Genomic DNA, 62,337 nt, shown 5'->3' on the forward strand with positions numbered 1-62,337 from the left:
GAAAGAATATTGTATATACAAGTTTCAGAACCTGTTTAGTGATGGTTCTCTTAAATCTTTTTCAGATCTAAAATTGGAGTTAAACATTCTGAAACAGGATTTTTATAAATACTTACAAATTCAGCACTTAATTACTATACTAGAGAGGACTGGATGTCTGTCTTTGGGGCTGTCAGGTTTGGAGGAGATTTTGGAAAGTTCTATCCCATTGAAAGGGAAAATTTCCCTACTTTATAGTGCTTTGTTAGACAACCATAGTTCCTCTTTGACGTCACTTGGGATGTGTTCTCAGTGATGAACAATGGGACACTATTTGTCAGATTGTCTTTATCCCATTGTCTAGCAATAAGATAACTGAACAGAATTACAAATTCTTACACAGGATGTAACTCACCCCAGTTTGTTTAAACAAACATACCCTAAATTATCCTCCAGATGTCATCATTGTAAAATGTGCTTAGGGTCATTTATTCATGTTTTTTGGTTTTGTGGGGCATTAAAACATTTTTGGAAGGGGATACAAGACTTTGCTGTTAAGGCTCTGGAAATCCCGATACGTTTTACACCTATATGGTACCTATTTGGTACTGATCTGGACAGGACACTGGATACCATGTCTGTCAAGAGTATTGGCTTAATATCACATATAGCAAAGAACTGTATCCTGCTCAACTTGAATCAACAAAGGCCTCTGTGTTGCCATTAGGGCAATATATATAGAGACTTTCATAATGACACGTTGAGAAATAATAGGACCTTATATTTTGACACCATTTCCTGTAACTTGCTTACCACTTCCTGCCTTGTCATCAGTTACTTCCCACTCAGTTTCTATCTGTTGAGAACAGTTAAGAATTCCTGACCGTGAACGATGCTAGAAGCAAAGTCGTAAGTAAAATTCATTGTTAAGTTAAATAATTGATAGAATAAGTTAAGTTTAAAGTTGAAACAGAAGGTAATAAATAGTTTAAAAGATCGTTTTTATTTACATGTATTTACAAGGATATTTCATGAGACTTCATGTGAAGCTGAACTTTATGTTAAAAACAGTCAAACCTTGTTTTGTTGCAGTTTTCACTCTGCCATGTAATACTGGATTCTTCAGTAAACAACAGTGAAATGTTAACTACAGTACAGACTCCTGGTTTTTGCATCAGAGTTTAACTTGTTGGATAGCTTCAGTCGCTATGTTCAGTCAACACAGTGAAAAGACTGAGAAGTTAGCATTGAACATCGAGTCAAGATGGAAACTAGATCTAATAAATCAGGAAAAAGCAGAAGCAGCTTTCATTCATCTGCCTCATCAACCAATGCTTTACTTCACGCATGAGCAAAAGCAGCAGCTGCTAAAGTGCGTGCCGAATATGCTGAGCAAGAAGCCAAAGCTAGGATTGAAAAAGTTAAAAAAGAGACTGAGATTGAAACACTAGCTATCTGCCGTGAAGCAGCAGAAACTGAAGCCATAGCAGCTGTCTGGGAGTCAGTCAGCCAGAATCCATTTACCAGAGAAGGGCCCTGGTTTATTCCCAAGACACTCACTTCGCAGATCAGTGACTTGAATATTGGGGCTCCATCCTTCAACCCCCAGCCGACAAACGCTCAAAGTATGCCTGTAACTGAACACCTGGCACAATATTTAGCACCGCGTGACCTAGTGAATACAAGTTTGTACGAGTTTGATGATAAACCTGAAAATTATCGTGCTTGGCTGTCTTCATACAAAAATGCCATTCAAGGACTTGGTCTCACAGCCACTGAAGAATTGGACTTGATGACACGATGGCTTGGAAAAGAATCCAGCAACCAGGTGAAACGTCTCTGTGCAGTGCACATAGCAAGTCCACAAATAAGACTGGTGAAAGCCTGGGAACGTCTTCAGGAGTGTTATGCAGCCCCAGAGGTCATTAAAAAAGGCCTCTTTACCCGACTGGATGCATTTCCCAGAGTCTCAGCCGAGGAAAATCTGAAGCTACAAGAGCTGGCTGACCTGCTTATGGAAGTGCAGTGTGCTAAGGAAGATAGCTACTTACCAGGCCTGTCCTACCTGGACACAACGCACGGAATTGAACCTATAGTGACCAAGCTGCCTTATGGACTCCAGGAAAAATGGATCACGGCCGGTTCTAAGTATAAAGAAGCAAATGGAGGATGGTTCCCACTGTTTGATTACTTCACAAAATTCATATGTTATGAGGCTAAGAAAAGAAATGGCCCCAGCTTTGCGTTTTTGAATACCAGTACAACATCATCAGTCAGAGCTGAAAGTGCCTTTCCTAAAACCATCAAGAAACCCATTGCAGTTTACAAGATCAATGTCACTCCTGCAGAGCAAAATGTCTCCAGTGATCCGAGTAAGATCTGCCAAACCCCACCCACTGAAGAAGTGCAAAGCCTTCAGAGGGAAAACTCTTGACGACAGAAAGACATTCCTGAAAGAAAACGGAATCTGTTTTAAGTGCTGTAGCTCAACCAACCATATGGCAAAGGACTGCACTACAATTGTGAAGTGTTTCGAGTGTGACAGCACCCAACATGTCTCAGCTATGCACCCGGGACCAGCACTGCATCCCACGACTCCTCTGACCTCGCCACAGCATAGCGGGGAGGGAGAAAAGGTAAACGACACCAGTGAGATTAGTTCAAGCTGCACAGCAGTGTGCGGTACAGGACAAGTCGGACGGTCATGCTCCAAGATATGCCTGGCAAGAGTGTACCAGAAAGACCACCCAGAAGAAGCCATCAAGGCCTACATCGTGTTAGACGACCAGAGCAACTGATTGTTGGCCAAGTCCAGTTTCTTTGACAAGTTTGCCATTCACACTAAGCCATATCCTTACCAACTGAAAACATGTCCTGGTATAGTGGAAACTTTTGGCAGAAGGGCATCAGATTTTATCGTGGAGTCTCTCAATGGAAAAGTTACGATTCCCTTACCACCATTCACTGAGTGTACCTGATAATCGGTCCGAAATTCCCACACCAAATGCCGCTCTTCATCAGCCTCACCTGTCAAAGGTAGCAGAACACATCCCAGAGCTGGACCCCACAGCTGAAATCCTCCTGCTGCTAGGGAGAGACGCGATCAGAGCACACAAAGTACGAGAACAAATAAATGGCCCCGCCAATGCACCCTTCGCGCAACGCCTTGACTTAGGCTGGATGCTGGTCGGAGAAGTCTGTCTAGGGAAAGCACACAAGCCAAACGTCAGTTCCTTCCGGACGACCATGGTCGACTGTCATTGGCCCTCACTCTTCCAGCCATGCACAAGCCTTTTGCACATTAAAGAGGAACTTAAGTACAGACTTCCTAGAAACAGTGCCTTACCACCCAGAGCTAAGGAAGACAGTCTGGGTCAAAATGTGTTTGACTGCACCAAACAGGACAATAAGCTAGCACCTTCAATCGAAGATGAAACCTTCCTAAAACTTATGGACAAAGAAGTCTACAGAAATTACTCACACAGCTGGGTTGCTCCATTGCCGTTCAGACAACCTAGGCAACAGCTTCCTAACAACCACGAGCAAGCACTCAAGCGGTTTGAATCACTCCAGCGCCAATTCAGAAGAAAGCCAGAAATGCAACAGGAATACGTGGAATTTATGGGCAAACTGCTGAAAAACAACCATGCTGAGGTGGCACCAGAGCTAAGAGAAGAAGAGTGCTGGTATTTACCAAGCTTTGCCGTGTATCACCCACAGAAACCTGATCAAATCAGGGTAGTGTTTGATTCAAGTGCCCAACAGTCTGGGATCTCCTTGAATAATGTGCTCTTGACAGGACCAGATCTGAACAACACCCTTCTAGGAGTGCTCATGCGGTTCCGAAAAGACAAGGTCGCTGTGATGGCGGACATTCAACAAATGTTCTATTGCTTCCTTGTGGCCGAAAAGCACAGAAACTACCTGCGATTCTTATGGTTTAAGGACAACAACATATCCAACGAGGTCATTCACTACAGGATGAAAGTTCATGTTTTTGGGAAAACATGCAGTGGCAATTTATGGACTGTGGTTTATTTATTAGCGATGCTGTGAAGGTGTCGGAACAAACTCTTCGGTGACACCCGTCTCTTGCAAAAAAGATGTTTATTAGCCTTGAGAGGTGGAAGTCACAAACAAGCCTTCGCGAAACAGCTAGGAGAGAACAGCCAATAGTCTCTGCCACATACATTTCAGTTCCTGGTTTTATACCTGCTGTGGACGTATAGCCCACATCTGGTTTCTATTAAGATAGCCTCAGTTCAATGTATGGCTCCTCTCAAGCCATATTAAGAATTTAACATACATTCTTCTCCAGAATGGCCCTGGTCGTCTAACCCCATATATGGCATTGTTAACATTCAGGGGGCCCCTTTCCTGTCCAGCTGCCTCCTGTATCAGCTTCCCTGAAACCCTGAGGTCCCAATACTATTTCAGTCAGAGGCCCACAGAATAAACTCAACCAGGATCTACACAGTCTAATAACCAATATGATAGAAAATAATGTTACGACTATAGAATTAATAAGATCAAATTCACCACAGTTCCCCCCTTTTTTGGGACATTTACGTCTCAAAAAACCAAGGAAGGGCTCTTACTTGCATACTTTAAGTACATGGAGTGCGAGAACGAAAAACCTGTCAGGCAGCTTTCTTTCTTAAATGTCCATCATACAATCTAGACAGGAAAAAGTCTCTCGCGGTCCTCCTGCCCTGAGCAACCACCTATTGTACTCCATGTCAATCTTAAAAGAGTGATAACAAATCACTTAAAATGTAATTAGCAAATACATATGAAACCTCAGAAAATAAAATAAAAAAATGTCCACCTTCCAGCTGGTCAACCCATCGGACTTTCCAGCAGACCTATCCCTGCCTAGCAACCATATCCCTAGCCATCGAGAAAAGAAAAAAACATCTGAGGTCCCATTGTACTTACCCCATAACAGAAACATCATTCTTCAAACAGGTACAATAAGCAGAATATCACCAATTATAACATAATGGAACACAAACAAATACTTGTAAAGGTATATATAAAACATAAGAATGTGTCACACTGAAGCTCCTCCTTGACTCTGGACAGTCCATCCCAGCATTGTGGTGTCAATGATGTCGTGAATGGGAACATCCTCCAGTCCATTTTATTTTCTCTGTTGGAACAAGTTCCTTCAGCATTCCCAGTGGCCTTTCCCCCTTTTTTTCTCATACTCGAGGAAAGAAAGAAAGCACCAGCCAGTATCTTTTTGCAAAACCACAGATATACAGTAATATTTTGATTAATATATTAGTTAATATAAATCAAATAAATGGAAATTAATTATGACTAAGTAATGACTAGGTAAGACTGACAACTGACCATTTTCCCCTTGTATGTAAACAAGACATTGGCATCCGCCTTCCCGTAAACAACTCATGAGGTGTCATATGCAAATCACGCAACTCACTTGATCGGTATACCATTAGCACCAACGGAAGTGCCGCTACCCAATTCAATCCCATATGCTGACAGATCTTAATTATACGGTTTTTCAGAACTCCATTCATTATTTCACAAATTCCCTGGCTTTGCGGATGATAGACTGCACCAAACCGCTGCTTGATTCCTAATTTTTGCAAAATCAGTTTCATTGTCTTATCCACAAACTCTCGTCCATTATCTGAAGATATTCGATCTGGAAGTCCCCATCTACTTATGACTTCCCTACACAGAAACTTAGCCACCGACTGAGAGTCTTTTCGCTTGGTTGGACATGCCTCAGGCCAACGTGAAAAACAATGAACTACTACAAATAAATATCTCTTACCTTCAATTGGTTTTATCATATCAACAAAGTCCACAACTAACTTGCGCATAGGACCCCTCGGAGTCGGAATATGACCAGGAGGAACCACTATTCCTCTCCGAACATTATTCTTTAGACAGATAATACACCTGCCTATAACATAGTCAATCTGCTCTAATAAGCATGGAGCCCAAAATCCATACTCCTTTGTGATTTTTCTCCTCACTTCACCTCTAGCCACATGAGCTAAACCATGTGCTTCATGAATCATCAAACCTAACACATCTGAGGGTGCTACTATCAACCCCTCATGATTTCTCCAAAGACCAGTAGAATCTTGTTTGTCACGTCTCTCTACCCACAACTGTTTATCTACTGCGGAAGCCACTTCCTGCATTAACTGCACATCAAGTGTAATCTTATCTTCCAAGTCCACTTCATGAGTAACCAAGAAAACCTTACCCGATTTATCCGCTCCTGTAACTGCTTTTGCTGCTTCATCAGCTGCTTTATTCCCTAGTGAAACCTTTGACATATCTGCTTGATGTGCTGCACATTTTGCTATTGCTATTTCTTTAGGCCTCATCATAGCATGCAACAACTTCACTATTTGAGTATGATGCTGTATGGGAGATCCATCTGTCTTCTTAAACTCTCGGCTCTTCCTCTCCAGGTCTGTTCCTGACCAAAGACTGGCTGTGAATTGGGAACAACTGGAACTACTGACAATGGTTGAAAGACTTGTGACTGGCCCTGATTTGGCTGTGGCTGTGATTCTATTTGGTTTCTTGAGAATTGACTCTGCATCACTACCACTTGATTCTTCTCCTTCTTCTTACTGTCTGTTAATTGAACTTGAGTGAGTTTCCTCAAAGTCTCTTGGTCCTGTTCTTTTTTCTCCTGTTCCTTTTTCCTATACAGTTCCACTTGATGTGCAATATGATCCGTATATACACACTTGGCCATGTTTCCAAGTCCAACAACTTCTGCCAATTTACTTCTCACTGACAGGGGCAAACCCTTCTGTATCTTAGCTCTCAGAATTGACTGTTCCATTTGATTCAAATCTGGATCATTTCCTGTAACATTTCTCCACACATGATGAGCTCTTGACACATACGCTCTCGGGTTTTCTTCCTGTCCCAATGGCTCAATAAAGATATTATCGGGATGCACGTTGGTTGGAAACGTTTCCCTCAGCGCTCTCCACATCCGACCTCTAATCGCAGAGAACAATTCTGGATCATTCACAGCAGTCCCCACATATCGATCAAGTCTGGCTTTCTGTAAAATTTCTTCCATAGCTGGAACACCTAGGAGATTAGCTAAAAGTCTCTTAATATCTCCTATGGCAGGCTGTGTCCCCACCGTAATCTCCTCCAGCTTTGAAATCCAAGGATATGCTCCATCCTGAAGAGTTGGCAGCTTCTCAAGAATATCTGACATATCTGTATTTTGCCAAGGCTTATACTCCAAACTCTGTCCCCGAATGACCACTGGACACATCTTCTCAGGTTTCTTCCCTTTTCTGGAGCGCAGCACATATTTCATATCAAATTTTTTAGAGCCTTCTTTTTGCAACTTTTTCTTCTGCATCTGCAGTCCTTCTAATTGGTTCTCCAGTGCTTTTCGGCTTTCAAATCCAGTAGATTTGTCCAAATACGAAAGGCATTGCTCTATACTTCTTTCAACCTCTTTTACGGCTCTCTGTCTGTCCTCCTCCATTCTGGTGCTGGATGTTGCCGGAAAAAATGCTCTTGATGAAAATTCCTCACTTTCTGGATCCTCATCACTGTCTCCATTCTCACTTTCATCAGAGCTATCATCTCCTGAATCCTCTTTCCTCCAAGTTTTGTCTCCTCTTTTTTCCGCTCTAGCCTCACTGCTGGGTCATATCCACCTTTGATCTCACAGTCACTCTTATCACCCTCATCTCCAGATTCCATCCTCCTGATTCTCAATTTACCCTTTGTCTCAAAACGTCTCTGTTTTTTCTTGCTTTCGGAGGTTGGATACATCTTTATAGTTGTTTCCGCTCGTCCTGTTTCTATTGTTCGATCATCCACATTTCTAATATGATAGTTGCCCTCCTGACTGATCACTGGAAGCTGGGGATAGATATCCTCAATCTTCACGTCCTTCTCATAAGGTGGAGGCTTCTTTACATGTCCACATGTGAAAAAGGTGTATTAACTTCTGCCATTAATTTATCTGTCTCTCTTGTATTTTGCCCTATTTCTTCTTCACCTCCCTTTCTCTTCTCCTGCGCAGCTTTCATCCGCTTCTGTCCCTCATGCTCAAACAGCTGTAGCATACCAAGCTCTACCTGTCTCTTTTCTTTATGCTTCTCCCCTTTTTACCCTTCTTTTGATCTGCCTTGTATGTAGACACAAGCACCTGCATTGTTTTAATTACATCTAAATTAAGTGTCCCCTCTACTGGCCAAGGTTGGTCAATATCAGGCCAGCGCTTATACCATTTCTCTGATATCTTTGTTATACCTTTAATTAAAGGATTGTTTTTCTGTACCTCATCAACCTTTGAAACTTGAGTAACCTGTTTTGACATTGTAACAGCCCCCTTATACTCCTTCTAATTAAAAACTAGTTGTTCAGAGTATATTACTTAAACTATTTTAAAACTACTTAACCCTTCTATTTGTGTACCACTTTCACACTGCAGAACTTGCCAACCTCAGAAGAATCAAAAGCCCATCAATAAGTGCCAAGTAGTAACAATACCAATACCTCCAGCGAAGTTTCAATCCAATTAAAACCCCAACGAATTAAACAATCAGGCTCACACCAACAGCCTTGAACCAAACAATACCTCAAATAGGATAGCTCAGTCTGTTGCCAAGTCTCTGTGTTTTATTTTCTCCCTTTTTTGTAATAATTACTACAACATAGTTACTACTACAGCATACATTAATTTACTCATATGGGAACAAATGAAAGTGCAATTTAAACCCAAACTAAAAAATGCTATTATTATTTTCCACAAAAGCTAGTAAAATGTGTATCAGAAACAGCAATTATCATTTAACATACATTCAAACAAAGAGTCTGTGGATGAAACAAAAAACTGGACTTTTTTTTTATCTGTGTGGAAACAAGGGCTGGAGTCAGAATTCCATCTGCAAGTCTCCACGTCACACACTCTCCGACTGCCTCCTCCTCTCGTGGCTCCTCCCCCCATATGAGGTAGAGAACAAGCAAAAACTTCAGCACATTTCACAGAACGGAACCAACTTCACTCTCATCAGCACAAACCCCCCAATTCATGCACAGCCAGCACACTCCCACAACTCCACAGTTAAACAATTCTATACCACTCATAAAACAGGAGCTTAGCATACCTCATGCACCCACAGTTTCTCATGCACATCACTTCCACACTGCTCCTCTTTTCCAAACTCTCAAGAACAAAACTTTTCAAACAACCCTAATAATTCTCAAATCTCCTATATATCCTATTTTAAAACGTCTTTCTCAGGGGCTTATAGGGATCACTTAACTTACGTGTCCTTTCAAAAAGGCTAATTTTCTATCAAATCCCCCTTGAAAGCTCTTTTTTTTTATTCCTAATTTATTAACAAATACTCTCCGCATTTACCCTAAACAATAAAAGTCCTCCTTAGGGCTCATGAAAACTCCTAATACGTCCTTTGTGGGGCTTATAAACTTTAATCTCACTATGTCCTCCTTATAAGAGGCTCATAAATGTATTTCTATCAAGTCCCCTACAAATGTTCATAGATTTATTCATATTCATAAAGTACACATTAACAAATTCTAAACTGTCCCCTTGGAGGCTCATAAAGTTTCAACAATACAAGCAGCACACACACTGAGAAAGAAGCAGAGGAGGGGCACTCAGCACACACACAGAGTCCTGCTGTGAACACACACACACAAGTCAACTGGCCCCTCTTTTTTTGCAGAAAGAGAAACTAGTTTTTTCACAACACACACAGACTATTTCAACAAAACACATACAAATTCAACATAAAAATTCTCTCACACAGGGATTGATCATTTCCCATTCATTCACACAACCTAGAAGCATATGCTTTATGGCCACATTCCCTTTATTTTCCATATCCTTTAAAAACTCTAAATTTATGCTACCTTTGAGACAAAGTTATCCTAACGACAAGACAGCATCAATCCCGAGTTGCCAACAACAGGCGAGGGGCTTCTTTCTACGCCGGATTTGCAACTTTAACCTCCAGTATTATAAACTCATTATAAAACTGACCTTGGAATGAACTAATAATAATCAAGGTTTTTATCGGCCTGCCTATTGCAACCTCTTACAAGAGGGCTTTTTTTTCCCCATTTGCGGCCCCTTTTCCCTTTACTCTTTTCCTTTCCTTATTTCTCTTTACACTTTACTTATATCCTCATTTTCCTTTTTACACTTCACTTTACCTCTTCTCTTTATCTCTTTTTCTCTCTGTGTCCAATTGTCCTGGCCAGGACTTACCCCTTTTGTTTTTTAACCAAATCTGACTATTTCTCAAAGCCAACTTTCACGCAGTGCCTAATCTACACATGTCTTACGTAAGAAGCTATAGGCCTAAACTTCATTAATCTCGCATGGTGTTATTTAGCTCACCTTATCGTTACTAATTAGGCTATTCTACACTTTACTTCTACTTTTCCTTTACTATTTCCTTTTTCCCTTATTTTACCATACTCCCCCCTGTTGCGGCGTATTACAACGCAACAAAACAAAATTTAGAACGAAGAAGCAAACCCACAACCAAGACAGCATGGCACACCCACACAAAGCTCTTTAACAGTGAGATCAAACAGCACAACAGAACAGCACAGCCTCACCGAATGGACCAGCACTCACACATGTGAGAAAAACTCACCCTTTTCTGGCAGCAATAGGAGCGGTGGTAGATGCGTCAAGGCAGCCGTCTGCACCGCAGGCTACAGCACGCCCGAAGTTTGTGACGCCAAATTCTTATGGTTTATGGCTGTGAAGGTGTAGGAACAAACTCTTCGGTGACACCCGTCTCTTGCATAAAAAAATGTTTTTTAGCCTTGAGAGGTCGAAGTCACAAACAAGCCTTCGCGAAACAGCTTGGAGAGAACAGCCAATAGTCTCTGCCACATACATTTCAGTTCCTGGTTTTATACCTGCTGTGGACGTATAGCCCACATCTGGTTTCTATTAAGATAGCCTCAGTTCAATGTATGGCTCCTCTCAAGCCATATTAAGTATTTAACATACATTCTTCTCCAGAATGGCCCTGGTCGTCTAACCCCATATATGGCATTGTTAACATTCAGGGGGCCCCTTTCCTGTCCAGCTGCCTCCTGTATCAGCTTCCCTGAAACCCTGAGGTCTCACTACTATTTCAGTCAGAGGCCCACAGAATAAACTCAACCAGGATCTACACAGTATACCAATATGATAGAAATTAATGTTACGACTATAGAATTAATAAGATCAAATTCACCACAGGACTCAGAAGAGCCATCAGAGATGGTGCAGAGAAATATGGAACAGACAGAGTTAACTTCATCGAACGGCACTTTTATGTTGACGACGGCCTCTGTTCTGTCCCAACTGATGCAGAGGCTATTGGGCTGCTCTATAGAACTCAAGCCTCACTTGCTGAGTCTAACTTGAGGCTCCACAAATTTGCCTCAAACAGTCAGGCTGTCTTGGAAGCCTTCCCAAGTGAGGACTGTGTACAAGCCAAACAGGACGTAGACCTCAGCGGAGATGAGTCACCTACCCAACGCAGCTTGGGGCTCCTGTGGGAAATAGCAAGCGACACATTCACCTTCTCGGTGCCAACCGACACCAAACCGTTCACCCGTCGAGGGGTTCTTTCAATGGTCAACAGTGTATTTGACCCTTTAGGGTTTCTGGCTCCAGTTACGATCCAAGGCACGGACCTTCTCAGGGAGTTGAATTCTGAGACATCGGAGTGGGACACCCCATTGCCTGAAGATAAGTTAGGCAAATGGAAAGCTTGGAGAAACTCGCTTCAAGACTTGAGGCACTTTCATATACCTAGGATGTACACAGGCATCTGCCCAACCAAGGCTGAGCGACTAGAACTCCACGTCTTTAGTGATGCATCTGTAAAGGCCATTAGCGCCGTAGCCTACCTGAAAGCCATCCAAGAATACACAGTGGACGTTGGACTTGTCATGGCAAAGGCCAAACTTGCCCCTCAATCAGACCAGACCATTCCCAGACTTGAACTGTGTGCAGCAGTCTTAGCAGTGGAAATGGCTGAGCTGATTCAGGATGAACTGGATCTAAAGCTGGATGCCACCAAGTTCTACACTGATAGCAAAGTTGTCCTTGGTTACATTTACAACCAGTCCATACGGTTCTATGTGTACGTCCATAATCGGGTCCAGCGTATACGCCAGTCTACCATCCCTGAACAATGGCACTATGTGAACACCAAAGACAATCCGGCTGACCTGGCGTCACGGTCAGTTCCAGCAGCACACCTCACACAGACAATGTGATTCAACGGACCAACCTTCCTGCGCAAGCCCTCGATTCAGCCAGACCCTGCTCAGTCATTCAGCTTAGTTTCACCAGAGTCCGCAGTTGTGAAGAGCTACATCACTGACCTACGAGGGAAAGTTCTCAGCACAGAACGCTTTGAAAGGTTCTCCACATTCGACACTCTCCAACGAGCCATCGCACTCCTGATTCATATAGCAAGATCCTTCAAGACTCCGGCAGGCAAGTGTAAGGGATGGCATCACTGTGACTTACCTCACTCAGTGGATGAGCTTTCCCAAGCAAGAGAAGTCATCATCAGAGCTGTTCAGAAGAATATGTTCGCAAAGAAAATTGAAGCTCTGGAGAAAGGAAAGCAAGTTCCGTTAAACAGCTGCCTACGCTCTCTCAACCCAGTCTTACAGGATGACCTCCTCTGCCTTGGAGGCAGACTGAAGAATGCGGATGTGGCCATTGATCAAAAGAACCCTGCCATTCTCCCAAAAGAACACGACGTGTCCTTGCTTCTCACCAGATACCACCATGCCCAAGTAAAGCATCAGGGCCGTCACTTAACAGAAGGTGCTGTACGAGCTGCTGGGCTCTGGATCCTGGGAGGCAAGTGGCTTGTTAACTCAACTATTCACAAGTGCATCACCTGTCGCAGACTTAGAGGACTGATGCAGGAACAACAAATGGCAGATTTGCCCACAGAGCGCCTTACAACCTGCCCTCCCTTCACATATGTGGGCCTGGATGTCTTCGGACCCTGGCATGTCTCCACCAGACGCACCAGAGGGACACAACCTGAGAGCAAGTGCTGGGCCATTCTATTCTGCTGCATGAGCTCACATCAAGGTGATTACTTCAATGGACACCTCAAGCTGCATAATCATTTCATTTCTGGACTCACTGTCTGCCTCGCTGTTTCCTCCATGGAGGAAATTTCCTCCGAGTTCATGCTCCATGAACACAGCACTCGCCTAACTCATGATGTTTTGTGCACACTAATGGCAGAAGTGACAGCAATTCTGAATGCAAGACCACTAGTTCCAGTATCGAATGTTCCAGAGAATCCATTCATCCTCACACCATCGATGCTGTTAACGCAGAAAGTCAGAGTCCCACCACCTCCAGGTGACTTCACAGACAGAGACCTCCTCACTAAGCAGTGGAGACAAGTACAAGCATTATCCAACTTGTTCTGGAAGCGTTGGAGACAAGTGTACCTGTCGACCTTACAAAGCCGCAAGAAATGGACAAGGTCCCATCAGAACCTGCAAGACGGTGACATCATCCTCCTCAAAGACAACCAAGCTGCACGCAACAACTGGCCTTTGGCAGTGGTCACAAAGGCTATTCCAGGACCAGATGGAAGAGTCCGTAAGGTGGAATTAAAGACAGCAAACCAAGGACAATCAAAGACTTACCTTAGACCAGTGACCGAAACTGTTTTGCTTCTTCGCAAGGACTGATGTTTCAGTTGTAGTTCTTAGTTGAGTTTAATGTTCATGCTAGTGTAGTGACCTCACAGTGGTCAGACGGGGAGTGTGTTGCCATTAGGGCGATATATATATATATATATATATATATATATATATATATATATATACATATATATATATATAGACTTTTATAATGACACATTGAGAAATAATAGGACCTTTTATTTTGACACAATTTCCTGTAACTTGCTTACCACTTCCTGCCTTGTCATCAGTTACTTCCCACTCAGTTTCTATCTGTTGAGAACAGTTAAGAATTCTTGACCGTGAACGATGCTAGAAGCAAAGTCGTAAGTAAAATTAATTGTTAAGTTAAATAATTGATAGAATAAGTTAAGTTTAAAGTTGAAAGAGAAGGTAATAAATCGTTTAAAAGATCGTTTTTATTTACATGTATTTACAAGGATATTTCATGAGACTTCATGTGAAGCTGAACTTTATGTTAAAAACAGTCAAACCTTGTTTTGTTGCAGTTTTCACTCTGCCATGTAATACTGGATTCTTCAGTAAACAACAGTGAAATGTTAACTACAGTACAGACTCCTGGTTTTTGCATCAGAGTTTAACTTGTTGGATAGCCTCAGTCGCTACACTGCAGTGAGGACAACACAGCCTCCAACACTCAGTCTGTTCAAAAAAACTATGAATGACACATTGCAACTGGAACAGCTTACGTACTGTCTAAAAGATAAAGGAGACATCTTTCAGAAACTATGGGAACCACTTATGGCCCTCTGACAAATTTATGTAGCCTGCACTATATGTTGTGATTGGGTAGTTACAGAATATGTAATGTGACCTTTTTTTTAATTTAAGTTTATTTGTTTATTTTTGTATGCAGTATCCCCCTTTATTTTATTTTGTCTGGTGGGTTTTTGTTATGGAAAAACACAAATACGATAAATAAAGAATAATATAAAAAATATATATGGCAGGAGGTTGTCACAGTGTGGCTTCTGAATACAAATGTGGCATCCATCTACTCCATAGATAGTGTTTGGAAATCCAGCTGCTTGAAAACCTAACATAGAATTTTGCAGGGTTTGTCCTACTGGCCAGGAAATGTGGTGTGTCATGTGTGTATTTACCAGAGTATAAAACTCTGGAAGATGTTTGGCAAGAGTGGATTTTGTGACATTGAATCAGTCTGCTATACCCCTGTAAGACTCCTGGTTCAACAGAGTCCATAGACCGGCTAGAACACTCTTTGCCAGTGGCAATTTTCTCTGCTGTGGATTAATACAAACAGGGTCGAGGGTGTTTATCAGATCCTATATAGTAAGCAAGAGAAAAAAGTTTATTGTGTTTATTGTTATTATTATTATGATAACATTTGGATGGTAATGTGGCTTCATCATTCTCTACAGACCTCTACTTGTCTTTTGGAGAGTCTGAAATTACCTCTAAATTGTATTTTGCAACAAACCGAAAGAAGGGGAAATGTGAAGTCCTTACATAGACAAAATCACACTTTGGGCTTGAAGCCAATTTGACACAATATAGTAGCAGTCTATTTACCACATGTTCAACCTTCATGATTAAGGTCTGACTGAGTGCACTTGCTCATTTCCATTTAATGATCAGACAGAACCCCTAACTACTAATGCTCAGCTCCCAAGATGCAAATAACAAAGGCCATCTGATGTGGGAGCTGGGTAGGATGAGATATCAGAAAAAGCATGAAACGCAGGGGACAGGACACTAGACTGGGACCTTCAAATAAACTGGGCATGGGACTGAATAAAAGAAACATGGACAAACACGGACAGATAAACATCTAGAAATGTGCTCAAAAACAGCACAAATAATCTAACAGACACAGGAACAGAAACAAAACCTGGTTTAAAATATTGTCTAGACACAGGACTGAATGTTCTCAGGTTGGTCAGTGGATTGCAACGGCAGCCGGGCAGTATGAACAAGAAGCGATCAGGGCACAGAAACTCTGGAAGCAGACACTGAAACACGATGAGAAGCCAGCACATGACCTGCACAGAGAACCAGCTCAGAGGAAGTAACAGTTCTGGAAGCCGGCACCAGTACATGACTAGTGTAAGATCAGGAGACAAGTGTAAGAACAGGAGATACAGAGGCTGCACCGACATCTTCAGAGGCAGGCGGGCGTGCTGAGAGGTCCTCGGTGGCAGGCACATCAGGAAGCTCAGCGGCAGCCAACAGTTGTGGTGCAGCTGGCCTGGCTGCACCTTTACAGCCCTTACGCCCACGGGGTTTGCACCTCCTCCAACTCCTGCTCAAACATCACAACATCGCTCTAGGCTTATAGCAGGCTTAAGGACTCGGGCTGGGGAGGCTTAAGCATCTATGGCATGCTGCTGGGCGATATACAGGTCAAAGCCAGAGATTTCAAGTTCAGCTACTGTTCTGCCTGCTGGAAAATCACAATTACTCTTCTTGGATGAAATCATACAATGGTATTGTGATGTGGGTGATTCTCAGAAGAAACTCTGAGTCAAAACTCTGGTCCACACTTGAAATACTGATTATCCCGCAAACCCTGGATTTACGAATGAAGAACGAGAGTTCTTACTATGCTATAATCCTGTCTTCAGGCAGCACCACTGAATGTTTAAATCTTTTCACCAGCGAAATGATATCTTAGCCTTAGGCAGGCAGTCATTGAACCATGGCAGTGGCCTAGGCCCCTCCCCTTTGAGATGTATAATAACCCCAAACACACTCGTTCTGTAGGGCAACTCATCCATTTTACTTAATTTCGAACCAGGCATCTTGCTGTCCTAAACTGTCTACTACCAACCTCAGTGGTCACAATGCACAGCCTTCCTGATCAAAGAGGCGACAAAAATGTTTCTACAGATTACACTTCACACTCACTGATTAAAGTTATAAATACACAAGAATGCCTCACTGCCCTAAATTAATACTCACAAACGTCTGGCTGCTTCGAGCACACCGTGTGGAAAAGACAAGGCTGTCATGCTTAAAAAAACAATATTGCATGAAGGTGAGGCCCAAGATGCTGCCTCATAAATTTCCTGTGTGGAGACTCTGCAAAACAGAGAGGCATCTAGCTCTAGTGTATTTATGTGTTACACATCATTGTACACTTTTCACCTCCCTTTTGCTATGCGACCCTCGTATACCACTCCCCAACCCATAAAAGAAGCATTAATCTTTGTTACAATCTGGAGTGTCACCAGAGATGTGCCCTCTTCTGACTCATCCATGACACCACACTGGAGTGGCACCATGCTGTGATTCTAAGTGAGCGGTGTCAGTCCACTTTTGCATGCACATGTTGGCATGAATCACCTTTGGAGAAGTAATGAGCCCAGAGGCACTACTGCTGCCACTGCCATAAAACCAGGAACATTCACATGCTGTAAAAGTGCAGGGGGTTAATGTCAGGCTGAAGGGAAGAATGAAGAACCTGAGACACTTCCTGTGCTTCTCTAATATATGATGTGGAAAAAAGCATCCTTCAGATCTACTTTGATGAAATATTTTGCTTGTGTAATTGATCTGGAGAGGTGATAGTGTGTAACTATGAGAAAAGGCATGTTTCTCAGCGTTTTTGTTCAGGATCCTGAGATCCAGGATTGGCCTCAGGCATCCATCTTTTTTGGAATCAGAAAGTATTTCTTGTAACACATACCCAGACTACGCCACCCCAATTTACTGGGTGTTATGTTGCTCCCTTATAGTGTAACTAAGTAAACATTATTACTCGACACACAGAGCACGAAGGACAACTTCTTGTTGGATCACTCCCTAGTTTATTCGACTATATGGTGGCTATGGTTACATTTAGAATCCCTATGCGGTCCGCCCCCCCTGGTGGTAAGTATTGGTAGGACATCTCTCAGGTTCATACATAACATAGGGGGCCCACACTACAATACTAAAATAAATTAGTTAGACAGAGCTGTTCCACAATATTTACAATTTATTTATTAATAAAAGTTAAGTAGAGCTGTCCACAAAATTCACAATATAGCCATGAAGAGCAACAAGTGTGTAAAATAAGAGGCATGAACACTAGCCTTAATTAGCACAGGCTTAAGTATAAAAAACCCAGTGCTCAGAAGTATACAAAATCAATACACCCTCAAATATAAATAAGCCAATACAACCAAAATTGCACTTCAAAAATATATGTATATATTTATATCACCACAACAAACGAAACACCACAAACTAACTGCACACCCTGTCACAAAACCAAAATATAAATAATCTCAGCAGAAATCTGAGGGATGAAATTGTACACATCAAGAGCACAAAACAGAAGAAAAGAAAAAAGGAAAAATACTATAATTATGGCTTTAGTGACCCACTGCAATGATCATTTAACCCACATGCTCTGTAATAAATAGACAGGCAATCAAGTGCAAATATTATTCCAAAATATAGATATAAAAATAATATAAATCGGCATCTGGACAGCAAATCTTGAAATAGTACAAAAATACCCTAAAATAGGCAGTTCAGTGCAAATATCTCATAAATATCTATAAAAGAAAACCTGAGGGAAAACAGTAGCCTGCAGACAACCAGGCCTCGATCCACTGTTTAACCTCCAATCATACTCAACCACCCTTGGACAAGCCAGAAAGCTGAGGTTAGTCACTCAAAACATACAGCTGCACTTTATGTGTCTGCCTAAAATTGGAAGTGAGGTAAATTCTAACACCAGAACTTTTATCGTCCCTACCAGGCATACCACACTAATTGCATGCAAAACTAAAACTACAGGGAGTGGAAAGATTGGAATATGAACTAATCAGTCACTCCTTATACAAAGAAAGAAGCATAAAAATGAAATGGGGAAAAAAAACTCCTGCACCAACCTCTCAGTTCCACCAGATGGCAGGAACGAAGCTTTATTTTCCATTAACCATACTGAACATGTATGAAATTTCCCCGTTCTCTATCAGGCGAAGGTGTTTTTTTTCTAAAAGGGAGCATATCTACTGCTTTAGACAAAGCTCTGCTAGGATTGACACATTTGTGTGACACCAGCAAACCCTGGAAGGCTTGCTGGCAAACTGGGAGGGCCAGTGGCGCAATGGATAACGCGTCTGACTACGGATCAGAAGATTCTAGCTCGTCCTTTGGGGGCAGTCGTGGGCTGGAGGTTAGGGATCCAGCCTCGTGACCGGAAGGTCACTGGTTTGATCCCCAGCACATGACTGAGATGTCCTTGAGCAAGACACCTAACCCCCAACTGCTCCCCTGGCGCTGTGGATTGGGCTGCCCACTGCTCTGGGCAAGTGTGCACACTGCCCCTTGTGTGTGTGTGTGTGTGTGTGTGTGTGTGTGTGTGTGTGTGTGTGTGTTCATTAGTGTGTATGTGGTGTTTCACTTCATGGATGGGTTAAATGCGGAGGTGAAATTTCCCCATTGTGGGACTAATAAGGGTCACTTAATCTAATTTAATTTTCAAGTAATATTTAGAATCCAAGAGGAGAGAGCACACAAGCATTTCCACTTTTTTTGTTTAGGTTAGGTCTACTCTCTTTTCAGAGGTGGGAAGGACTGTATCCATATTGGGCAAACTGTTAGTGCAGTAATGGAGACTGATGCCCCATCAGGCTCATATGCTTTGAACTGTCTGTACTGCTCAAGGAGCTGAGTGGACAAAGGAATTATGGGGCACTGTGATATATTAAAAATATGTTTTTGCAGACAGTATGGGAGTAATAAAGGCTGTGCTTGGTTTGTACAAGAGCTTTATGGCTTTTGCTGGCAAGGGTCCCTGTAACACTGATATGCTTGATGTATGCATAAGCTTTGCAGCTGTCATTGACAAAACACTCAGAAGTACCACTTTCCTCTTCAGTGTGCGTGCCTGATGTGGAGTGAATATCTCTGACTACATGTGTGCTGCTTCATAGGAGACACTCAGGTTTGCAGTGGCATTGTACCCCCGCTCATGTGTGTGGCACATTGGGGCTAGAGTAGGAAGGAAGGGGTGGTGATGCCAGCCTCTTCCACTGATTGGCAGGGACTGACTTGCGAACAGAGGACAGATTGTAGGCCCAACAGGGCGTTATAGTACTGAGTCCTTCTGCTGCATCTCAAATTTATGGGCAATGTCTTGTGCAACAGTTCAAACAAGCCAGAGACCATGATGGGAGAAGTGAGTAGAGGGTTCTTCTCCCTCTTGGTCATTTTTCGTTAGTGTCATCCATAAATGTCACTGTGTGACAACTGAAAACCCTATGATCCTTCCTGGGCTTCCTTCTATGAGTCCTGGGCCATGCACCTGACCACATGTGCAGGGAAAAATCAGGAGCCTTCTGTAGCTCTCTGCTCATTTCTGGGTTGGTTTGACTTTCTAGGTACCAAAGCAGATAAGCCTGATATGCTTGTAGGATAGTTATGTTATTCAAAATTGCTGCTGACTGCATAGCTGCTTTACAAGACATTTCAGGCAGTAAACTGCTAGGCAACATGGCAGTAAGCCTGCAAGCTTTGGATGGAAGTTGAGGCTTCAGTGAGGTGGCAGGTGGATAGATGACGAGCTACAGACTTTTCCAAGGGTGGCACAACCAGGTAACCAAGATCCAGTGCTATGTTGATTGTAGACCATGCCAGGCTTGGATGGGAGAACATGTCTGTAAAAGTTTTGCCCTTGATCATCTTTAAGATTTAAGTGACCCTTATTAATCCCACAACAGGGAAATTTCACCTCCACATTTAACCCATTTGTGCAGTGAAACACCATATACACACTAGTGAGTTGTCCAGTGCAGTAGGCAGCCCTATCTTCTGCACCCAGGGAGCAGTTGGGGGTTAGGTGCCTTGCTCAAGAGCACTTCAGTTTTGTACCGTCAAGTCTGGGGATCAAAACGGTGACCTTTGCCATACAGCTGGTTCCCTAACCTCCAGCCCATCTGTGGTGAAACCTGAAGAGCAAAGGAGAAGTCTAGAATGTGAGGGTTGGTGATAGCCCATCCATGGAAACAGGCACCCACTAACATGGATGTCAGAGGAGGTGGGGGGTCTGGCCACATCAGCTTTTCCACTGCCTTAACCAAAATGTCTAAGTTCCTTATTGCATGGGCCATAACATGTGGTAGTCTTCAGAGTGCACTCATCTTTCTCTCCATCACTACTCTGTGTGCCTACTTCAGCTTCCTCTAGTTCATTTTCTTCCCTACTGTGCCACTGATAAGAGCATAACTGAACCAACTCAGCGTGATGTGGGGGATCCTCTGGGATGGACGGTATGTATGCCTGAAAGCTGTAGATGAGGGAAATTGCAGTCCAACCCCGAAACAGCAGGCGGAGTTGTACAGATATTGGAGTTGTAGTGCCTGGCCTGAGCTGGAACTTTTCATACTGTCGGAAGTTAAAATCTGTGGAGGAGGGTGTGGGAAGCTGAAGCAATGCATGCAGTTAAATAGTTCCACTAACGCAATTTCAACATGTTCCCATGTTCCTAAACGCTCAATGTATTCCCCATGCTAATCCATTCTTTGTATGTGTTTTCTGCATATTTTGCAGTTCTTTGTTAGTTTTGCCATGGCTGACAGAGAGGTTCATCTGCAACAGGGACAGCAGCCTAGTGTGTGTAGTGAGGGGCAGAGCTGACCCAGCCAGCTCTAAAATATATATTTTAAAACAAAGTGGTTGTTTACATTGGTCATCAATCATAATGTTTTAATTTACATGAATTTTTTAAAATTGGAATGATATTTAAGAGTCTCATAAGTACTATTAACTTGTAAATGCAACCAAGAACAAAATCTGGTAGCCGTTAAAGGCAGGTGTTTATTTTTGGACTGGATACAACTGCACCACACAGATAAATTAACAGGCAAAAACATATCCTCTCTCAGTGCTTGTAAAATTGTAAAAAATAAATACTGCATCTATTTTCAAAGGCAAGGGCACCCAACCCTTGTGCTGTTGATCTTCCACCCTAAAGAGATTAGTTTCAATATACCTGGCTCATGAATGCACTTTTACTATATTATTTTTACATACTATTTAGTATGGTAGTATTTGATTTTGGACACAGCCAGACTTTCATTAACTGAATCAGGTGTGTCAGATTAGGGTTGGTGCTGAACTTTGCAGGGTGGTGGATCATCAGGACCTGGGCTGGGCGCCCCTGGTCTTAAGTTTTTCTTATCATGTCCAGTAACAATCCACAGGTTAAAAAAAAGATAATCACCTCACTTCAGAAAGGAGTCTGACACACCCATGAAAAATGGACAAAAACAAACTGGGTGAGTAATATTGACATCAGTTTCAAAGAACTCTAAAGACAGCAGGACAAAATCAGAGCCCAACGCTGATCTTGATTTGTTCCCTCATAAAACCCTTGATTTGTTCCCTCATGAAACAAGCACTTTGGTGAGAGTGGTGGCAAGAGAGTAGTTAGGCCATGATCAGGGGGAAAAAAAAAAAAAAAAAAAAGGTTTCCATGTACATACATCCCTTTCCTTTGCAGTTTCACGTTGCTGATTATACAAGATACATATATGGCCATTGGTGTTTCTTTTGGGCAGTGAAAAAAGAACTAATGAAACCATCTCAGAGAAACATCACTAAAATTGTCATTATTGCATGCAACAAACAACACATTTCAACAAAGAATGACAAATGCAAAACCACGCCAGCGTGATATTCTAGCTTTTAAATGCTCTAACCTTCTGACCAATGAAAAAGTATGACTTTTAACATTGTTATTACAATTTATCACATATCTATTATTTGCGCCTTCATGACCAAATCAATTTATGATATAAATCTGCCTTGAACAACAGCTGTATGTTTGAATACATTGCCAATAATTGTAGTTCAAAAAAATGTATAGAAAGTCATTATTACTCATGGACAAATAACAGCACTATTTATTGCTAAACCAAGACAAATGTCTTCATATTCCTTACTTTACTCTAAAAAAATTATATGCTTTACATTATGTTCCTACTGACAGATCATAATTTGCAAGACTGAATAATGAACATGGAATCATAACTAACCAATAAATGTTTTGCTTCTTTGTTTCAGTGCTACCTTGTGTAACAAAACTAAATAATTTATTCATTTTTGTGGCCATGATCACAAAAAATTAGGTAGTTTATTCAAACATAGGGTCCTTTACATTAATTTCTACTCTGTCAGCAACAAACTATATTCTTAAGGCAAAAACTGATTCAGAATATAGGAAAAAATGTTCAATAACATATGAAATAAATTTAGCCTAGCATCCTGAAATCCTAGAAGAAAAAACACAAGTCACATATTGCAGTCACAGCAGTCTTGGCAATCAGGAGAGGACATTACAAAAGGGATAATGATCTTATTGCATTGACTAAATGTCTTCAACTCAACGTATCAAATGACTTAAGTGCAATGAAGAGCTCCGTATTAACCAAATGTGCAAAAATCACCCAATGCATTAGCATGTTCGATCTCATGCCTCTATGACAAGTTTGTCATACTTGATCCATAATCAACTTGAGCCTTTACACCAGTGATATAAGATTCATTCAAGAAGTTTTAGAACATATAAGCCCTTAATAAAACTGTCAAAAATGGCACAATTTTTTATACTATAACTACATTTTAGAACATACACTTTATAGCCAAAACTATGAGGACACCCATCCTGATTATTCAGTTCAGATCTTTCAGTCACATGTATTGCTATGAGGTGGATACAATTAAGCAAATAGCCTTGTAATTGCCACATACAAACACTGACAGTACAACTGTCTCTGAAGCTCAACAGGACTCTGAAGCTGTGGAAATGTGTTCACTGGAGTGATCAATTACACTTCACTATCTGGCATCAGGAGAAAGCTACCTATCTATCCTAATGATCTCCGGCTGTTTTTCAGGCGTTGTCCTCGGCCCTTAGCTCCTGGTGCATTAGTGTGCTCCTGTACACAAAGCGAGATTTGTGTGGTGTGGTGGAACTCCAGTGGCCAGAAAACAGCACTGACCTCAACCCCACTAATCACCTTTGGGATGAACTGGAACATCAACTGTGAGCCAGGCCTTCTTGTTGACTGAATGGGTACATATTCCTACAGACACACTCCAAAATGTTGTGGAAAGTCTTCTGTGAGAGTGGAGGCTGTAATCAATTTCAGTGGTTTTGGAATGCGATGGGAAACAATCTTACATGGGTGAGATGTACAGGTGTCAACATACTCTTGGCCATGTAGTGTATTTCTTAAGGAATTTGTCAAATGAGCAACTGCAAAATTATCATCATAAAGTTGTATTAGAAGCAGTGGCTTTCTTATGCTAATGAAATATGATGTATATAATTTTTGAAAACCTGCGTTGTTGAGTCTTGTGTTGCTTAATCTACCTTTGCACATACTGAACAGTTTTCTAAGAGCTGAAATAGACTAGAAGCTGTTCTCAAAAAGATTTCTGTGACACATTTATAATCATCTAACCCAAATTCAAGTCTACGATTAGTTTGGGTCTGGGAAATTGGACTCTGATGACATGAAATACACAACCCTTAATGCTCCTTGTCAAATGTTTAACATGAAAACAAAGAGGAATGTTATACATTAATGTAAATAAATTAAATGTCTCTTAATAAGTGCTAGCATTGGCTGTCTCTGTAAAAGAACAATAGAAGTGATGCATCAGACAGCGTAAGGTGCAAAAACGTCTTGTATCTACTTAATTCCATTATGATTTTTTTAAATTCAAAAACCTGTTCTTTGGCTACTAAAAATCTGACTTTTATTCATGTAAAGTACATTATCATTAGAAACCTTGGATCACTTTGTCTGTTTACACTAAACTTTCTCTTCAATTCATAAACTGATATGAAAAAGTGAATAGTTCTAATTTGGATTGTGTTATGAAACTTCTCAAATTGTGTTTCAGAAGGTGGTTATTTTAAAATGTTCAATGCATAATCATTTCTATGTATATGAATCAATTACATTTTACCATCCGTTCTCACATCCACTATCATAAGTCACTTAGACCAAGCTTATTCATGATTAGGTATTTGTCTTACTAAGTTAATAAGCTAGTAAACACAGATATTAAAATCGGTTCATTATGTTATGAAATTTTGAGAAATTTGCTTTTGACGCACAGATAAACATAAATAGATCATTGGGCAGGGCAACTTGTCAGAGCATATTCATCCCAACATTGAAAGGAATAACAGCTAATATGCTGTTAACATGTAACAGCTAAAAAAAAAAAAAAAAAAAAAAAAAAAAAAAAAAAAAAAAAACACACACACTGCAAGACAACACTTACAAAAACCCGAATTGTTAACTAGCACCAATGGCATTTTTCTAAACCTCCCACACCTTTCCAATGGCTAAGAAAGAAAAAAAGCCATGGTCACATTCAGTGCTGAAAATTGAAAGGCTGGGAACAAAAATTGGAAAAATTGATAGGATGTTTGTACTGGTTTAAAAGAAAAAAAAAACCAAAATAAAAGACTGTTCTACAGCTACCAAGGAAGAGAAGAGCTGTGCAGAACTTGGAAGATTTCTTTAGAGACCAAAGTGGAACACGAATATACACCTATCAGGCAAATTTATGACCACCTCCTTGTTTCTACACTCATGGTCCATTTTATCAGCTCCACTTACTAAATAGGTGCACTTTGCAGTTCTACAATTACAGACTGCATACTTTGTTAGCCCCCTTTTACCCTGTTCTTACTACACAGTGCACCTATACAGTAAGTGGAGCTGATAAAATGGACAATGAGCATAGAAACAAAGAGATGGTTATAATGTTATGCTTGACTGGTGTATTCAGTCAATGCACGTCTACTCGCATCCCTTACTCAGTAACTCAGTGCAGATAACATTTACAGGCAATGCACTAGAGGATATATTCTACATTGTTAAGTCAAACTAAGTGTAAGAGAAAGAAAGGCAGCCCTTTTAAGTGAGAATAATTTTTTCACTTTTTTGAAGCACTTTAGATAGAGACATTTCAAACCCTTCCAAAGAGTTCATCAACGTGCCTGAGCGCATGTGCACACGCGCATGCACGCGCACAAACAAACACACACACACACACACACACACACACACACACACACACACACACACACACACACACACACACACACACTTTCTGTGACATGCATACATATAGACAGACATTGACCCGAAAATAAAAGAAACAGAAAAAATCTGCTTGTAACCTTTTTGTCTAAGGTTACAAAAAAAAAAAGATAGTAACTGTCATTTCCAACTACACAACCAAAAATGGATAGACTTTTCCTGTCATCCTCTGTCTAGTGCTTTGCAGAATCCCTACAGCTGTGAAGCTGTGACTCATTATCCAAGCTCTTTTCCAGTCTTACTCCTGCTACTACTGTGAACCCTAAAATCTATAATGGCACCTCCTGAGGAACATAGTTCCAAAGAAGAATTGGGAGTAGACAAAAGAAATGCGAACAATTTTTGTCTCTCTTCTCTTACACAGTATCCTACACAGATTACAGAGGTGCCTAGGGTCAAAGGGCAGTCAGGCCAAAGTTACAGCGGCAGTACATCATGCCACTGGAGTCTAGCCAGCTGTCCGAGATAGGATCATAGCGCTGCACTGTGTTCAGGTATGATGACCCAGAATGACCACCGACCACATAGAGGTAGTTGTCCACAACAGCAGAGCCAACCCCTGAAAATAAGCAAAAGAAGCAAATACTGCTTTAGTCAGAAGTCCAGAAAACACATCATAGCATGAAAGGGTGATTCATTCAGTATTTAGAAAAAAATACCTACAAACATAACCAATCTTTAAAAAATGTACTTCCCATTAAATCAGTTAAAATTCTCATATTTCTGCATGGCACTATTTCAACAGAGAAAAAACTGCAGTGTTGCACAGTTTAACATCCATATATTACATCATTATACATATATATATCCATATATTACATTATTTATATATATATATATATATATATATATATATATATATATATATATATATATATATATATATATATACACATATACATATATATACATACATACATACACACACACACACACACACACACACACACACACACACTGCTCAAAAAAATAAAGGGAACACTCAAATAACACATCCTAGATCCGATTCAGTACATCTGGGACATCATGTCTCGCTCCATCCACCAACGCCACGTTGCACCACTGTCCAGGAGTTGGGGGATGCTTTAGTCCAGGTCTGGAAGGAGATCCCTCAGGAGACCATCCGCCACCTTATCAGGAGCATGCCCAGGCGTTGTAGGGAGGTCATACAGGCACATGGAGGCCACACACAATACTGAGCCTCATTTTGACTTGTTTTAAGGACAATATAAGTTGGATCAGCCTGTAGTGTTTTTCCACTTTAATTTTGTGTGCGACTCCAAATCCAGGCCTCCACTGGTTAATAAATTAGATTCCATTGATGATTTTTGTGCGATTTTGTTGTCAGCACATTCAACTTTGTACCGAACAAAGTATTCAATGAGAATATTTCATTCATTCAGATCTAGGATGCGTTATTTGAGTGTTCCCTTTATTTTTTTTGAGCAGTGTATATATATACACACACACACACACACGTATATATATATATATATATATATATATATATATATATATATATATATATATATATAATGTGTGTGTGTGTTTATGTATATGTATATATATATATATATATATATATATATATATATATATATATATATATATATATATACATACACACACACACACACACATACAATATACATACACATATATATACATACATATATACATACATACATACACAATACACACGTGTGTATTGTGTATAATATATATATATATATATATATATATATATATATATATATATATATATATATATATATATATACATACATACATACACACACGCATGCATACACACATATATATATATATATATATATATATATATATATATATATATATATATATATATATATATATATATATATATATATATACATATACACACACACACACATATATACATACAGTGGCAAGAAAAAGTATGTGAACCTCTTGAAATTTTATGGTCTTCTGCATTGACTTGTCATAAAATGTGATCTGATCCTCATCCAAGTCAAGCATATCGACAAATATAATGTGCCCAAAATAAGAACGCACAAAAATACATTTTCTTTCAGGACTTTATTGAACACACTCATTCAACATTTAAAATGATAGTGGAAAAAGTATGTGAACCCTTGGAATTAATAGCTGGTTGACCCTCCCTTGGCAGCAATAACCTCAACCAGGCGTTTCCTGTAGCTGTGGATCAGACCTGCACATCGTTCAGGAGGAATTTTAGCCCATTCTTCCTGGCAGAACTGCTTTAGCTCTGTCATGTTCCTTGGATGCCTCATGTGTACAGCTCTCTTCAAGTCAATCCATAGCATCTCTACAGGGTTGAGATCTGGGCTCTGACTTGGCCACTCCAAAAGGCGGATTTTGTTTTTCATAAGCCATTCTGTTGTGGACTTGCTCCAGGGTTTTGGGTCATTGTCCTGTTGCATCACCCAACTTCTATAGAGTTTCAGCTGGTGTACAGACTCTCTCACATTATACTGTAGAATTTTTTAATACACTTGGGAATTCATCTTCCCCTCAATGACTGTAAGCTGACCAGGCCCTGATGCAGCAAAGCAGGCCCAAATCATGATGTTCCCTCCACCATACTTGACGGTTGGGATGATATTTTTATGGTGATGTGCAGTGCCTTTTTTATGCCAGATGTATCGCTGCGTGTTCTTTCCAAATAGTTCAATCTTAGTTTCATCTGTCCACAAAACATTTTGCCAGTACCGTTGTGAAGTGTCAATGTGCTCTTTCGCAAAATTCAGGCGTGCAGCAATGTTCTTTTTAGTAAGCAGCGGCTTCCTTCGTGATGTCCTGCCATAGACACCCTGCTTGTTCAAAGTTTTACGAACTGTAGATTCATGAACACAGATGTTAGCCTGCATCAATGCCGCCTTCATATCTTTGGCTGTCACTCGGGGTTGTTTCTTTACCTCATTGATAAGTCTCCGTTGTGCTCTTGGGGTCATTTTTGACTGGGCGCCCACTTCTTGGCAGAATAGCCACAGTCTCAAATTGTCTCCATTTGTAGATTGTTTGCCTTACTGTAGACTGGTGAATTTCTAAAGTCTTTGAAATTGCTTTGTAACCCTTTCCAGCTTTATGTAAAGCAACAATTTTTGATCGTAGATCCTCTGAAAGCTCTTTTTGGCGAGGCATGGCTTACATACGCATATCCTTCTTGTGTGGAGCAAACTCAAAAAGTCTAAGTGGTTTTTATCAGTCAAAGTAGCTCTAGTACACACCTCCAAACTCATTTTCTTAACAAGAATCCAGGTATGACTCCAATTAGCTTTTTTGAGATCATTAACTCAAGGGTTCACATACTTTATCCACTAGCACTATAATGTTTTCATTGTTGTTCTCAATGAAGATATGAAGGTTAAAAAATATTTTGTGTTATTATTTTGGGCACATTATATTTGTCGATATGCTTGACTTGGATGAGGATCAGATCACATTTTATGACAAGTTAATGCAGAAAACCATAAAATTTCAAGAGGTTCACATACTTTTTCTTGCCACTGTATATACACACACGTGTATTGTGTGTGTATATATATATATATATATATATATATATATATATATATATATATGGCTTTGATTATTTCAGCAAGACCATGTCAAACCACATTTTGCATGTATTATAACAGCACGACTCTATAGTAAAACAGTCTGGGTGTTAAAATGGCCTGCCAGCAGTACAGATCTGTCACCCATTGAAAACATTTGGAAAAATACAACAAATAAGCCCCCGAACTGTTGAGCAACTGAAATCCTGTATATAAAACGAGAATGGGAAAACATGATGAAACACAGTAGTAAACATGCTCCTGTCCCAACTATTTTGAAATGTGTTGTTGGCATCAAATTCAAAATGGGCATATACTTTCCAAAAAACAATGTCAATTTTCAGTTTCAACATTTGATATGTGTTTGTTGTAGTATTTTCCTTGAATTCCTTTGCATTCTGTTTTTAATTTACATTCTGCACAGTGTCCCAACTTTTCTGGAATTGGGGGTTGTATGTTGTGAAAATGTTCCCATTGCATCCAAATAAACTAGGTGGATGGAAACTTTAAGGACACATATCCGTTTAATTGACACAGCTTACCTGTGCGAGGTTCATTCATGGGTCGACATGCTGTCCACTGGTTCTGGTGGGGGTCATATCTTTCGATGCTGGACAGATGTGATACACCATTGTGTCCTCCAACCACAAATATGAACCCTAACATGACTCCCACTCCAAAATTTATCCTTTTATTGGCCATGGGTGATACCATTTCCCAGGCATCTTTGCTGGGGTCGTAGCGCTCCACACTGTAGAGAAGCAAAGTTTGAAAAAGTTTAACAAAGCATTTGACATCTGCCTTATACATTATGTGGAGTCTGGGTTTATTTTATGTTTTCTAAATAATAATAGGCTGTATGTACAAGAATTAGTTTGAACATTTCAGGTTTTGGGGTTAAAAAAAAATTTTTTTTTGCCCCATTGCTATTTTGACAAACTTTTGGGAAATGCTAAGACTTGCAGATAGAGTGCTGCTGCAGTGTTTAAACACTGGGTCCACTCACTGTCCACTTGATTAGACACACCTACCTTGTTGGTATACCTTTTAAATGTAACATCAGAGATAGTAGCTCATCTGTTGCTACCGTTTGTGTTAATTATCCTCTAGTCCTTCATCAGTGGTCACAGGACACTTCCCACAGAAAGCTATTGGTTGGATATATTTGGTTTGGTTTTGGTTCTCAGTCCAGCAGTGACACTAAGGTATTCAAATGCACATCACTGCAAGCAAGTGAGAGTGTGTCATTGCAGCAACGTTTTCTGGTATAAGCTCCTAAATCAACCAAAAGCAGTAAGTACCTGAAATATGGCTTCTGCTGGTTGTTTTGTCTGCTCAGAGTGTGGCATATTTAGTTTAACCCCGTTTTCCATCTCTAGTGATCTCATGATAGTGGCTGTGTTTGTGCTAAGTGTCAGCTAGTTAGCTCTCTGGTGGAGAAGGTGGACCAGCTAGAGGTGCGCATGCAGGGTTTATTAAGGGACAGACAGCAAGATTCACTGCTAGCAGCTCTGTGTGCCTTAGGGAGAGTTAGAAGCCCCTCGACTCCAGCATTAGAGCCCTCACAGCGGGGTGAATGGGTGACGTCTCAGCGACATAGCTGGAAAACTAAGGCTAATGCTAAAGCTGAGGCCAAAGCTAGCCCACTGGAACACAACGCTCCTCCTATTCCTGTGTCAAACAAGTTTGCCCCGCTCAGTGAAGCACCTGCTTAGGAGCATGTTAAAAATGCCTGGTTATAGGAGACTCAATTGTTCGACACATGAAATTAGCTACTCCTTTAGGGCTAAACCGACCATCTGTGAACCACCTTGAGGCATCACCCAGGTTCAACTTTATTGAGACTGTGTCTTTGCCCCGAATTAAAACTAAATTTAATTGTAGAAAAACTCAATCAGCCCGTTTCAACAGCCTAATCAACATGTATCCATATTCAGATGATAGCACCAACACCTCAGATCTAAAGTTTGGATTACTCAATATAAGATCACTAAACTCAAAAGCAGTCATCGTAAATGAAATTATAAGTGATCATAAATTTGACATTTTCTGTCTAACTGAAACATGGGTTAGACCAGATGAACATTCAGCACTAAATGAAGCCACCCATGTAGACTATAATTATGTACATAGGCCAAGATTATTAGGCAAGGGAGGTGGAGTATGTGTAATCTACCAAAATACCCTAGATATTATTCAGAAATAATGTGACACCTTCACTTCTTTTGAGGTCCTTTCCATTCAAAATCCAGTCACAAAAAAGAATGCATTTTCATTATTTAACATTTACAGACCACCCTACACTACACCCTACTCTGAATTTTTAAAGGAATTTAGTGATTTCGCTGCAAACGTAGCTGTGTGCAATGATAAAGTAATAATTGTAGGAGATTTTTATATCCACTTTGAAAAGGCAGATGACCCACTAAAAAGGCATTTACTTCTATTCTAGACTCTGCTGGTATTACCCAAAATGTAACAGGGCCTACACACTACTGTAGACACACTTTAGAGATATAGTTTTGACACTAGGTCTTAACATAGACAGGCTTAATATCTTACCGCAAACCTCAGCAATCTCCGACCATTACCTAATTTCATATAAGATACGTCTTAACTATAATATATGTACGTCCCCTCACTATTCTACAAAGCGCTCAATAAAACATTTTACTGCCCTACAATTCACAGAAAACCTTCCAGAACTATCAACCCCAGTCTCCACTCCATCAGAACAAATGGAGTTAGATTTACTAACAGATTATTTAGAAAATACCTTTCGATCCACTTTAGAAAATGTGGCTCCACTTAAAATAAAAAGGATAAGACAGAAAAAGCTTGCCCCACGGTACAACGATAAAACCCGTACCTTAAAAGAAACAGTGTGGAAACTAGAGTGGAAATGGCAACAAACCAAGCTGGAAGTGCTCCACTCTGCCTGGAAGGACAGCCTTATTGAGTATAGAAATGCTCTCACTAAAGCTCACTTAGCATATCTGGCCTTGCTGATCGAGAATAATAAATACAATCTTAGAGTACTGTTTAGTGTGGTTTCCAGAATCACAAAAAAATCAGGCAGGTACTGAACCACAAATTCCGGCAACTCTCACCAGTGAAGTTTTTATGGACTTCTTTAATAATAAAATTGAAAATATTAGACAACAAATTCAATCCACAGTATTAAATCCAACTTGACTGTCATCTGACGTGGCTGATATCAAACAAAGCACAGTTGTTGAAGAAAGGCTGGAAACTTTTTACCCACTCCCACAGCTAGAACTAGAGAAGATTATGCCCTCTGCAAATTGCACAACCTGAACACTTGATGCAATTCCCTCAAAATTACTCAAAGAAGTACTACCAGTTATTATAAACCCTCTTTTAACTATAGTAAACTTGTTCCTTAGCCTGGCCATGTACCCAAAGCTTTTAAACAAGCAGTTATCAAACCTCTGATCAAGAAACCAAATCTTGATGTTAGCGTACTGTCTAATTACAGGCCTATTTCTAACTTACCATTTATAGCAAAGATCTTAGAAAAAGCAGTGGCCCAACAACTTAGTTCATATCTACTTAAGAACCACATGTATAAAAAATTCCCACATCAAAAAGGCCACATCACAGCAGTGAGACAGCTCTAGTTAAGATAACTAATGATCATCTTATTGCCTCTGATCAAGGCTACGTATCCCTGTTAGTGCTACTTGACCTCAGTGCAGCTTTCAATACAATAAACCACAATATTCTCCTAGAAAGTTTAGAATACATGGTTGAAATCACAGGGACAGCCCTATTGTGGTTCAAATCTTACCTAAGAGAATGTTATCAGTTCTATTTTAGGACCATTATTATTTACACTATACATGTCACCGTTAGGCACAGTTATAAGTAACCATGGCATTAACTTACAATGTTACGCAGACGATATGCAACTGTACATATCAGCCAAGCCTGATGACAAATACAGATTAAAGAAAATAGAGGACTGTGTAAAAGACGTGAAAAAAGCTGGATGTTACGTAACTTCCTCCTACTAAACAGTAACAAATCAGAGGTTCTCCTTCTGGGTCCAAAATTGGCAAGAAATGAATTATCAGATGCAATTTTAAATCTTGCTGACTTTCCAGTTACACCTGGGTCAGCAGCAAAAAATCTTGGCGTCATAATTGATTCAGATTTATCATTCGATCAACACATAGGCAGCATCACTAGGACAGCTTTTTTGCATCTTTGCAACATTGCCAAGATAAGCAATGCCTTATCCCTGTGTGACGCAGAAACCAGTACATGCACTACTGTCAGGATGTATGAGCAGGAATCTAAGCAAACTTCAACTAGTCCAAAATGCTGCAGCCAGGGTCCTCACTAAAACTAGAAAATTTGATCATATCAGTCCAGTGCCATCATCACTTCATTGGCTGCCTGTTAAAATCCATATTGATTATAAAATTATTTTATTGACATATAAAGCCCTACATGGGCTCGTTCCTGATTACCTGCAAGACCTTATTTCCTATTACGATCCATCACGACTACTCAGATCACAGAGTGCTGGCTTATTAATAGTTCCTAGAATTTATAAATTTTATAAAATCCTCAAACTCTGGAATGATCTTCCATAGAATGTTCGGGACTCAGACACAGTCTCAATCTTCAAATCTAGGCTGAAAACTTGCTTGTTAAGTTTAGCTTTTGGTAGTTAGTGTTCCCCCTTAGATAAAGGCGGCAGATCCAGGGGTCCACGGGCACAGGGAATTATAGTAAACTGAGACGCTGGTGCTGTCGTCCCGCCGCTCAGTCGCTCAGGTTTGTGGACGGTGGAGCGGAGGGATGCCAAACTGTGAGTGCTCTTGTGTCTGTGTGTCCTTCTGGTTATCTCCTTTTAGTTAAGCTGTTTTAATCAGATTTGCCAGAGTCATTAGCCACACTCTGGAAATGTTCACATTCCCTGTTTTACATATAAACGAACAGAACAATACTAATTTCATCTAAGTGAATGACCACCCACATGTCCAACCAGACACTGAAAGACGACTGACTGACGAGCTCTCCTGCTACCCAGTTCAGACCAGCTGCCCATGCCCCAGCTATTGCCACCTGCCTTGGACTAGCTGCCCACTCTACACTACACAAGTTTTCATAGACTCCTACCTATTACTACTACTAATACTACTGCTATTAATATAATATAATAATAGTAGTGTAATCATTTGTAGGTAGATTGACTAGAGGAGGATGGGTCCCGCCTTGTGAGCCTTGGTTCCTCCCAAGGTTTCTTCCTCAGTTCTAAGGGAGTTTTTCCTTGCCACTGTCGCCCCTGGCTTGCTCACCTGGGGGTTTTTACATTCATGTTAAAACTGTCTTTTCTGGAATTCTGTGAAGCTGCTTTGTGACAACAGTTGCAAAAAGTGCTATACAAATAAATTTGATTTGAAATTTTTTATTTGATTGATGATATTTAAGGTGTTCAGGACCTAACTAATAACCATTTACCAATTCTAAACCAATCCTTTGTACGAATAGCTCTCCAATGAAATGCTACCAATTTGACTTAGCAGTAGCAGTAGTAGTAGTAGTAGTAGTAGTAGTAGTAATAGTAATAATAATAATAATAATAATAATAATAATGATGATGAATAGCAACAACAACAGTTATCCTACCAAAAAAATGTACATATTCAGTTTAGTTTATTACTTGGTTGTATTAATATCAGTATTAACCGGCAGTGTTTTTGAGAGCAGAGTTCCTGGATTGTTACAATTAACACATCTGTAATTTGTCTCAAGGACCCACCCACAGCACTATTAGATCGACGACATATTGAGTAAAACCAACCCTTCTTTTCTCACCTTTCAAATCAAGCTCTCTATCTGTAGAGTTACACATGCATTCTCTTCTACACTACATAGAGTGGTAAGGCCATGTTGAGGGTGATCAGCACAGGAGGCCGGTTTATACTGTGTTTTTTTTTTTTTTTTAGTTCTGTGGTGTAATTGTTAATTATAATTATAGTTGTATCTCAAGTACTTTTTTTCTGCTTGCCATCACTGTAGATAAGAATGTGTTCTTAATATGACTTGCCTGGTTAGTTAAAGGAAGGTTACAGTACTCAAGTCATGTCCTAAAGTTAGGATAGCAATTTGGGAATTTTGTCTAGTTAGGATGCTTCTGTAATACTATTTTCCTATCTGGACTTAGGATAAGATTACGAACTTAGGAACTGTTCATTTGTTATAGCTTCAGTCCCAAGTTACTGCTGTAGCAATATTGCTATGAAATATTAGACATGTCATAATTTTAAACACACCATTTAGCTAACATTTTAGATAAAGTAACTTACTACACAATCCTAACATTTCAAACAAGAAGCTCCGCTAATACAGGCATATTTTGTAGTTGTAAGCAAGCTTCCTGTCACCATATAGTAATCCTCTTATTAGTGTATTTTAGTCTAATTGACCATTATAGGTTCAAGCTCATTTGTGATGTACACAGTGGCAAAGAAAGCAGGAGCTAAATCAGTGAAACTAGACACAAACCTAATTCAACCACACTCCATTAGTGAAATCACACATTCACAAAATAGCGCAACATGGCACAGCACAGAGTGGAAGTGGAAATATGAATATGAGTGATAGGATAACAGCATTACATCTAATAAAACCTATACAGCATCGCATTACATAACACGCCTTGTAATAAAGCAAAATGACTCGCCTATGACAAAAACCTCTCTCTCAAAGTCCACCAATCCATGAGTGAATTCAACCGGCAGCATAGCAACGACAGGCAAGGACAGCAGGAGAGTGTTTTACCTACCCTCACAGCTAGCCTCAAAAGCCATGCTTTTGTCCTTTCCAGAGTGAAATCCTCTGGCTGGTGTGGTCCCAAATGTGCAATCTCTAATTTCTGCTCTAATGGCAGGGTACCAAATTTAAAATTTATTATATTTTCAACTTGACTGATTACATTGCCTTGTCATTAGGAGTGGCTACCACAAATGATGAGGAACAGTGGCTAGCTGCATAGCAACAACCATGCTGTAAACAATGTTTAACATCTGAATGTATGCAAATGTATTATTTTTTATTGGCTGCTCTTAGTATGGGGCCAACATGACTGTGTCCGACAGTTGGTTACTGAAAGCACGTTGAACATGCGGAGCGTTTGCAACTGCTCAGTTTGGGCCCACACCCACCAGACAAAGACTGTTAGAAGAAATAGGTAGGCTACTGTAATTTCCACAACAGGAACAGGAAGATACTTTGAATGTATCAGACAATGCTACCATTGTCATATGTAATGAATATGCAACAATGGTAGTTACATATATATATATATATATATATATATATATATATATATATATATATATATATATATATATATATGCATGCAAATATTCACTCATTTTGAGTTTGATGCCTGCAACATGTTCTAAAGAAGTTGGGACAGAGGCAACAAAAGACTGAGAAAGTTGAGGAATGCACAAAAACACTTGTTTGGAACATTCCACAGGTGAACAGGTTAATTGGAAACATGTGAGTGGGTATAAAGGGAGCATCCCTTAAAGTCTCAGTCGTTCACAAGCAAGGATGTGGTGAGGTTCACCACTTTGTGAACAAATGCATGAATAAACAGTCCAACAGTTTAAGAACAATGTTTCTCAATGTGCAATTGCAAGGAATTTAGGGATTTCATCATCTACCATCCATAATATCATCAAAAGATTCAGAGAATCTGGAGAAATCTCTGCAAGTAAGCAGCAAGGCAGAAAACCAACATTGAATGCCCATGACCTTCGATCCCTCAGGTGGCACTGCATTTAAAACCGACATCATTCTGTAACGGATATTACCACATGGGCTCAGGAAAACCATTGTCAGTGAACACAGTTCGCCACCCCATCTACAAGTGCAAGTTAAAAGTTTGCCATGCAAAGTGAAAGCCATATATTAAGAACACCCAGAAACTCTGCCGGCTTCTCTGGACCCGAGCTCATCTAAGATGGACTGGCGCAAAGTGGAAAAGTGTCCTGTGGTCTGACGAGTCCACATTTCAAATTGTTTTTGGAAATCATGGACGTTGTGTCCTCCGGGCCAAAGAGGAAAAGGACTGTCCAGATTGTTATCAGTTCAAAAGAAAGCAATACCTGATGGTGGGGGGGGTGTGTTAGCGCCCATGGCATGAGCAACTTGCACATCTGTGAAGACACCATTAATGCTGAAAGGTACATACAGGTTTTGGAGCAACATATGCTGCCATCCAAGCAATGTCTTTTTCAGGGACGTCCCTGCTTATTTCAGCAAGACAATGCCAAGCCACATTCTGCACGTGTTACAACAGTGTGGTTTCTTAGTAAAAGAGTCCGGGTACTCTGGGTAGGCTGGCTGGCCTACCTGCAATCCAGACCTGTCTCCCATTGAAAATATGTGGCGCATTATGAAGCGCAAAATATGACAACAGAGACCCTGGACTGTTGAGCAACTGAAGTTGTACATCAAGCAAGAATGGGAAAGAATTCCACCTACAAAGCTTCAACAATCCTCAGTTCGCAAATGCTTATTGAGTGTTGTTAAAAGGAAAGGTGATGTAACAAAGTGGTAAACATGCCCCTATCCCAACTTCTTTGGAACACGTTGCAGGCATCAAATTCAAAATGAGTGAATATTTGCAAAAAACAATAAAGTTTATCCGTTTGAACATTAAAAATCTTGTCTTTGTAGTGTATTCAATTGAACATAGGTCAAAAAGGATTTGCAAATAATTTTATTCTGTTTTATTTATGTTTTACACAATGTCCCAACTTCATTGGAATTGGGGTTTATATATGGGTGTGTACATACACATACACACACACACACACACATAACTCACTTTGTAACATTTTCAATTACTTTAATGCAGACAGCCTGAGAGTCACTAGATTTTAGAGATTTAATTTAGAGTTGTTGCGATGCACAATCCTCTTTAGCAAAACTGACATGATTGTTTTAACCTTTTCAACTCCTTCCAACTGCATGGTTCCAAAACGCACTTCACCACATTCTTCATAACTTTCATATTTCATAAGCTACATTCAAATGTTGGGTGTCATATGGGAAATGTAATTTTAAGGCCTTATAATAAAGGAAGCTGAACTCTTGTCTACTGAGTTGACCCATTTTTCCGACTTAATGCCGAGTATACGAACACAGCTCTCCCTCCGGGAGTACTGGCCTGGAGTAGTAGCCCATACTCCTGGAGGACCTCCCACAAGGTATCTCGGGCAACACGGTCATAAGCCTTCTTATGTCCACAAAACACATGTAGACTGGGTTGACAAACTCCCATGCCCCCTTAACAGTCTGTGAGAGGGTGAAAAGCTGGTCCATTGTTCCACGGCCGGGATGGAATCTGAAAGTTGGCACACACCCTCCAGTTCCCCTTTTTTAAAAACAGAAAACATCACCCAGGTCTGCCAGTCCAAGGGAAATGTTCCCAAGGTCCATGCAATATTACAGAGGCATGTTAGCCACAACAGGCCCACAATATTCAGAGCCTTAAGCATCTCCTGACAAATCTCATACACCCCCGGTGCCTTGCCACTGAGGACCTCCACCAGGGAAATAGAACTTGACACACCAGAAGACCCCAGCCCCGAATCCCATGAGGGAGGCACGTCTCCTGGATTAAGGAGTTCCACCGACTGACAATATCCTCATTTGAAGTCAGAGTTTCTGCACCCCTGCCGAATATAGCTTGGGCGCAGCTACCCCGAGTCACCGGACAGTTGTCCAGAACCTCTGTGAGGCCGAACAAAAGTCTTTTTCCATCCTCACTATTCACTTGGGCCTACCGGGTCTGACCATCACTCATCCCTGCCAGCTCTGTTCACCTGAGTGTCCAGAACATATGGTCCCAAGTCAGATGAAATGACAACAAAGTCAATCACTGACCTTTGCCCCAAGGAGCTCTCGTTCCATGTACACTTATGAACAGAACATCCTGGTGTTTGAACTTTGTGTTCGTTATGGACAATCCATGCCTGGCACAGAAGTCCAATAACAATTCACCATTCGGGTTTAAATCAGGCAGGCCATTCTTCCCAATCGCGCCTCTCCAGGTCTCCCAGTCAATGCCAACGTGAGCATTGAAGTCTCCCAGTAAGACTGAGTCTGTAGGCGGGACCCTTTCCAGAATCCAGCCCACCTGCTCCAAGAAGGCTGAATACTCTGACCTGTTGTTTGGTGCATTAGCAACAGTCAGAGTTTTCCCCTCCACGATTTTAATTCACATTTGAAGCGACCCTCTCGTCCAACTGCATGGTCGCCAGCCGTGGACTCATGAGTATCCCCACACCCGCCCGGCACTTCTCACCCTGTGCAACCCCTGAGTAGGAGAGGGACCAACCCCTATCCAGTTTGGTTCCAGATCCGACACTGTGGGTGTAGGTGAGGCCAACTATATATAGTTGGTACCTCTCAAACTCCTGCACAAGCTCCGACTCCTTCCCCCAGTGAGGTTACATTCCACATACCAAGAGCCAGTTTCTGTCACAGGGGCCTAGGCCACCGAGGGCCTCCCTGCAATCTCCCACTGCCTATACGGCACTGCACCGCTCCGCCACACTGGACCTTGCAGGTGGTGGGCCCACATGGTCTCCCCACATTGCCTCTTCGGGCTGAGCCCGGCCGGGTTACATGGGCTGCCCGGCCACCAGGCGAGGGAGCTGAGCCAAAAAGGCAAAGCTCTCCATTTACCAGTCGGTCCACATCCCGACCCTCACCTATGGTCATGAGCTGTGGGTAATGACCGAAAGAACGAGATTGTGAATACAAGCGGCGGAAATGAGCTTTCTTTGTAGGGTGGTGGGCTACACGCTATTTGAAAGAGTGTAGAGCTCGGTCATCTGGATGGAGCTCAGAGTAGAGCCGCTACTCCTCTGTATTGAGAGGAGCCAGCTGAGGTGGTTCAGGCATCTGATCTGGATGCCCCCTGGACGCATCCCGGTGGGGGTGTACCAGGCACAGCCGACCGGGACAAGACCCCAGGGTCATCCTAGGACCCGCTGGAGGGATTATATCTCCAAGTTGGCCTGGGAGCGGCATGGCGTCCACAGGAATGAGCTGTAGGAAGTTGCGGGGGACAGGGTCGTCTGGGATTCTCTGCTCTCTCAACTGCTACCGCGACCCTATTTTGACTGAAAGGTTAACGATGATGATTATGATGATGATAAGCAAAAAAAATATTTCACATAAAACCCCTGTTTCGCAATGTAGATAAATGTAATGTCATTATACTAGGCATAGTGAATTATGCTGCATGTCATTGCACAAAATAACATTTAAAACAGATAGGACACTACTGCAGTTGTCCTAAAGTTAGAAATTTTGAAATGTTGGAAATTTTGTCTAGTTAGGATGCCTCTATAATACTATTTTTTTATCTAGAGTTTATGAACTTATAAAATTTTATTCTGTTATAGCTTCTGTCCTTGGCGATTATGACCTAACTGAATATTTTACCTCAATTACAATTAATTAATGATTATTTTGTTTTGGGTGTTTTTTGCCCAGCGAGGCTGCTACGTCAAAGAACAGAAGAAAAGTCTGAAAGTTTAAAGAGTACGAGGATGCGCACCAAATAAGTGACTGCATCCTTTTTATGGCGAGGCCAGCTGTCAGTTAGCTTCATGATTGCTCCTGTGTGGCTGGCGAAGATGAAACTGAAAGTTCTTGGAGCGACTCGTGTTTGTTCATAGTCATGATTGTTTACCTCTGGATGAGCCATGTGAAACATAGTTTACATACAGATCACATTTTAAAGGTATTGTGAACAGCCAAAAAATAAATAAATTAAATAAATAAATCAGATTTGGTGAGAAAATCTGATTTGGGACACTTTTACCTGCTGTGTGAACACATTAACCATTAAGTTTTTAAGGGGACAGTACATGAATGTACAGTGTGTGGAAAGGGTTAACACAATAAAAAAAAAAGCATTGAAATAACCGAGATAGTCAATATAACATCAGTTAAGAGGTTCTGAATGTTGGTTTTGATTACTTTCTGATTAATCGCCCAGCCCTACTAAACAGATAAGATTTCAGAGTTAAAATGTTTCTTTAATACAACCCCTGGTTCCCATCATCACCACTTTTCTGACTCAAACTCAGTAATGAAGCACTGGAATTACTCTTAACATCTTAATCGTTTAATTGCAATTTTCATAAGTCACTGGAATTCCCCTTTAATGTTGGATATGCAAGCCTTAGCACTATGGTGTTGGATAACTTAGGAATACTAATAACTAACTAATAATCACTGATGTACACAGGGATAAATGAACCAGTCTTTATGGTAACAGACAAAAATAAAGATCAATAATAATGTCATATAATCTTAAATTTGCTTGATTGTGGGGAGGTTTTAAATATTTTTCATATACTTTGTAAAATATGTATGAATTACTGTTTTCTGTCTGACCGCTCTGTGGACAGTATATTTAAAATGTTTTTATGTTGCATGAATTTAGTAACACGTTTTTATTTTTGCTATTTTGAGGAAAGATTTTTTTCTAAGTTTACTTTAACATTTATATTAATATTAGAAGCGTGAAAAATGATTGATTCTTAGATTAATCACTATTCTCTCTATACAGATTCTGAATCAAGTCACAATACTTACAAAAAAAAAATCTAATCAAAAATTTCAATAGCCCCTGGATTTACCCTAATGAAAAGTTCACAAATAGCCAAGGATATTATAAAGTAGCATACCTTGGCACAACCTGGCTTGAAAGAGGGAAAGAAATACAAGATCTCGCTAACTTGGACGTTACAGAAATTTTGTGTTTGAGGTAAAAGACCAGAAATCATATTAAAAATACCCTACATGAGACCACAACTTTGTTTAGCATTCAACACATACTCAGTAATATTCAGAATTAAGCTTTAAAAGCTGGGGCCTACTCTCCAGTTCTACTGATAACCGCCTTTGCCCCTGCCCCTTCTCACTCATGCCCTTGACATTCATGCTCCCTCCCTTTATATTCCATCAGTTTGCTTCTCAAAATGAAGTATTTTGTATTTTTTGAGCTCTGTATTTCATTGGTTAGTATCTCTGTTCTGGTTTTGACCTCAAGCAGCCTATTAGCTGGTATTTAGACTGTGTTTGTGACAGTGTTTGTGACACTAACAGGCAATGTTTTCAACCACTACCATATCTGACCTGCTTTTTATGAAAACACAGCTGCACAATACAATTTAGGTGGGAAAATGTTATTACAATTAATCCCGCAATTAAATCAGTTCATTAGTATGGGCATAATGCGACATTCTGGATTATGTTTTTTTTAGCCTATTTGATTATTATTTTATTGAGTGTTAAATTTCTGCTTGGGATCAAATTTGATTGAATTCAATTACAATTTGACCAGTAAGGTTTTTTTTTGACAAGTAAAATTTTAATTTAAAATTTTTGAAATATCAAATACTACAGTTGAGCCTATTTTTTTTGGATATGTGCACAGTGACACTGAAATGACAACTTTTGTTCTTTTGGACAACTTATGTGAAATAACTATTTCGTACGAATATGAGATGATTTCAGATTACTCCAATATGCGACAGCAGCCTGCTCATTTCTAATGGTTTTATCTTGGTATTAGGTCTTACATTTGAGAAGGATGCAAAGAAAAACATTACTAAAATCTTGATCTAAAGGATACATATCAATCAAACTCATACAGAAAAAATGTGTTGCAGTCTTTAAGTATTCAGCTTACCTGTTCATGTGAGCAGGTCCATAGCCCCCAATGGCATAAATCATACCATCTAGTACTGCAGTGGCAAAACAACTGCGTGATTTAGTCATGGCTGCTACCGGCTGCCACTCTTTGACCTTGTTTACATATTTCTCCACTGACTGAAGATAATATTGGCCATCATATCCCCCAAGTGCATATAGTTCCCCTGCCAACACCACAACTCCCAGCGTGCTCCTACACTCTGCCATCCGTTCCACAGAGGACCAGGTGTTGCTGTCTGGGTCCCATTTCTCCACTGTGCTCTCATGGCGTCTGTAGCTGATGCCCTGTCGCATGTGTGTGGCAATGCCGCCCACGACATACACCTTCTGGTCCAGCACGGCAATTCCAAACTCACAGCGGGGCACGTTGAGTGGGGCCAGCCCAATCCAGGAGTCTGTCTGAGGGAAGTACATCTCCATACTGCCAAAGAGAAAAAAATAAAGCTTAATCAAAGTACTTCCTTCCTTAATTTTGCCATGATATACATTTTATTTAAGTGATCAAGTTAAATTAAAATAGTAACTCCTTGGACACAACACTTTTTCTGCGTGGCTGTCATGCTTATTACTTCAGCTCACTTTGAAATAATATTGTTTCTTAAGATGCACATCTTATTAGTTATTATGCAATGGTGACCAGTAATAAAATACATGCACTTAATTACTAAAGTACATTTTTAAGTCTCTGAACTATATTAAAACATTTACTTCGTGAATTACTTTTACATTTCCCATTCATTTTCAAAATAAATTATTACACTTTTCGCTTCAGTACTTTCTGCACTAATGTGCCATTTTCAATGATGAGACCGATCTCAGTACATTCCTCTCCAGATTCAACCAGCATGTGCTCTGTCTGACCAGAGAGAGAAACACACTAGATCATGTTTCATATGGATATATAGGATGCTTACAGTACTACTCTGCCATTCAGGAAAAGTGACCAAAAGCGACTCTCTCACTGCTCATGGAAACCAATGTACTGGCAGCACCTGAAATGGGTTAAAGGTACAGTACCATAAGTGTGCCTGTGGCGAGAAAGCGCAGAATCAACACTATAGGACAGCTTTGCATGCACAGACTGGGACATGTTCAGAACATCAGGCACCACAGAATCTCAGGTAGATGTGAACAAACATGGGACAGATTTGTGCATTTTTTTACAGCTCTTAAATTCAAATTCACTTCATCAAAAACTCAGACTATTGGTGCATGACACAGGGAATCCAGGCAGCGAATGACTACAAGAGCAAAGTCACTAGCTCATTGGCCACAGATACCTCCTTCTCAGTTGAACTCATCTCATTCTCTGCCAGCTTCAAAGCCATCTGCTGTTCCCACCTGCTTTAGTCACAACCATCATCCCCAAAACAAAGAAACCTAACATCACATAACTCAATGACTATTGCCTAGTTGCACTCACACCCATCATAATAAAGTGCTTTGAAAGACTAGTCTTGTGTTAAAAATTGCCTCCCTAGAACTCTGGATCCTCATGAGCTCAACTATGATCTGAACAAATCTACCAAAGAGGTGATCTACCTGGAAATGCACATTACATTGAACAATCTGGAGAACAAAAACAAGTAAAAGTGCTGTTCAGCATTAAACACAATTATCCCCTCTAGACTTTTGAAGCTCAAGACCCTAGAAATAAGTCACACAGTCTGCAGCTGGATTTTAGGTTTTCCTCAGGCCTCAGTCTGTTAGGATGGGAAACCACACTACTCCCACTCACACTTTCAGCACAGGCTGTCCATAAGGCTGTGCCATTTCTATTGGAATAACAATAAATGATACATGAAATTCCAATTTGCTTGAGTATTTCCTTTGCATGTGCTCTTCTGTATTTAGTCATATAGGACAAAAGCTCTGTATTACAACAAAACAGAACAATTCAAAAACTTAAATCTAATTAGGAGATGGACATTTCACAGCTTTCATTCTACCTATGAAACCAAGCAAACAAAGCAGTCAGCCTGAATCACACCTGCATGTTCAATCCAGTTTGCCCAGTACAGAATTTTTCTGGCTGTAGTCTGTCCATGCCAAAAAGTAATCTTAAGCACATCAAGGACATAGTTTATTGGTTGGTGGTTGTGACTGTAACCATTTTCTAGTTACAGAGTTTTTACTTGCTAATATAATTCTACAATGGTATTTTCTATTGCTTTATTCATCTGAGGAGGCAGAAGACACAAATACAATACTTCAAAACTAAATAGCACTAGCTCTGCTACTTTGTGTTTTTTCATACAAGAAATTAAGAATAAATGTATAGCTCTAAAACATATGATAGTGATATGCATTTGTTTCTCCACATTCCCTCCAATATTGTGAGCTAACTGAAGAACAAAAGTGCTTCTTTTCTGATGGATTTATAAAAATTTTTTTAAAAAACTTGTATTTTTTTCCAGCAATTATCAGAGGAAATTGCCTGCCATTGAACTGAACAGATACTTTCCCATTCTTCTACAGTTCTGACCGAATAACCTTCTTGCATCAATTTTTGTTGTATATATTGTTGATTCTAAGAAATAATTTTGGTAGTCTCACATAATTCATTGCTCCACAAAATAATTCTATAAAACTGTTTGTGTCTTTACTGTGATATTTACTTTAATTTCTAAATTGTAGTAATGTCTGAATAGTAAATAACAGTAGTAGTCTTTTCGTTCTAATTCATATTTTTCTTACCTGCTTTGGAAAGCTGCTGCTTTGTCCACACTGCTTTTACAGTGTGGACAATGTGCAGCAATCACTTTAACAGCCTATAATTTAAATATATGGTCTTAACACCATCAATACAAAAACGTACAGAGGACAGTTTGGACCCCTTTTTCTAATGCTTGTGACCCCAATTATTTCAAAACATATTGCATATATTTTCAATCTATCTATTCAGCACATATAACTCACTTCACAAAGGAGGTGATGCCACTGATCTTCATAAGTATAGATCTATTTCAAAATTGTCATGTTTGGCCAAAATCTTAGAAACCTTAGTAAATTATCAACTCAAGGCATTTCTGCAAAGAAATTCAATCTGCTTTTAGAGAAAAGCACAGCATGATCTCTGCAGCTACTTTCATCTTAAATAACCTTTTCAGTGCCATCAATAAAAAGAAACGTTGTGCAGCCATTTTCATTGACCTCTCTAAAGCCTTTGATACAGTTGATCATTCCCTACTCTTGAAAAGCCTACAAAACTTTGGTTTCGATCTCAGGGCTACTAACTAGATTAGAAAAGATCTCTCCAATAGACAGCAGTGTGTGGGCCTAGGACAGAATAAATCAGAGCTACTTCCAATAACAAAGGGTTCAATCCTTAGACCAATATTATTTAATATGTATATAAATGACCTTGCCACCTCAATTGTTGACTGCAAAGTACACTTATATGCTGAGGACACTTATCTTGTAGTGTTCGACTGACTATACTGGTACTGCAGTAGATAAAACTGCAGCATTCTTGTCCTACAATAGGCTTTTTTCAATGATTAACTAGTTTTAAATGTTGAGACTTTTATATTGTTTTCCAAAGCTGCTAACATTGAATCAATGTTTTAAATCACAGCCCTTGAAACAACATTATTGTCTGTTCTGGATTATGGTGACGTGTTATACAAATATGCACCTGTAATTACTTTGAAATCTCTTTGTCTCTCTAGTCATATATGCTGCCTTATGATTCATTACTGGTGACCCCTACAACAGCCATCATTGTATACTATATGCCAAGGTTGGCCGGTCATCTCTGTCTGTGCGTCAGGAGACACATTGGCTTCTTTTTAATCTATAAAGTGCTCTTACTGGCCATTTGCTATCATACACCACAGAAATGCTCAGTGTAAACAATGCAGTTTCAGTGACTGGATCACCCTCCTTCAGATGCCAAGAGCTTTTACAAAGCTGGGAAAATCCGTAAAAGTTTCACCTTACCCTTACCCCTAGAGGCACCCACCTAATAACCCCAGTCCCCAAAGTAAATTTTACATTACTAAACAAACAACCCAATTAACACAATAAATGAATATGAGAATATATGATTAAAGAATTGGGATAGAGAGGAGAAAAAAATTAAATAAAAATAAATAAATAAATAAATACATACAAAAAAATGACATGATACATTTTTTTTATAAAAACAATAATAATAATAATAATAATAAAATAGAATGGGGGGGGGGGGGTCAGTCATCTGGCATGGTCTGAAGAGAATTGAAATAAGAAAGCAAGAGGTTCCACTTGCAGCAGTATTACCTCTCAGAGTAAACCTTATCCTATCAAGTGCATGACATCGCAAAGCCACCTTGAAATTAAGGGGGGTTTTGGAGATTTCCTAACAAGAAAATGAAGTGCCTCGCTAATAAGGATGTAAATGCCAAAATGTCCAATTGTCCACTGGTGAGCAGGGGTAAATTTGCAGAAAAGCCAAATATTGCTAAAGGACAGCTCATTTTGATGTCCACGCCTAGATCTTTTGACAGTTTTAAAGTAAGCAAGCCAAAACCTGCGTAAAGTGGGACAGAAAAAAATACATATGGCTCAGATTACACGGTGGGGCAAGACATTTATCACATTGGTCGTTGGTGGTGTTCGGATAAAATTTTGATAGCTGAGATTTAGATCGGTGAACTCTGTGCAATACTTTAAATTAAATCAATTGTAATCTTGCACAAGGTACACTTACCCGCACCTCGGTGATAGCCTTATCCCACCATTGGTCTGTTAAGGCAATGCCCAGCTCGTATTCCCAAGATCTTTTAATTTTATTTGTGGAACATTGGTCCAGATGAACAAGCTTCGAATAGATGTTGGATATACAAAATTTTTGAAAGGGATCTAAAGACAGGAAGTCATCCAAGGGATATCCAACAGGTAGGTGGATGTAATCCAAAAAAAGAGAAGGGACACAGTGTCTAATTTGCAAGTATCTAAACAAGTGGGAAGGGGGCAGGATGAATTCAGCTGATAACTGAGCAAAGCTACAAAAAATACCATCTTTAGAAAGATCATGAAGGGATTTAATACCTCTGCTGTGCCAGGTAATAAAAGCAGCATCATTCAGGGTGGGTGGGAAAAAATGGTTATCCAATATAGGCAAAGACGATGAAGGTGACATAAATTTAAAGTGGCGCCTAAATTGAATCCAAATCCAAAGGGTAGAGAGGACTATGGGGTTGATGGTAAAATCAGTAAGCATGAGATGTAAGGAGGAAGCTAGAAGTGCAGATACTGAAGATGAAGAAAGGGAGTGAATTTCAATTTTAACCCACAGCAAATTTGGGGAATGAAGCAAACACAAGACTTTTTTAATATGGGCTGCCCAGTAATAGAATAGAAAATTAGGAAGGGCAAGCCCCCCATCAAATTTGAATCTCTGCAACAAGGATTTCCTCACTTTGGGAATCTTTCCATCCTATATATAGGAAGTGATGAGCTGATCCAAAGTTTAAAAAAAAAAGATTTAGGGAGAAGTAGAGGAATAGTTTGAAACAGAAAATAAACTTAGGCATAACATTCATTTTTACAGCATTTACTCTCCAAATAAGTGATAAGGGAAGAGACTTCCATCTTTGTAAGTCCAGTTTCAATTTATCAAATCAAAGGTGAGAAATTGTTATGGAAAAGAGAGGGCAAAGTTCAAGAAATATGGATCCCTAAATACCTAAACCCAGCAGGGGCGTATTTAAACAGAATAGCGGATTAAGTGATAAAGCAAGTTAACGTTTTTTATTCATCAAGATTGCCACAGGTTTGTTACCTGATCTGTATGCTGATGAAAACACATACTTGAACTCTAATCTATTTAATTTTGCATGTTACGCCTCAGGGTAGGCTTCCGGTAAAAAGGTTATATGAGCTTTTTCAGCTGTAAAAATATAAGTGCATTCAAACAGATTGAGAATTCAATTTACGTTAAACGATCTTATTCTAAATTTGGTCGTACTTCCCTGCCTTGTATGCTTTCATAGTACTGTTCAATTTGTATCTCAAAATTATACCATGAATCGAAAGGACCCTCTACAATGTTTGTAAACCCAAAGAAGAATAAACAAAAACAAAAAAAAATGACATGACCACTTCCATGTCACAACATTTTTAGAATTTTCCAGTTATCAACCGGGGAAAATCCAACCAAAGTCAGTACAATCAAGCACAATCCTTCAAGTCACCTGAAGGAGTTTCTCTTTGTAGCTTGCAACCTCTCATTTACCAACATGTTTAGTCTTTCTGCTTGCTACTGCAGCTTTTGATGTTCCATGAGTATGGTGTTTCAATGACCATGACCAGCATATCCCTCGCAGCCAAGTACATGTATTCTTTCATTCCTTCACTGTAGTACACTCTCAGTTTTGCTGGGAAAATCAGTTTAAACCTACCCTCCATTAGGACATCTGGAACAAAGTCATGGTTGATATTTATTTTATGACCTCGCCATGTGAAGCTCTTCTTAGCCCAAGCAAGCCTTATAATCTCTTCTTTTATTCTTTCAGTAATCCCTCAAGGAAAGCCTCCATGGTGGTATTGTCTTCAGAACCCTCAGGCACACTGTAGATGCTTGCATTCTACCATGTGGAATGGCCTTCTTGATTTCTTAGCCACAAACAAAGCTGTTCTTGTAGCTTTAGCATTTCTGTGACCAACTCCTCTGTATATATGTCTATGCTCCTTCAGTGAATGCTGCAAGTTCGTCTAATCTTTATTCGACTTATTTCTGCCATTCTATTGCTTAGTTGCTTTTGGTTGTTCTTTCTAAATTCTTTTATCTTGCTAACAAGGTTGTTGAGATTAACTTTCCTGTCTTCATATCTCGTTTCAAGTGAGCAAGTCAGAAAACAATGTGAGCTTTATAGATAATTGGTCGACTTTAGAGGGCAAGCCTGGTCTTTTGAGCTGGAGGGTACTGGTCTCATTTCCAATAGCACAGTTCATAGTTTCTCAGAGCAGGACAGTCAGTAGCTGCCACGCACCCAATTGAGACTCTATTGCACAAATTAAACAAAATTTCAGAAAGTCTCAAGTTTGTTCTATTCATCTAATCATTCTTAAATCAGTTAAAGCAAATGACTGTTGGCTTTACTGAAAATAAAAGGGTCCATTCATTATTGCAGCCACACCGCTTGCTTAAATCGTAACACATGCTCTTTGCCATGTTCTCATGTTAAGCAGAATAAAATCCTAGGCTAGGAGATTTATCAGAAACCTCGCAGATCCATTAGCTCCTATCAGTCCTTCTTCTTCTTTCGGTTGCTCCCTTTAGGGGTCGCCACAGCGGATCATCTGCCTCCATCTTGCCCTATCCATTGCCTCCTCTACTTTCACACCAACCATGTCCATGTCCACCTTCACTACATCCATAAACCTTCTCTTAGGTCTAGCTCTTCTCCTTCTACCTGGCAGCTCCATCTCCAACATTCTTTGACCAATATATCCACTATTCCTCCTCAACACATGTCCAAACCATCTCAACCTGGCCTCTCTGGCTTTATCTCCAAACTGCTCCACCTTCACTGTCCCTCTGATCTGCTCATTTTTAATCTTGTCATTTAATCCTGTCCACTGCCAACGAAAATCTCAGCATCTCCATCTCCGCCACCTCCAGCTCAGCCTCCTGTCTTTTAGACAGAGCCACAGTCTCCAAACCATACATCATAGCAGGACGCACTACTGTCTTGTAAACCTTCCCTTTCACTCTTGCTGCTATCCACACATCACATATGTCACACATCAACCCTGACATCCGTCTCCACCCACTCCATCCTGCCTGCACCCTCTTCCTCACCTCTTTTTTGCACTGTCCATTGCTCTGGATGGTTGACCCAAGATATTTGAGGTCATCCACCTTTACGACCTCTACTCCTTGCATCTTCACCTTTCCACCTGCCTCCCTCTCGTTCACACACGTGTATTCCATATCTCTACTGACCTTCATTCCTCTCCTCTCCAGTGCAAACCTCCACCTCTCCAGATTCTCTTCCACCTGCTCTCTACTCTCATCTGCAAACATCTTGGACCAAGGAGCCTCCTGCCTGACCTCATCTGTCAACCTGTCCATCACCACTGCAAACAAGAAGGGGCTCAAAGCTGATCCCTGATGTAACCCTACCTTCACCTTCAAACCATTTGTCACTCCTTCTGACCTTCTCTGTACTTCTCTACCAACACTCTCAATGCAAAAATTGCATCTGTGGTACTCTTTCTGGGCATGAAACCAAACTGCTGCTCACTGATCTGAACCTCTCGCCTTAGCCTTGCTTCAACAACTCTTTCCCATACCTTCATGGTGTGGCTCATCAACTTTATACCTCTGTAGTTACTGCAGCTCTGCACATCACCCTTGTTCTTAAAAATGGGGACCAATACACTGCTTCTCCACTCATCAGGCATCCTCTCACTCTCCAGGATTTTGTTAAACAACCTGGTTAAAAAGTCCACTGCCTTCTCTCCTAAACATCTCCATACCGCCACAGGTACGTCATCTGGACCAACTGCCTTTCCATTCTTCATCCTTTTTAAAGCTGCCCTCACTTCCACCTTACTAATTCTCTGCACTTCCTGATCCACTATCTCTCCCCCCGTTGTCCTCCTCTCTCTCTCGTTTTCCTCATTCATTAGTTCTTCAAAGTACTCCTTCCATCTACTCAACACTCTCTGTTCACTCACTAGTACATTTCCCTCTCTATCCTTTATCAGCCTAAGCTGCTGTACATCCTTTCCAGCTCTATCTCTCTGTGTAGCCAAACGATACAAGTCCTTTACTCCTTCTTTACTCTCCAGCCTCTCATAAAGCTCATCATAGGCCTGAGCCTTTGCCTTTGCCACCATCTTTTTGCTATGCAACTAGCCTCACAGTACTCCTGCCTACTTCCTTCATCTCTCTGGTTATCCCACTTTTTCTTAGCTGCCTTCTTCTTCTGAACTCTCCTGGACTTCCTCATTCCACCACCAACTTTCCTTGTCTTCTTTCCTCTGACCAGACGAAATACCAAACACATTCTTGCCAGTTTCTCTCACCACCTTAGCTGTATTTTCCCACTCCTCAGGTAGCTCCTCACTGCCCCAAGGGCCTGTTGCAATTTTTCCCTAAACTGCCTGCAACCATCCTCCTCCTTCAGCTTCCACCATCTAATCTCTGGGTCTGTCTTCACTCTCTTCCTCTTCTTTGTTTCTAATCTCATTCTGCAGACAACCACCCTATGCTGCCTTGCTACACTTTCCCCTGGTACCACTTTACAATCTCCAATCTCCTTTAGGTGGCATCTCCTGCTAAGGATATAATCCACCTGTGTGCACCTCCCCCAACTCCTGTATGTCACCCTGTGTTCTTCCCTCTTCTGAAAATATGTGTTCATTCAAAGCCATTTCCATTCTCTTTGCAAAATCTACAACCATCTGACCTTCTGCATTTGTCTTTCACACCATACATACCCAGCACCTCTTCCTCCCCTCTGTTCCCTTCACCAACATGTCCATTGAAGTCTGCACCACCAATCACCAATCTCTCCTCTCTAGGGACACCATCTACCACTTCATCCATCTTACTCCAAAATTACACTTTCTCCTCTAACTGACAACCAACCTGTGGTACATATGAACTGACCACATTCAAAATTACACCATCAACCTCCAACTTCAGGCTCATGATCCTGTCTGACACTCTGACTCATCCAGAACACTTTTCCCAAGCTGTTCCTTTAATGGTAAAATGGTGAACGTCGAATAACTTCCTCAAACACAACTCAGGATGTGTTTCTTCTTCTTGGAACAAAAGCTGCTAGAAATAAACTTATACACTTAACATAACTCAGTTGCGTCAGGTACATCTGTCCAAAAAAAAAAAAAAACCTGGTGATCCCAATCAGTCCCTCGAAACACATGTAACCAATATTACTACAACAGCTTTTCTCCATCTATGAATGCATGAAGCTAGTTCATGCAATTAATACCCTAGGACTGTATTATTATATTACTGTAATGCCCTGCTGTCTGGATGTGCCATACACACACACACACAGTACCTCATAAAAGTGATTACACCCCACACATTTCTGCAAATATTTTATCATCTTTATATGAGACAACACTATAGAACAAAAACTTCAGTATAACCTAAATAAGTGTACAGCTTGTACTGTCCTCTGAAAATAACTCAACACACAGCCATTAATGTCTAAGTAGCTGGCAACACAAGTGAGTAAACCTCACAGTCTCCAAATTGTGCTCAAAGTGTCAATATTTCATGTGACCAACATTATTGTCTAGCACTGCCTTAACCCCCTTGGGCATGGAATTCACCAGAGCTGCATAGGTTGCTACTGGAATCCTCTTCCACTCTTCCATGATGACATCATGGAACTGTTGGATGCTAGACACCTTACGTTCCTCCTCCTTCTGCTTGAGGATGCCTCACAGGTGCTCAATTGGGTTTAGGTCTGGAGACATACTTGGCCAGTCCTGCCATGCAGCACAGTTTTGGAAGGGAGAGGATCATGCTCTGCTTCAGAATGTCACAGTACATGTTGGAATTCACGTTTCCCTCAATGAACCACAGCTTCCCAGTGCCGGCAGCACTCATGCAGTTCCAGAACATGGTGCTACCACCACCATGCTTGACTGTAGGCAAGAGACAGTTGTCTTGGTACTCCTCACCACACATGCTGGACGCCATGGTCTTGTCGGACTACATGACATGGCTCCAGTAATCCATGTTCTTTGACTGCTTGTCTTCAGCAAACTGTTTACGGGCTTTCTTGTGCATCAGCTTCAGAAGAGGCTCCCTTCTGTGATGACAGCTATGCAGACTCTGAACTGATGCTTTGTGCTTTTGTCTGAGCACTGAGCAACCTCTGCAGCAATGCTAGCAGCACTCATGCGTCCATTTTTTGAAGCCAAAATCTAGATATGATGCTAAACATGTGGACTCAACTTCTTTGGTCGACCCTGGCGAGGCCTGTTCGGAGTGGAACCTGTCCTGGAAAAATGCTGTATGACCTTGGGCACCACGCTACAGCTCAGAGTGTTAGCAATCTTCTTATAGCCTAGGCCATCTTTGTGGAGAGCAACAATTTTATTTCTCACATCCTCAGAGAGTTCTTTGCCATAAGGTGCCATGTTCAATATCCAGTGGCCAGTATGAGTGAATTGTGCCCAAAACACCAAATTTAACAGCCCTGCTCCCCATTCACACCTGGAATCTTGTAACTCTAACGAGTCACATTACACCAGTGAGGGACAATGGCACAATTGGGCAAAACTTGTACATGTTCACTGTGAGGTGTACTCACTTGTGTTGCCTGCTATTTAGACATTAATGGTTGTGTGTTGAGCTATTTCCAGAGGACAGTAAATTTATACTGCTATACAAGCTGTACACTGATTACTTTAAGTTATACCCAAGTTTCATTTTTACAGTGTTGTCCCAGGCAAAGATAAAATATTTGCAGAAATGTTATATTTCAATATAACTCCAAGTAAATCAAACTTCTGTGAAATCAAACTGTTCGCTTAGGAAGCAACACTGATTGTCAATCAATTTAACATGATGTTGTGCAAATGTAACAGACAACAGGTGGAAATTATTGGCAATTAGCAAGACACACTTTTGAATGTTGGTGGTTTCACACTTGTGGTAGCATGAGACGGACTCTACAACCCACACAAGTGGCTCAGGTAGTGCAGCTCATCCAGGATGGCACATCAATGCGAGCTGTGGCAAGAAGGTTCGCTGTGTCTGTCAGCGTAGTGTCCAGAGGCTGGCCCAGGAGACAGGCCAGTACACCAGGAGACATGGAGGAGGCTGAAGGAGTGCAACAACCCAGCAGCAGGACCGCTACCTCCACCTTTGTGCAAGGAGGAACAGGAGGATGGTATGAGGGCCCGACATCCACAGATGGGGGTTGTGCTCACAGCCCAGCACCGTGCAGGACGCTTGGTATTTGCCAGAGAACACCAGGATTGGCAAATTCGCCACTGGCGCCCTGTGCTCTTCACAGATGAAAACAGGTTCACAGGGAGCACATGTGACAGACGTGACAGACTCTGGAGACGCAGTTGAGAGTGATCTGCTGCCTGTAACATCCTTCAGCATGACCGGTTTGGCAGTGGGTCAGTAATGGTGTGGGGTGTCATTTCTTTGGAGGGCCGCACAGCCCTCCATGTGCTCTCCAGAGGTAGCCTGACTGCCATTAGGTATTGAGATGAGATCCTCAGACCCCTTGTGAGACCATATGCTGGTGCGGTTGGCACTGGGTTCCTCCTAATGCAGGACAATGCTAGACCTCATGTGGCTGGAGTGTGTCAGCAGTTCCTGCAAGATGAAGGCATTGAAGCTATGGACTGGCCCGCCTGTTCCCCAGACCTGAATCCAATTGAGCACATCTGGGACATCATGTCTCACATGATGGCATACTTTCAACAAGGTGTTGGAAACATTCCTCAGAGATTTTGGTTGGTTATTTGAGTTCCTGCTGCCTTTCTATCATCTCAAACCAGTCTGCCCATTCTCCTCTGACCTCTCAGATCAACAAGGCCTTTTCGTCTACACAACTGCCACTCACTGGATATTCTCTCTTTTGGATCATTCTCTATAAACCCTAGAGCGTGAAAATCCCAGTACATCAGCAGTTTCTGAAAAACTCAGACCAGCCTGTCTTGCATCAACGATCAAAGTCACTTAAATCACTGTTCTTCCCCATTCTGATGCTCGGTTTGCACTTCAGCAAGTTGTCTTGACCACCTCTACATGCCTAAATGCACTGAGTTGCAGCCATGTGATTGGCTGCTATTTGTGCTAACAAGCAATGTAACAGGTACATATATATATATATATATATATATATATATATAAATAAAAATATACAGGTATATAAATATATACACACACACACACACACACACACACAACAAATGAAACGCAATGGTTCCACTGTTACCTTTCCAAAGTGGCGAAGAGCCCAGCTTTGCCTCCCACCGCAAGAAGGACCTTGGGGGCACAGCGAGGTCTTGTAGACAGCACTGTCTGGTACGAAAGCCGGTGCTCAGGCATGAAGTGGTATTTGAGAGCCTCATTAAGAAGGTGCTTGCAGGCATGATCATCACGGACAAGGTGCTTAGCCTCATAGAGGCGGGTGAGAAATTTAACACTAAGCAACGGCAACCGCACACAATGGAGGAGCTGAGCCAGGTACTGCTGCCTCTCTGTCAGATCATATTTAATCCATGACTCCAGGGCATAGAAGACTGTCTCTTCTGTGACCACTTTTAAGCAGTCATTGGAAACTATCTCGTCCAGCTCTTCCCTGGTCAGCTCAAAAAACTCCTCTGTTTGACAGACCTCCTCAAAGTTTTGACAGATGAATTTAGTGGCTGCCAGACAGAGATCGTGGCAGCCATACATTTCTGCAAAACGAGAAATACCAATACAATTCCCAGCATCCAACTGACTCTCCAAGAAACTGCAGCACTCTTTCAACACCAGTTTGACCTGGAGGAGGTTGGCAGCTGGAAGAAGAGATTCCACTGTTTCCTGTGAAATAAAAACTGTTCCTGTGTAGGCATATTCCACAATGGCCTGAAAAAGATACAGAAAACAGCGCTGAAAAATTTAAATAACATAGCCTGTCATCAGGTTATTTTGGAAATAAGGGCTAGTTTGGCAAGTATATCTGGGTAATAACTGATTAAGACAGCTTTAACCAAGTATTAACCTGTTTTTGCAAACTGAAAAAAGGGGACAGAACCAAACTCTTATCACCTGTAATGCAGCTTCATCAATGCACTGGAACTCAACCTCTGAAGTCTCCTTCTCAGAAAGATTGCCAGTGAACATAGCCTTGAAGTATGGACTGATGCTGGCCAGGACCACTTTGTGGGCATGGATCTTGACATCTCCCACTCGCAGTACAATATCACACAGCTCATGGTCTTGCCGCAACAACTGTAGGCCTTGCAGCAGCTGCTCTGAGTGGGGTCGTGTGAGACTGGCAAACATATAGGACTGAGACTGTTGATCCATCTTTTAAGAGAGACACATACAATATTATTATTTCATTAATAAATTAAAAAACACTTTTTTTACACAGCATGTTAACTGCAAAATTACTACATCTTGTAGCATCTTGTCTGTAAATATGGGTCTTATCTTGCCTGTGGCTGTAGACATAATTCTTAAACTAATACCCCTATTCTGTAACTGTCCCTGGTCAATACTAAATCTATGAAACAGAACTTGAGAGAATATAAGATTGTGCTTCTCATATCATTATTAAAACTTTGTGCAGAAAGGTTTGCAGTTTTACATCTGATAGCTTTCAAACCTGTTCTTTAAACCATGCAAAATAGGTCTGCTTCAACCTAGTGATGTAAAAAATGTGTGTCCAATGCAAATTTTAGGGGCTAAAATTCCAATAATGAAAATATCAACCACTAAAATTATTATATATTACTTTTATTACCATCATTATTATATTTTATGTTTTATATTATTAACCACAAAGCTACTCCAAACAAAACATGTTGGTTGGCGTTTGTGTCTAGCAGATTTAAGTAAAGAATCACTGCATCACCAGCGTAACTTCATGTTAAAAAAAAAAGCTCAAACTTTGATATTATCCATATACTACTACTACTACTATTAATAATAATAATAATAATAATAATAATAACAAAGAAAAAAAAGACAGACAATCAGTGTAGCTCTTTTAATATGTGACTGATAACTGCTCTACTTTTCTTTTGTTAGGATCCATGCTGCATTTTGTATGAGAGGATGTATTATTATCTTAATAAGCCCTGTTAGAAGAGTATTACAGTAATAAATTCTGCTTGTAACAAATGAAGTAACAATTTTCTCTGCATCATTCTGAGACAGAAAGGTTGTTTTAGCAATATTTCTCAAATGATAAAAAGTTACTTTCATGACTGTGTTTATACGCAGGTTAAAACAGAGCTTACACCCAAGTTGATCTACTAGTTAGTTTACTAGTTACGCTTTATCATAAAAGTGTGGCAACTGTGCAATTTTTTCCCCCCAATAAGGATTTTATTAACCTTATTGAATGGAGTGTCTCATCAGTCTGAAAATTTGGCAATAACCTTTCAAATTTGTTTAAATCTGGTTATGACACGTGCCCTGTCCATGCTAGCCAGAAATGAATCAGTGACACAATGTCACAAAGACTGTAAGACTTAATTTCATTCATGTGTTTGTCAAAATGTACTTTGTGAGACAGACTAATTAAAGTGCTTTGTCAGATTACATGTCAAACAACTACAACAAAAGCACAAGATATCATGTGATTAACAGAGAAATGCAGATTAAATGGCAAGCATATCCACATTTTTGTGTCAGTTAAGTGTAAATCAACTAGGGTAAACACTAAAGAGTCATGATACAAAATAAATTTAGACATGACGATTAGGCATGAGGCAACTTAACCAAAACAACCGCAAGCTTGGCAAGGCAGGTGATTCAGGGTAGGATTACTGCAACATATTGGAATCCATTATGCACTGTATGTCACTCACATCAGTGAGTTCTACACATAAGACACACCCCATTATTAGGCAGCAGAGCCTTTAATCCGCAAATACTCCTGATGTACACATCGAAGATGACAAAAAAAATGTATGAAATTAGCAGCAGGTGTTCTTTTTGGAGTTCATTTTGTGATAAAAGTTTATAACAACATAAAATTCACAAGCAAATTGTTAAGTATCAAAATGTTAAATACAAACAATGAGAGTTAAGTTTTCTAAAAAGATCACTACCCATTTCAATATTATTGTATTACCTACTTTGCCAGTCTTTGCTTTCATTTTTTCTATTTACTGATATTTTTGTTTCATACAGAAAAAATTAGGCAAATACTGGTAAAATTAGCAATAAATTTGAATTAATATTAGTAAAAATGAGTAGCAAGAACATATGTAGTTTAAAAGTAGAAAATTTTAGCTTAATTTAGTGCTCATTATTTGTGTTTGCAACATATTTTGGACATTTGCACATTTTGCTTGTGGATTTTACTATTTTATTTGAAAATTGTGGCAGAAAAGTAACTCCATAGTTGTCTCTGGTTTTTAACTCTACAGTGCTGCCAATTTCACCGCAAATGCAAAACAAAAGCAGAGGTATTTAAATGTGCAGTATGCAGATTTTTGCAGCAAATGTATACATAACTAATGTTTTTGGTGAATATTCTATAACTCTTCCAATCTATTTCCAGCTTGAAAGAAGAAGATATTGATTGTGTTTCCTTATACAAACATTGATGTAGTTTACAGGAATTAATCCTTGTGGCATTCTGTGGAGGGAGTAATTGCTCCTGTGGGGTATTTCACAGAGCAGGGTGACCAAATGTGAGGACTGCCCTATGAGCTACCCCTTTCCTCTTTTCAAACTGGAGGAACTTGACTTCTGGCTAAAGATACATATTTAATGTCGTTGCTAGTAGATGAAAGCTAGCCCGTAACATGCTTAGATTGGCCAACAGATCACATTCTAAAATAATTTACGCGAAAAGGTTGAATTGTAATACAGAATCCGTTGGTAGTTCCACTGAATAAACTAGTCAGGTCCTTCTTTCTGTAAAGAGGAAATTACTAAATAAAGACAAAGTCTTTAGTCTTTAAAGACAAAGTAGGGAAGTGAAAAAAATCACACACAGTCACGTTTGTGGCACGCAGATATCTTAATTTCTCTCTGCTAATAACTAATTTGTTTCTAACCAACCTGTGACACATAAGTCTAGAACTGGTTTGCTGTCTGTTAGAGTCTAGTAAACGCGATCGTCCGGCTATGATCCCGTAAATAACAACTTAGTTACTAACAACAGAGCAAAACAGAAAGCTCCGCACCCCGAAAGCATCTGCTTATTCAACTTGGTAACGCTAGCTAGCAAGATCAAGGCTCGGCCTAGCTACTGAACCTTACAACGCTACAACTTCAATCAGACGTTAGAAATTACGAGGACACTTAGAGCCGATATCCATGGTGAAGATCAGATTACCTGTCAGAATCCTGAAGATGATGAGAGCGAGCTAACACACTAATGGCTAGCCGGAGCGGCTAACAATCGTTAGTCGCGACTGTTGCTAAAAATAAACACTGCCAGGCTGTGTGCACCAGCTGGCTACGCTTAGCAAGACAGCTAAGAGAGCGTGCCATAGCACACGAAATCGCTGTTTTAAAAAATTAATTGGGTCGAGTACCTTTGGGATGAGATGCGATAATAAAATCTGATTTGTTGCGATAACGTTGGTCAATAAGGTAGAGACAGAAACCTCGGAGAAAAACAAACAGACAGAAGCTCCTACACGCGTCACTTCCGCAAGCCGAGTACGCCAAAATGTAACGCTTTTTAACCAAAGTGTGGCGCTATACGGTTGAAGAATGTATACGTTAGAAGTATGAATTGAAACGACAAACGTATAATGTTACAGTTAAATTCGGTTCACACTGGTTTCCCTTTAGGCTGCCTTTGAATTGCGACATTCTCGATGGTATGGCGCCACACCTCCAAAAGTGGTGGGGGAAAACCTATTGTTCAAAAAGAAAAAAAGAGAAAAGACTGGCTGACTGACTGAGGAAATGCAATTAGGCCACCGACTAAAACCACCTTTTACGAAATGCAGATAGCACACTCTGAAGAACATCATGCTGTTTTCAAACCCAGTTAATTTTCTAAAGTATGTACCAATTATATAGGAAAGCAAGCTCTCTCACGGCTAGCAGGAAACATTCCCACAACCTTGGCTAACGTTACCTACAAGTTCTAATAAAGCTTTAAGGAAAACGTCTTAATATACTGTTCAAAGAACGTTTTGACGATGTTTAGCATTTCAAATAATGTTCCTATTAAGACATAACGTTCCTGTTAAGACATAACGTTAGTAGCCTATTTTTAGCCCAATATCTTTTCATTTGTTTATTTCATTAAATGAAAATAGAGGCCAATCTCTGCAAAAAAAAACAACAAAAAAACACTGCCATAGGTTTGTGATTACTTGGTGAATTCATCTCATCTCTTTATTGGAAAAACACTGTGACGTCATTTCAGGCGCGAAGATGCAAATGTTCACCTATAGACGGCAATATCATCACTGTACAGGCGTAAAATAAATACTTGTACAAACGAAAATAATATGTGCACGCGCAAAATATTTCCATGTGCAGACAGCAGACATGATCGTATACAGACGAAACATTTTGACACCTGTACATGTGATTTTTTTAGTAATATTTACTTGTAATAGTGGCAGCAAAATCGCGTGATTCGACGCCGTTTTAAAGCTGCAAATCTAACAATGAGCTGCGTTATTTCCCAAAGTGTGCTGATTCCCCCTAGTGGGCCACCAATGTATTACAATTCCCCATACAGGATAAAAGACCTCTTACACTGACACACTCACTGTCTTCGAAATGTATCCATAAGTGCATATACTGTATAAACTGACCAGCCACTTCACTAAGTACACCTCCTTGTTTTTACACTCATTGTCCATTTTATCAGCTTCACTGACCATAGTTTCACGTTGTAGTTCTACAATTACAGACTGTAGTCCATCTGTTTCTCTGGGCACTTTGTTACTCTGTTCTTCAGTGGTCACGACACCCACAGGACCACCACAGAACAGATACTATTTGGGTGGTTTATCATTCTCAACATTACAGTGACACTAACATGGTTGTGGTGTGTTACATGTGAATCAGACAACAGCAGTGCATAATGTGCCCTGAGTAAAAGTCACCATCACCAGACAAGCTTTCCATGCTCAAAGCTGGAAAGAGCCTTCCTTAAGAGTCCTGCAGACAAACAGCATCCACTGTGAGAGGACACAATCTATGGACTAAAGCCAGAAGTTATTGCTGTCAAGCCCAAAGTTGTGGGGATGAAGAACTTATATAAAGGCTGCACTGAGCCTTGTTTATTTTATAAATATTTCAGTTTTTGTTTGCTCTTTTTGGATTTTATTTTAACCACTTATTTGGTGATCTCATAAAACGCCAGAAAAGACATGGCTATTAAACTAGAAATTCTTTTGGCCCAGCTTCCCTAGTATGTCCCATTGGGCACTATGGCCACACACAAAGTACCCCAGTAGGATTATATTAAAAAATTACCAGTGCAAAGTCC

General features: G+C 40.4%; 1 protein-coding gene across 2 annotated transcripts; it reads right to left on the reverse strand.

Moving 5' to 3' along the window:
- Positions 1 to 24,979: 24,979 nt before the first annotated feature.
- Positions 24,980 to 60,685, reverse strand: LOC108436997 (kelch-like protein 28). Of its 2 annotated transcripts, none has more exons than XM_017713797.2 (6): positions 60,413 to 60,685; positions 56,958 to 57,218; positions 56,137 to 56,774; positions 43,176 to 43,619; positions 29,950 to 30,158; positions 24,980 to 26,385 (listed from the first exon to the last, which is right to left on the reverse strand). In XM_017713797.2, exons 2-6 carry the CDS (start codon positions 57,216 to 57,218, stop codon positions 26,222 to 26,224), a joined length of 1,716 nt encoding a protein of 571 aa, XP_017569286.1. In that variant the 5' UTR covers positions 60,413 to 60,685; the 3' UTR covers positions 24,980 to 26,221. The 2 variants fall into 2 exon arrangements, with proteins under 2 accessions (XP_017569286.1, XP_017569285.1); XM_017713796.2 differs by having other exon boundaries at positions 60,211 to 60,685.
- Between the last annotated feature and the right edge of the window lie 1,652 nt (positions 60,686 to 62,337).

Source organism: Pygocentrus nattereri, chromosome 10 (genome assembly GCF_015220715.1).
Source record: "Pygocentrus nattereri isolate fPygNat1 chromosome 10, fPygNat1.pri, whole genome shotgun sequence".
Lineage (NCBI taxonomy): Eukaryota > Metazoa > Chordata > Actinopteri > Characiformes > Serrasalmidae > Pygocentrus > Pygocentrus nattereri.

Excerpts from the sequence above, each read along its gene's own strand:
- LOC108436997 (XM_017713797.2), bottom strand. The coding sequence starts at position 57,218 with ATGGATCAACAGTCTCAGTCCTATATGTTTGCCAGTCTCACACGACCC. Across the intron at positions 56,775-56,957 it reads TTGATGAAGCTGCATTACAG|GCCATTGTGGAATATGCCTA; the intron begins GTGATAAGAGTT and ends TATCTTTTTCAG. Across the intron at positions 30,159-43,175 it reads GGACCTGCTCACATGAACAG|TGTGGAGCGCTACGACCCCA; the intron begins GTAAGCTGAATA and ends GCTTCTCTACAG.